This window comes from Gossypium raimondii, chromosome 12 (assembly GCF_025698545.1).
Source record: "Gossypium raimondii isolate GPD5lz chromosome 12, ASM2569854v1, whole genome shotgun sequence".
Taxonomy (NCBI): domain Eukaryota; kingdom Viridiplantae; phylum Streptophyta; class Magnoliopsida; order Malvales; family Malvaceae; genus Gossypium; species Gossypium raimondii.
The window spans coordinates 49626897-49698407 of NC_068576.1; the positions used below are offsets into that span (position 1 = coordinate 49626897).

The window sequence follows — 71511 nt, forward strand, 5'->3', positions numbered from 1 at the left end:
GACGTCACCGCTAAAGAATTATGGGACAAATTGGAGGCAAGATACATGACCGAAGATGTTACAAGTAAGAAATTTCTTGTCAGTAGTTTCAATAATTATCAAATGGTTGATGGTCGTTCTGTTATGAAACAATTTCGTGATATTGAAAAGATGCTGAATCAATTTAAGCAATATGATATGAAAATGGATGAAATGATTGTGGTATCCTCTATAATAGACAAACTTCCTCCATCTTGGAAAGACTTTAAAAGAAGTCTAAAACAAAAGAAAGAGGAAATATCTCTTGAGGCTTTGGCAAATCATCTTCGTATTGAAGAAGAGTATCGAAAATAAGATCAGAACCTAAATTTTGAAAATGCCAAAGTACATGTTACGGAAGAAGTACAGACTACTAAACCATTCAAAAGAAAGTTCAATCAGGCTGATAGAGCACCTAAGTTCAAAAAGAAACAAAAGGGTTCATGCTATCATTGTGGAAAGCCGGGACATTTCAAGAATGAATGTCGATTTTTAAAGAAGAAATCATCTTCTAAGGTTGATAATAACGAAAAGTTTGTTGCAATGATATCTGAAATTAATATGGCACAAGATGATAATACATGGTGGATTGATACCGGAGCAACCAAACATGTGTGCAAAGACAAAAGCATGTTCACAAAGTTCACACAATGTGAAAATGACAATGTCTTGTACATGAGAAATTCTTCCACCGCAACAATTAAAGGCAAAGGGTCTGTTGAACTACAATTCACTTCCGGAAAGGTTTTAACCTTAAATGATGTATATTATGTACCAGAAGTTAGGAAAAATTTAGTGTCTGGAAGTCTGTTGAATAAGTTTGGTTTCAAACTTGTTTTTGAGGCAGATAAGTTTATTTTGTCTAATGGAGGAATTTTTGTGGGAAAAGGGTATATGTATGAAAGCATGTTCAAACTTAATATTATTAATAAGAATAAAAATACTATTTCGCTTATATGGTTGAATCATTTTGTTTGTGACATTATAGATTAGGTCATTTGAATTATAGAAAATTGAATGACATGTATAAATTAGATTTAATTCGGTTTTAATAATAATATTGAAAAATGCAATACTTGTATGTTGACTAAAATTACAAGAAATATTTTCCCTAAGGTTAAAAGGAAAACAAAATTGCTTGATTTGATACATAGTGATTTATGTGACTTGCATAATACTCCTACATTAGGTGGAAAGAAATATTTTGTTACTTTTATTGATGATTGTTCTAGATATTGTTATGTATATTTATTGCATTCAAAAGATGAAGTGCTTGATAAATTTAAAGTTTATAAATCAAGTTGAACTTGATGTGAATCATTTATCAAGTGCTTAAGATCGGATAAAGGTGGAGAATACTATAATCCAAGTTATTTTGAACTCACTGGAATTGTCCATCAAGTTTCAGCCCCTTACACACCACAACAAAATGGTGTAGCTGAAAGAAAAATAGAGTCTTGACTGAAATGGTAAATTCAATGTTATCATATTCAGGTATTGGACAAGGTTTTTAGGGAGAAGCTGTTCTAACAGCTTGTCACATATTGAATAGAGTTCCTAATAAGGAAACTAAAATAACCCCCTATGAACAATGGAAGAAAAGGAAACCAAACCTTAATTATTTGAAGGTTTGGGGTTGTAGAGCTATTGTAAAAGTTCCAACGCCTAAACGTAAAAAGTTAGGTGAAAGAGGAATTGAATGCATATTTATAGGTTATGCACATAATAGCAAGGCATATAGGTTCATGGTAATTGAACCAAATGATTCAATTTCAATTAATACTGTTATTGAATCAAGAGATGCTATTTTTGATGAAAATAGATTTAATTCTATATTAAGACAATTACAACCACAACAATTGATTCATTCTTCAAATGAGAATGAGATTCCATTGAAACAAATTGATAATAATGATGAATCTTGTCAAGAATTAAGAAGAAGTATGAGGATTAAAAAGGTAAAAGATTTTGGACCAGATTTCATTATGTTTCTTGTAGAAGGAAAAGGTGAAAGTATATGCAATAAGATACCTTATTGTTATAATACCGAATCTGATCCTATTACATTTGAAGAGGCGGTGAAATCTCAAGACTCGCTTTTGGAAAGAAGCAATAAATGATGAGATGGATTCAATAATGGGAAATCAAACTTGGATCTTAGTTGATCTTCCACCAGGTTCCAAACCAATAGGTTGTAAATGGATCTTCAAAAAGAAAATGAAGGTCGATGGAACCATTGATAAATTTAAAGCAAGGTTGGTAGCAAAAGGTTTTACACAAAGACAATGTATTGATTACTTTGATACCTATGCTCCAGTAGCAAGAATTGCTAAAATTAGACTATTAATATCACTTACCTTTATATATAATTTGGTTGTTCACCAAATGGATGTTAAAACTGCATTTTTAAATGGTGAATTGGAAGAGGAAGTGTACATGGAGCAACTGGAAGGATTTGTTGTTCCAGGACAAGAGCATAAGGTATGTTAGCTTGTTAAATCTTTATATGGGCTTAAACAAGCACCAAAACAATGGCACCAAAAGTTTGACAAGGTTGTTTTAGCTAATGGCTATAAAATAAATGAATCCCATAAGTGCATATATAGCAAATTTGATAATGGAAAGGGTGTCATAATTTGCTTATATGTAGATGACATGCTCATTTTTGGCACGGATTTGGAACAAATAGAAAACACAAAGAAATTCTTGTCAAACAACTTTGCTATGAAGGATATGGGTGTAGCAGATGTTATTCTTGGGATTAAAATAACCCGAGGTGAAAGCACTATAGCTTTATCAGAATCACATTACATTGGAAATGTACTTAAAAAGTTTGATCTCTTCAACTGTATACCAGCATCTACACCCATGGATCCTCAATTAAAATTAGTATCTAATGCTGGTAGGAAAATTGATCAATTGAAATATGCAAGTCTAATTGGTTGTCTTATGTATATAATGACTTGTACAAGACCGGATATTGCATATTTGTTGGAAAATTGAGTAGGTACACAAGTAATCCAAGTAGTTTGCATTGGCAAGCTTTGAATAGAGTACTTAGGTACTTAAAGAAAACTATTAACTATGGATTGTGTTATAATGGATATCCTCCGGTTTTAGAAGGGTATTCGGATGCTAGTTGGATTACAAGTTTGGAAGATCATGCATCTACTAGTGGATGGATCTTCATTCTTGGTGGAGGAGTCATTTCTTGGGGTTCCAAGAAACAAACATATATTACCGATTCCACCATGGCGTGAGAATTTATTGCATTAGTCATTGCATCTAAAGAAGCGAATGGTTAAGAAATTTGCTTTATGATGTACCTTTATGGCCTAAGCCAATTTCACCTATTTCTATCCGTTGTGATAGTGAGGCTACTCTAGCAAAGACATATAGCCAAGTATATAATGGAAAGTCTAGACACATTGGATTAAGACATAGTTATGTCCGACAATTAATCTCTGATGGAGTGATCACTATTAATTATGTGAGGTCAAGTGAAAATTTGGCGATCCTTTGACAAAAGTCTTGCTAGAGATGCAGTAAAAAGGACCTCAAAAGGGATGGGACTCAAGCCTATTAATTAGAGTCACCCATGATGGAAACTCGACTCAACGCTTGGTATAACGTCAAGTCTTGAGTGCAATGAGACAAAGTACATCATTAGTATGTGACTGTTAGCACTATAAATAAATTCATCTTAAGATTAAAGTGCTAGGTACCCGTAATGATAAGGGAAGGATGAGTAATATACTTTTAATGGACCCATAACATAAATATGTTAGAGTGTTATAATTACGGGAACACTTTTGATGGGAACTACCTATGTGAGTGGAAGTGTGGCCGTTTCTAGGAGCTTAAGGGCTTGGCTCTGACAGCACTCATGAAAAGAGGACATAGACACATGGCCATAATAATGTCCCTAGATACTAAGCATTGACTGATGTTGAAATCATTGTGTGAGATGTATTCAGTTAATCAAATGGAATAGTTGGTTCAAAGCTTAGTCTACCATGCAATTTTGATTAACTTTAACATGTTTTTCACTAAGTGAAGGTTCAATTGTAAGACACCTTTATTTATGCAAATTGATTTTCAAGAATATCAAAATCTAAATATTTTGAAAATGGGGAGATTGTTGGAACATTTTCAAATATTTATAGTATCCCAATAACTATAAATGAATGGTGTAATTAATCAAAAGATAAATCTTTTGGTCATTGGTCAAAAGTTATATCATTTGATTTTTAAAAAGAATTATAATTATTCAAAAATATTATTTGAATAGTTACAAAATTAAATGAATAATTATTATTATATATTTATTCATAAAGACACCTATTGAAAGATGTCTTTATGAAGAGACAAGAAAATTACTATAAATAGGAATGGGTTTTCATTTGGAAATATATCAACAAATTCTAATATTATTTCTTCTCTTCCTTCATTTTCTAATATTATTAGATTATTCTATAAAGTATTACTCAGAAATCCTTTGTAAAATTGAGTTTTGTTACACATTACTCGGTGCATAGTGGACTATTCTCAATCGGTGCAAAACGCAAATAGTCATTGGCTTCATTGTATCCTCGAGGTTAATTTGCTTGGAACTCATTTGCACACTGAAGATAAGTGGGGGCGAATATAACCTTAAAGATAGTGGCTTGATACACGCCTTGGAGCCTTGTCCTATTTCTTCTTTTTCTTTTCGAGTTCCGATCGTGTGTTCGAGATTTTCCTTACCGGAGTTTTGTAATAACAGGTTACAGACTAGCTCACGAACAGCGTTGAATAGGATTGCACCACCGGGAGGGAGTTTGGTAGACTCCACGACTTTTCATGCCAACAAGCCGGTTTTCAACCATGTCAATACGACCAATTCCATGTTTCCCACCCAATCTCATTCAGCATGAAAGGAACCTGGTGACTGTTTACAATCAAAAGCAGTTTGTAAATGCTTTTCCTCCAAAAAGAAAAGCTGAGAGATCTGATGCTTTTTAAGTGAAAATACCTGAATATCATTTTTTGAATTTTATTTCAAATGTATAGATTTCCACCAAACTACACAATTTGTTGATCATTTTTATAAGCCTTCACAGTATAGGTTTGTTTACTTGTGCATTTTACTAGTAATTATGATTATGATACTAATAATATCTCTAATGAACTTACGATGTAGTCATAAATAACTAATCGTATAACCATTTACGAGGACATAAAATTACATCAACGCTTCCAAATTATGATCTGAAGGTGAAGTATATGATTGCTATATTTCATATATTTAAATTAAATTTTACAGATAACTTATGTTAATTATTTAAAAACATTTAAAATTTATATTCTATATAATTATACTAAATTATTTAAATATCATTAACTAATTTTTTTACTTCCTGTTTAAATATTATTTACTACTTTTTTTTCTATGATACTTCCATTTTAAGATAATATATATTTACATAAATTTAGGACAGAACAAGTCAATCAGATTACTGGGTCCAACAATATATTTTTTTTCCAAACATGCAAAAAAGTGTTTCATTAACAGGACCAACAGGTTTCCGCGAAGGGCAATGCTTAAGAAACTAAAAAAAATCTGCTAACATTGCTTATTGATCAGGAATTCCAACAAACACGAAAAAGAATCACTACATATTCACAGCATCCTCTCTTTCCTTCTACGGGTTGTTACACACAAAATTAATGAATAGACATGCTCTTCGTGCCAACATCACGGCGATGGAGAAGAAAACAAGACCTGGGATGTTTCGCTACCTTAAAATGTAACCCATCCCCAAACTAGCCCGAGAAGCAAGAACGGAGTTAGAAACCTATACTTTGATTTTACAAACAAAATAGCTTTCCCAGTGAACACTCTCCAACAGGCAACACCTTAGCAAAATTACTTGCATACAGGATTTTAGAAGAAAAAGCCTAGAAACGAACCATTTGTACAAAGAAGCTTTCACATAAAGTAGCTGAGAGCCTTTTTTCTTCTTGAGCCACCCTCGCCGTATAGCTCATTCCATTGAAGCAGCTCGGTCATGTTTACGGACTCGGATGATACACTTGCACATACCTGTTAAAGTGGTTTGGTTAATAATTTCTTTCTTAGGAGGGAAAAACACTACAATAATATTTGTTTTCCAATTACCTGCTGGTGAGCATATCTGCAGTCCACCATGTTTAGAGGGCGTATATCAGCACTCCTGCATAAAGACGGAGGAGGTTTGCTCTCTGCAAGAGCAGCAGCTTGTTCCTGCCATCAATGTACAAAATATTAAAAACACATCGGCAACATGCAAATAGTGAGATGATCATTTCAATACCTTGTTTCCCCTTTCTGATGATGTAGATTCCGTAGAACTATACATTTTATTTACTATTTCAGTAAATCAAAACGAAAACAAAAATCTAAGCAGTCAACTTTTGCATGCTGGTTGAAAGTTAGTGATTCAGAGTTGTAACCTTAGAAATCAGTTTCATCGATACACTAGGAAAGGTCACATCTAACATTCGTACACAAGACCCAGAGTTCGTAAGCTATTCACGTTTGAGTCGAAAAAAACTCTCAAATTCCGTTTGGTCATCATAGAATCGAGCTTGAGCAACTTGAGGCTATTGGGTGAGCCAAATTTTAGTATCTCAATGCTCAACTCAAGCTTTTTTTAAGTAGTATTAAAGATATTTTAATTTGCAGCTGAACTTGAAGTTGACCTCAGAGCTCAAGCAACAATCAAGTTTGCAGTCAAGCATGAAATTGAACTCATTTCTTACCAGATAAATGAATATAATTGAAAGAGTTCAACCATTCGATCTTTTTTTTGGATAAAGTTCAAGCCAAACCTCAAATTTTGAGTCAAGCTCAAGCATGAACTTCTTACAACTGGATCTAATCTCGATTACACCCCTAATCTACCCCGCATAACATGGTCAATTCAACACTAAAAATCACAATGGCTATCCTGACTACTAAACCAATTCATTCCATCTAGCTATGGCCATTAATCCTAACTTCATGAAGTCAACACCATTACATAGACATAAAAGGGCCAAAATCCTTCCATAAGAAAAAAATAGTAAACACTGGCCATTGATCGCAATACCAACCTTTTTCTCCCTTTCCAGAATCTCCTTAATTGGACGGTGTGCAGCAGTCACGCATAGATTCTGCAATATAACAAAGTAAAAAAAGCAGTCAGCTAAAAGGTACAAGAAAATATTCATTGGATATTAGGAAAGACTAGTCATAACCTTAAGATCGCTCCCGGAGTATCCTTCTGTCATACTTGCAACAGCATCAAAATCAACATAAGGAGACAATTCCTCCTTTGCAAGAATAACCTTTAGTATTTTTGCTCTATTTGCAGCATCTGGCAAATTTACCATCAATCTGCCAAATTAGAAACCGTTAGTAGACGGTCTCAAAGTACCAATAAGTTAAACTGGAGTAAGCTGGTGATACATGCACACATGGTGTATGTGCAAGAATTAGACTGCATCTAAAGGATATATTTGGCATATCAACGAAATATTACAATGGTAACCTTTGAAAAAGTGAAGCAAAAGAGGGGAGAAGAACAAAATAGCTTTTCTTATAAATTCTGACAATTGTTGTGTACAAGAATGTCAAGAAAGTTCAATATTTCAAAAGAAAATAGAAAAGGAAATGGGCGTAAGTCATATCTTTTCATTTCTCTTTCCTCCAAAAGGAGCCAAAGTGATACTTTACCTCCACGGCAGCCTTCTAATGACAGCCTCATCAAGGTCGAAAGGCCTATTTGTGGCTGCAAGTACAAGAACCCGTTCAGTGTCTTTTGTACGCAGACCATCCCAGTTCACCATTTCCGCATTGCTTCATGCTCCCCTGGATATTCCCTCAAGCCCAACATGCTATCAACTTATAAGTCACATCAAAGATGAAGGATAAGTACAATGAAACTGGAGTAAATTGAAAATACAAATTGAGGATCATAGGTAACTAACCTCGTCAACAAATACAACACTAGGAGCAACTTTACTGGCTCGGGAAAAAACAGCTTTCACATATTTCTCACCCTCACCAAACCACTGCAAAAGAATAGATATTTTAAAGATATGATACCGTAGCAAAGCCAAATCAGTTGAAAGGGAACCGCAGAATTGACCTTCGATGTTATGCCTGACATTGATATCTTAATGAAGTTTGCATCAGCTTCAGTAGCCACAGCCTTTTTCAGCATAGTCTTCCCAGTTCCAGGAGGTCCAAATAAGAGTATGCCCTTGCAAGGCTATTAACATAAAAGTTAAGGACGAGAATTCCTAGAAAACAAAGAGAATAAAACAAATCCATAGTGCCAAAAAGTGGCAACTCAGATTGAATAGAAGGATTACAACTTATAGAAACAAAAAATATTGCAAACCAACAAAAATTGAGTAGCAATATTTTAAAAGAAACAGCCCATTGCTATATGCTAAATAACCTTGGTTAGTTGTCCCTTGCAAAAGAGTTCAGGCCTCTGCAAAGGAAGCATAACCAACTCCTTTAATGTATCCTTCACGTTTTCAAGAGCTCCAATATCATCAAAGGCAACTCCAATATCACTGGGTGGAATAACATCAGCTAAAAGCCTTTTCTCAAATTCATTTTCTGTTACAACATCCTGAGATCAGCAAACCAACCACAATGAAGATTAGTGGACAGACTCATGAAAGCATGCACTAACTTCGGGAATCAGGATACAAAAATGAAACTTGATAGTGCAACTCATTTTGCTCAAAAGTACGGCAAGGACCTTAAGTGACTTTTTCAAGCTTTTAGATTCATTCTGGATAGCCTGTAAGATTGTAACACTGTACTGGATGCTGCCAGGATAGAAATTGCATCATAATTATGTGCTTCCCATCTGAAAATTGTGTAGCTAAAGCAGTTGAACCAGATTGACAAAATTAACTATCAGGTACCTTTCACAAGACAAAACAAGCCTCGAACTGGAACCAGCTTCAGGGTTCAGTATGAGATGGTGACTCAGAGCCCATCCAACTACTTTCTCAGCACCTGCAACAGATACCAAAATACAAATTTCTGGGGAAATTTTGTCTGATATTATGGAGATGATGATATGCCAAAAGATAGCTTGCTTTCATTTGTAAGGGTTTGATCCTTGATGCGCAAAGTTTCAAGCCCTTCACAGTCCATCCCACTTCGACCTAAAACCTACACAATGGAAAGTATAACAGTAGTATCATTTACAACATGCCGCATTTACAACATAGCATGTCAAGAGAGTTGCCAAACATTCAATAAGCTCAAGCTTGGAGTCAATTAACATAGCATATTCAAGACTAATTTAAACCTCATCCTGGTAATAAATGAGTAATCACAAACTCTAATTTGTTAGGGGGCTCAATGCTGAAAGGGCCAGAGGAGGTGAGGAGGCAGGCAAAGACATTATAAACTTGATTACCTTAAGGACGAATGCCCAAAGGGTGAAAACATTAATAATCTAATGCCACTCACAGTTCTAATCTCCAAGTGAACTCTCATGAAACTTCATTTTCACATGTGCCAAATCTCCATTACTACATGAGCAGAATTCTCAGAACCCATCTAACATAAAGCCAAGTATATCCTCAATGCATAAAGATACTATAAATCACTGGCTAAGTTACTTTCAGGAGCCATAAAATCTTTGTGCTGTTGTTTTTTCCACCTAAAACACCAGAAAAAGAGAAGGAAGAATCGCCCGAATTTCAACAAGTTCCTGTCAGTGAAAAGAACATATAAAGCAATTGACCATTGTAGGCAAAGACTTTACAAGGAACCTTATATGTAAAAAGACCTTAAACAGAAACCAACAAACCCTCTTGGAAAATACTCGCTCAACAAGTTAGAAATCTCGGTAATGATTTGATGTATGTACTACCCTGACCAAGAATTACATATTGGAGCAATATACCTAGTCATCCCTGGAACAACAGTAAGTTTCATACAGAAGTTGGAGAAAGCATACCCTGTCATTCGAAATCCTAATCTTCAAAACAGAGTAAATTTATTCCACTATACACTCCAAAGTACAAGCAACAGTACGCCATACCAAGCAATCAACCTAGTGGATTTAATAAGTATGTGACTAGCCACAGAAGTTCTCCCATGCAATTGTGATATCCTTCATAGTAGTATATAAGAGTATCAAAACTCCACAAGGATATCCAAAAGAACTAAATGTTGCTCTGAATGTTAAAGCTCCAAATAGATGATAAAAGCAACTTAAACCAATCTTTAGCATTTAAAGACCAAGAAAGAAAAAGATATACTAACAGTTTGTAGGAGATTCAGATTCCCCTTCATTTTAAGAGTTTCAGCATCCTGATCCAATTGGTGCTTCCAAGATGCAAGCAGAGCTTCATCCTGTAGTAGTACATAAGCTTCAATAATATATTCCGTTTAAACACACATACAGACAATACAACAAACACAATCTATTATTCGTGATGCACCATCTGAACCTGTGGCATGTGAACGGTCACTCTATTGGGAAAAAGCTTAGTCAAAAATTTTGTCGACTTCGAAACTTCCTTCCCCCTGTCATGCAACCTACCAAAACTATCCTGAGAAAGATCAAAAAGAGAACAAATATCACCCCTCTTGAAATCAAGAATAGCCTATGCAACAGCCCATAAAAGACATAACGTGCATGCATGCACAACTGCTTTGTGTGTGTGGGAGGAAATGTATATTTGCAAGGGAAATGGAAGCTTATGGTCAAAACAGGAAACCCAAATTTTCTTATTATATGAACAGCTGCTCAAGCATCATTAGAAAATTACTGAAAGTAGCATACAAATGAAATAACTCAACTAAAAACAAAGCTGAACATTCTCAGTTATCTCAAATTGAATTAAAAAGATGATCGAAGTAAGAACAATTATTTGCCCTCAATTCAGTTCTCATAAGATAATTCCAAACAATATTAAACTGACCATTATGATGCAACATTTTTTATTACAAACTAATCAAGAAGCTTGGAAAGGATGAAACGACTAAGTATCAATATGCAAACAGCTTTCCACCCCTCATTGAAAAGCACCCACAGTCACCATTTGTTACAATAGTAAATAAAATATTATAACCATCCACAGGATAATAACTTGGGCAGCCTCCACCAGGGAGGGAGACAGAGAGAGAGAGAAAGATAATCTTTTCAAAAGATAGAATCAGTACCAGAAATGCCAAGTCAAGGAGAGAAGTTTGACTGCCACCAAATTTTGTGAAAAGCAAACCACCAGGCTGTGACTGCAGGGTTAAATTTTGAAAGGTTAAGTACTCCTGGAATAAACATTTAAATAGGACAGCCATATTACTCTAGAGCCCAAAACATACTCTTGATCACAAATCTTTCTGATGACTTATGATAGAAGATTGCCCCCAAACTAAAAAATCATGATATTTAATGCCTACTGCTATCTGGAGAATGACACTTCTTGTCATTAACAGTATTTGAATCAATCTGCCACAAAAAATCTCAGCTTTCTCCAATTTTTAATTCTGATTCTCTCGGTTATTGATTTTGTGCTACTTTAATTTATCTTTTTTTTTTATTGATTTTGAGTGACCAAAAAAGAAACTTACCAATAGTTAGGTACTACTAGTGTAGTTTACCCAAGGACAAAAGCAAAGGAGCAGGGAGTGGTCTTGGGGCTAAGCAAGAAAAATAAAAAAACTGAAAATCAACTCGAACCAACTAAATTCTATTTTTTATTTAATATATAATTAATTTTAATTTTTAACATATAAAAATATTTTATATTTAAAATAGTAAAAATAATTTAAAAATTCTTGTTTTTTTAGAAAAAATTGTGAAGAACACTTTAAAATATTGTCAAATAATATTCAAAAGCCATAAAACAAACTTAATTTTTTAAAAATAAGTTTAAAAATTCAAACTAAAAATTAATATGAAAAGATCGAAAATCGAATAGAATTATGATGGGTGGTTCAAAAAATTCCCAAAACTCGATCAAACTGAATCGATATCATTCCTAACCTTGGTCCCAAAAAATGATAAATTTACCATTTAATTCATAAATTTTTTATGAAATTATATGTTAATATAATTATAAAATTGTACTTTAATTCGTTATATAATTTATGATTCATCTCTAATCCGATTTTCTATATTTATCCCATCCCTCAGCTTTTTCCTAACACATCGATCAAAATAAAAATTATACTATTTTCTATTCTTCCAAAATTTCATCTCTGAATTTCTTTGAACGACCTAGTTGGTGCACCATTAACCGGTAATCATAATCATATAACACAAATGACGGTAAGGGCAAAATCCGATGTAAGTTATTAGTGGACACAGATCAGCAGCTTGCAAATACCCACTTAAGGTTTTCTTACATCCAACAACAATAGTGTATTATATCGGTTTTTAATATATATCTATTTTAAAATTATCATATCTACTTTTGTAGCGTATTGTAGTGAAGGGTTTTTAAGAGTATGTTTTGCCATTGGGCTTTTATCATTTTCAAGCCCATTTTATAATTTCATTTGGGGCATCAAAATTAAATGAAAGAGCCCTTTATTTGACCACGTCCGATAATATTGGCACGTCCTGAAGCCAGAGTCAGCATATTTGAGTTTCGCTCAGTTTTCATTGAAAACCCTAGACCTCCCAACGAAGTAGCAGAGCCGCAGTTTCTCTGTCAATATCCGGTAAGTTCTAGATCTCCATTCAGTCTTGGTGCCGTTTTGGTTCATTATGGTCACTGGTTCGCGCCATCTTCATGGCAGTTTCTCAAGTTCTTTAGTTCATCTTTGTTGTGCGCTTTGTTGTGGTTTGTTTTCTTTAGCTTAGTGGTTTGATCGTGTTATTGATAGATCCGAAGCCGAAATCATGTATTTGATTGGCTATTGGTGGAGCCATTCTTGATTGCTTGTTTTCACGATGTTGTGTATCGAATCCTTTGTTAACTCATCCTTCGTTTCTCTTGTTTGTTTTGGCTATAGTTTTCATAAACAGTAGTTCATAATCTGATTTCTCTCTGATTTCATTTTAATTTCAGAAACAAGAAATGGCTGTCACATTCAACGACCTGGGTTCTGCTGCTGGCTTGAAGAAGCTGGATGAGTATCTCCTTACTCGCAGTTACATCTCTGGGTAATTTTTCAAAAACCATACTTTAATGAAATGTTCTATAGTTGTTAGGTTCTATCTTGTTTGGCTTAGGATTTTTGTTCATATGTTTGTTTTTGCAGGTACCAAGCTTCAAAGGATGATATTACCGTCTACGCAGCTCTATCTGGTGCCCCATCGTCTAGCTATGTTAATGTTTCTCGATGGTACAAACACATTGATGCCCTTTTGAGAATCTCGTGAGTTCTTTTGTCTACTACTCTTATGCGTAATTATAAGTTTATTAGGTGGGATTTGGATGGTTGATAGAAATGTAATGTTTGATTTAGAGGTGTTTCTGAAGAAGGCTGTGGTGTGACTGTTGAGGGATTTGCTCCTGCTGAGGCTGTTGCCACTCCTCCAGTTGCTGATTCCAAGGCAAGTTAATCCGGGTGCTTATATGTTCTAATTTAGTAAATCAAGTGATTTGGTTATTTGCTGATCCATAAGTTGCTTGAATATATTGTGCAATGCAGGCTGCAGCTGCTGAGGATGACGACGACGATGATGTAGATCTGTTCGGTGAAGAGACTGAGGAGGAAAAGAAGGCAGCTGAAGAACGTGCAGCTGCTGTTAAGGCCTCTGGCAAGAAGAAAGAATGTGAGTTCTTTAACTTGTTTCTGTTATGAGTGTTGACTAATGCTTGTAAACTTCTTTTTGGTTCTAAGTTGACTGTTTTAACTTGGGATTTTATTCTTTTGTCTCAGCTGGCAAGTCCTCTGTGTTGTTGGATATTAAACCATGGGACGATGAGACTGACATGAAGAAACTTGAAGAAGCGGTAAGAAGTGTTCAGATGGAAGGACTGCTTTGGGGAGCATGTAAGTGGTTAAACTAATATTGTTTATATTGTATGCAGTTTTATCCATCTAGTGTTAGATTGTGAAAAATAGGCCTGAAGTTTATTTTTAGCTTTTTGAAGTTGAATTGGTTAGAAGTGTATTTCATATGACATAGGATTTCTTTTCATGTTGCAGCTAAGCTTGTGCCCGTTGGTTATGGAATTAAGAAATTGCAAATTATGATGACCATTGTGGATGATTTGGTGTCAGTTGACACTCTCATCGAGGAACATCTGACGGTTGAACCAATCAATGAGTATGTTCAGAGTTGTGACATTGTTGCATTCAACAAAATATGTAAGTACTTCAGATTCTGAATTGTTTTCGTTTTTGTTTCATTTGATACTTTTGTGCTTGAAGGACAGATGTATGGAGCAAAATTTTGTATATTGCATTTGGAACTTTCATCTCACCTTATTACTTACAGTTCTTTTTTTTTCTCTTATTGCAGAATTTGCTATTTGGGATGCCTGCAGTAGGAGTTCCTTGGAGAGGCCTTCAAAGTTATGTTTGAGATTTTCATGTTTTTTGTTTTGCTAGAACTTAATTTAAGTTGTCGTTATTCTTGTGTTGGACAATGGATCGTTTATCATAAATATGGAGCATCAAACACCTGATGGTTTTTAAAAAAAAAGAGAGATCTAGTTTGTGATATTTGTTTGTTTGTGAGGGATTAAGTTTCTAAAATTGGATCGATTTTAGGTAGGTAGAATGTATATTGTTAATACGAGAGAGTAAAGCTTGATTCAAGTACGATTCGGTTGAGGAAAACTGGAGAGAATCCCGGTTGCCTTGAATTAAGGCTAGAAGGATAGGAGGAAATGGGAAATAGGAAGTAGGAAGTAGAAAAGTAGGAAGTTAAATTTTAAGTATTTTTGTTAGAAAAGAATAGTGCGGTAAAAAAGGAAATCAAGAGATAATAATATTTCATCTATCTTAGTGATTTATGATGATAAATTATTTCTAGTTTTCTAGAAATAAAAATTAGTTAAAAATTATATATGTATATATTATTCTTCAAATCTGTCAGTAATGAATGGTCTGAAAATTATTTTGTTTAGTTGAATATGGTAAAAGACATTCTCACCACCTTCATTCCTTTTAATTATATATTAAATTATTGATTCAATTAAATCTTTTAATTATTAAGATTGTTAATTTTTAATCGTTAAATGATATTTCAAAATTTATGACATAATTTGAGGAACAAAAGTTAAATGTTATCATGGAACTGTTTTTGATGAGAAGTGTTATCATACAACTTTTGAAAGTAAATAACTAAAATAAAGAATGGGGATAAAATTTTGTAAATATTTTAAAATTTTAAAATCAAGATTTTTATAATATGTAATTTTGTCATGATTTTTTTAAATTTAAAATCTCACTTAATAAATTAATTTTAATAATTTTATCAATAAAATAATCTATAACCTCAATAATTTAAAAGTGTAAATAAAATGTTATTTTTCGTGCTATTTTGCTATCTCCCATCTCCATCCCTCTTAATCTTAACTCACCTAAACATACAAATATGCTCGAGAATTTTAATTTCTTACATCTTTGATTGTTCCATAGCTTTTCATTCCTATTATCACCCACGATCACCGCCATAAAAATACATTTAAGATATTATATGTTTATATAAAATGTTAGTCGAAATCAATATTTATTATTATTTAAGTACTTTATTAAGTTGGTATTATCCTTAATCAAGTCAACAATTCAATTATGAATTTATAGAAATATATTTTTTAAATTATAATTAATATTATTATGATGATACTTTTACCTTTTCATATTTTATATCATATTTAAATAAAACAATTAAAGATCACAAATCTAAGGATCAAACACGTGTTTGATAGTATTAAAATACAAGTTCATTACCACTCCACTTATATTCATTATTGTATAAATTTTAAAATGACAAAATTTAATAATTTAATAATTTTTAAAGGAATAATTTAAAATTTTATATCAGTTTTTAAATTTCTAATATCTACTTTTCTAGCATATCAAAGTGAAGGGTTTTTAAGGGTATGTTTTGCCATTGGGCTTTAATCATTTCCCCCTAAGTTAAGCCCATTTTATAGTTTTATTTGGGGCCTCAAAATTAAATAAAAGAAAAAGGAGAAAAAAAAAAGGGAAGAAGCCAGAGTCAGACAGCAGATTTGAGTTTGGCTCCGTTTTCTTTAAACAAAAAAAAGGAAGAAAAACAGGCGCTCCTTTAACCGATCTGCGACAGAAAGAGCATAGCAAAGAAGCTAAAGAGTGAAGCGAAGAAGGCCCAAACCGGACCCCAATCACTCACCTCTTGGGCATTGTAAGAGTTTCTTGCTTTTCTCTGTTAATAATCATGTTTTTCTTTTTCTTTTTTGAAAATTTGTGGTTTTTTAGCAGCTTTTGTTGAGTTAAAATCATAGGAAACTTACTGCCTTGTTTGTTTTTCCTTTTTTGGGTGTCCCACGTTGAGAATTAGTACTAGGGTTTCTGATTCATGCCCATGATTTTATTTGTTTTGTTTTTCTTTTCTGAGAGATTGAGCTGATTCGGGTGTTGAATTTTAAGATACCAAGGAAGAAAGCTTTTAGTTTTTGGTGCCTAACATCTTATCTTGGTGTTATTGTTGTCAAATTCAGGGCTTTGTTTGGCTACATGTTGGGTTGTTTGCTTTTTGGTAGAAAAGTGTGGTTTAGGCTTTGAAGGATATTTTGGTTTCAAGTTGGTGATTTAGGATGAATAACACTAACATACCAAAGAATTTTGGGGCTCCATCCCAGTTTGGGAATTCCGGGACGGTGCCAAAATCGCAATCTATTCCCATGAACAATCAACCACAGACACAAGGTGGGCCTCAGTTTCCAGGCCACTTTCAATTGTCTGAGCCTCAAGCACAGGTGCTTGCGCGGGCACAATATGTGCAGGCTCAGCCTCCTGCTCATTCCCAATTCCCAGCTCAAGTGCAGTCACAAAGCGGTAGTAATAGTACTGCTACAGCCACCCATTCCCCTTTGGTTTCCACCCCTGGCTCAGGTGGTGTCAAGCGGTCTTCTCAGAAGCCACCTTCAAAAAATTCCGGTTCATCTCATAGTAATATGGCTTCTCTGTTTAAAACAATGGAGTTAACCCCGGCTGTTCTTAGGAAAAAGCGGAAGCATCCTGAGAGACAAATACCTGATAAGGTGGCTGCAATCTTACCAGAATGCGCTCTATATACTCAGTTGCTTGAATTTGAGGCTAAGGTCGATGCTGCTTTGTCAAGAAAGAAGACCGACATTCAACAGTCTATTAAAAATCCTCCCTGTGTTCAGAAGACTCTTAGACTATATGTTTTCAATACTTATGCCAATCAGGGACAAACAGATCCTGACAAGAAGAGTACCGAGGCTCCATCATGGTCACTTAAGATTATTGGTAGGGTTTTGGAAGATGGGAAAGACCCTGTTCTGGCTGGAAAGGTTCAGAAATCATACCCAAAATTCTCGTCTTTCTTTAAGAAAATTACAGTATACATGGATGCAAGTCTCTATCCAGATAACCATGTAATCTTATGGGAGAGTGCTCGATCACCAGCCCTTCATGAGGGTTTTGAGTTGAAGAGGAAAGGAGACAAGGAATCAACTGTGAGAATAAGACTGGAAATGAATCATCGGCCTGAAAGATTTAAACTTTCTCCTGCTCTAGCAGAAGTCTTGGGAATTGAAGTAGATACACGCCCAAGAATCTTGGCTGCGATTTGGCATTATGTGAAGTCAAAGAAGTTGCAGAATTATGAAGACAATTCCTTCTTTTCATGCGATCCACCTCTGCAGAAGGTATTCGGGGAAGAAAAAATGAAATTCATTATGGTTTCACAAAAGATATCACAGCATTTAACTCCTCTACCACCTATACATTTGGAACATAGGATCAAGCTTTCAGGGAACTGTCCTGTTGGATCCACTTGCTACGATGTCCTGGTTGATGTGCCTTACCCATTAGAAACGGAAAAGTCTGCATTTTTGTCAGACATGGAAAAGAACAAAGATATTGATGCTTGTGATGAAGTGATTTGTACTTCTATAAAGAAAATACACGAGCATTGTCGGAGACGAGCTTTCTTCCTTGGTTTCAGCCAGTCTCCTGCAGAGTTTATTAATGCTTTGATAGCTTCTCAAGGCAAGGATTTGAAGCTTTTTGCTGGAGAAGCTAACCATAATGCTGAAAAGGAGCGGCGATCTGAATTCTATAACCAACCATGGTAAAACCTTGTTACGGTTTTCTTTTTTCCATATCATGTTTGTTTTGATGTCCATGTTTGACATAAATATGTTAAAATTACAAGTTTATGCTGCTGTCTTTTTTCATTTGCCCGTATATGATTGGAATCTGTCCAAATACCTGTTTAATGCAGCTTGATATTGCTATTTGATTATTTGGTCCGTCTGAACAGAAGAAAAACTGGATGAATTAGTTCTTTCATTGACTGATCTATATATATTACCAACAATGATAATCCATCTTTAGAAGAAATTCTTAGGATTCTGCAATCCCAGGCTATATCATTTACTATGTTGGCATCAGGTGTTAATTTCTTGCTATGAATAATTACATCGTCTTTTTGGCTTCTCTGAATAAAATATGAGAGCGGTATTTCCACTATAATCTATAGATCCTAGTTGATAATAATGCTGCTGCTTTGGTTTTACTTGAAAATTGTTGGGTTCCCACAGGGTGTTCAAGTTACCCGTGGAGCTCCATTAAAATGCAACAGCTTCCTTATTGAAAACATTGTCTGACAGTCTTTTCTTGTTTATCTATTTTCTGGAATATTTAGGATTGAAGATGCTGTAATCCGTTACCTGAATCGTAAGTCTATGGGAGGGGATTCTCTTGGAAGCACTTGAGCAGGGCTCTTTTGAATTGTTGACTTTTTCATACCAATCTCAAGGCTTCTAATTTCTAACTCCTGTCCTGCATATTATTGCTTATTGGTTCGGGGAACATCAAATGCCACAAGCAAAGAACCGTCCCATGGAGCACTTTGGATCGAATGAAAATTTCCTCCAAGTTATCTGAATTCACCACGGTGTTCACCACCCCTATCAACAAACACCAGTTTGATTCACTAAACCCTCTAGAATATTTACTTTGCTATTCCGCTTTCGAGCGATTGAGATCGATGCTTATAAAAGGACTACGCAGTTGTAACGTAAGCTGATTTGTTTGCTTTTAGGTGTAGTTCAAACAGGAGTGTTGTATCCTTTTAGTTCACTAATCATTAGTTCATTAAATCTGGGAAAAGGAGAATTGTCTTGGCTGTTGATTCTTTTGGCATTTTCCTTTTCTATTGTACTCTAGGGCCTAAGCCGATGCTACTCGAATTCGGGAATGATTGTTGAATAAGAGTATGTTTAAACTGATTAAAACGACTTGTATCAAATATATTTTTGAATAAGAGTATATTTATATCAAATATATTTTCGAATTCGGGAATGATTGTTGAATAAGAGTATGTTTAAACTGATTAAAACGACTTGTATCAAATATATTTTTGGCAAGAAGCATCGTCATAGTAAAGATGACACAGCAATTTTGTTATTAGTCGAAGAGAAAAGCATTGCCTACGTTATTCTGATTTGAAAGATTACCTGCTTATCTTTTCTTTAGTTATTAATTACAAAAATTGATCCTATCGACGTTGACTGGGAAGATATTATTGTGAAGGGAAAGTAATCAAATTGAAATCGGTTTATCATTTCCGATTTGAACTTTACTTCTAGCTGTGAGAGTTGGATTCAAGTATTTTAGTACGTATTATATAAGAAGAAAAATAAAAAGGAATTTACAAGTTGCAGAGTTGGATTAGACCACGTGTGAAGCAATGATGGGGAAGGGTGGCTAAAGGAGTCATAAATCCAAACAACGAATCAGTACCAGTTTGTCGTCTCTCAAAAAAAAAACCAGGTGCGCAAAGCACTAGAGGCGCACATTAGAGTGGTATGCTAATTTAAAGCAGGATAAGACCACCACCTTTTTTATGAGCTTTTGTTTTTATTTAGAAAATAAAAAAGCTCGACCAACCAGGATAAGCATTAGCCACCAACAGTACCTCTCCTAGAAAATAAAAATCCAAGTTTTGAGCTTTGACTAAACTCCCTTTTTATCATTCTCAATGACCAAATGTTTACCCCATCCACATCACCATCCGTACACGTGTCCCGTTAGTCTTCTCATAGACACAAGTTAACTGGATGATCGAACGGTGTTTGTTATTTGTACCCTTTTGGAATTATTTTGTTGAAAGCATCCCACTTTGTCCCATGTTTTTTGATGTCAGAACTAGTTAATGATCCAAGTTGTCAGCTTTGTTGAACTTCGAATTACGTATAGAAAAAAAAGGGTCGCTGTAAGAGAGAGTCTGAGTGAGTGAAGTTTTCCTTTTTCGAGCTTTTGTTGAAGCTATGGCTATGGCTATGGCGAGTGTGCAACTCGGGAGACAAACTAGCATACAAGACAGTCCAAGGAGTCCTGAAGCAAAGCTTGGGATGCAAGTGGAGGATTTGTGGGATGTTCAGGAACCAGAGCTTAGTCCTAATGAAAAGCTCAACGCTTGTTTTGAGAGCATCCCTGTTTCTGCTTTCCCTATTGCTCCTCAAGGTAATGAATTTTGCTTTACTCTTAACTGTTTTCCTTCATCAGGTTGTTGGTTTTGTATGAATCCTTTGATCCTTCACTGTTTGTTTAAGATCATGTTTTGATTGCTTTGGTTGATCAGAATTTTGGGTTTTCTTTTCTCTTTTTGGTGGGTGGATTTCAGCTAAAGAGATGAAGAATATTGGTTGATTAATTATATGTTTTTAGGTAATCGATCAAGAGAATATTTTAGTACTGGCCTCTAAAAAGGGATTAAATTTCAATAAATCCTCTGTTCTATCTAAACAAAAGCTTTTTCATATTTAAAATTGATCAACACAAGATGATCTTTTACACCTGAGATCATTTGTGTTGTGTTTATGTTACACCGCTGGCACGGGGAAAAACATGAGATAAGACATGCTTACATGGATTGTCGGGGCTAGTTCTTTCTTGGGGTGCTAATTGAGGAGCTTATTAGTATAGTATATTGATGGTATTATCTTTGTAATGGTTCTGTTTTATAGGGATTGAGATAAAATCGGATGCGAGTCTGGCCGAGGCTGTTCAAATACTAGCTCAAAACAAGATTCTTAGCGCGCCTGTTGTCGATGTTGATGCTCCTGAGGATGCAACATGGATGGACAGATATATTGGCATTGTAGAGTTTGCAGGGATTGCTGTATGGATTTTGCAGCAGGTCGGAAACGGAACCACATATGATGAACTCTTTTCTCTATAAGTACTTTATTTTTGAGGACAATTGCTAATGGTAGTTGCATAACATCTCATTCATCCACCATGGATTTGTGATGAAAATTGTCATTTTTTCTTATATTTTTTACTATGCAGCTATGAATCCTATGATTATGTTGAAAAATGCAATATTTGGGGTCATAATTGTTGGAACATTTTCAAAATTTTTATAATGTTTCAAAGGTTACAAATGAAAGGTTACAAGTGACCCAAAAGTTGGCTATTAATCAAAAGTTATAATGCTATCCTTTCATCTGGGAACCTGAAAGTTTTCGGTTTTTTCTTTTGCAGTCGGAACCATCTTCACCTAGAAGTCCTTCATCTCCGAATGGAGCCGAGTTTGCTATAGCTGCTAATGGAATGGTCTCTGCTGCAGGACTCGGGGCTTTAGGCCCTGAAGATGCTTCAATTACTTCTGGAGACTTTTTTGAGGCTTTAACTTCCTCCGAGTTTTATAAGAACACCAAGGTGGTACTTCTAATCTCTATATCAGAAAACCTATATGGTCATCTTGAATTCTGTCTGTTTCTTAGTTGTGCTAACTATTCATGTTTAACTTGTGAGAACATCCAGGTTCGTGATATCTCGGGGTCATTCCGCTGGGCACCATTCCTTGCTTTGCAGAAATCAAACACCTTTTTGACCATGTTGTTACTTCTTTCTAAGTACAAAATGAAGAGCGTTCCAGTACTTGATCTGGGCGATGGAAAGATCGATAACATCATAACACAGTCAGCTGTCATTCACATGTTAGCAGAATGCACTGGACTTCACTGGTTTGAAAGCTGGGGAAGTAAGAAGCTTTCAGAGATCGGTCTTCCCACGATGTCCCCTGAGCACATTATCACAGTGAGTGACTGTTACCTGTTAAGTTCTTATTTCTATTGATTTGAGGCTTTTCATGGCCATTGCCATGACTCGTACAAGTATTGCATGCTTGAGGCCTGAGTGTCCAAATGGCTGATGTGCCCTCTTGACGATACATCATTATTTTCAGTTAATAATTATTAACTATAACCCACCATCCCTGATGACCATCGAGTTACAAGCTTTGTGTTACTTGTATGAAGCTCTAAATACCGAGTCTTTAGTGAAATTCTCTAGGATGCAGCCCTTTGTGGTGCTTTATGCTACTTAACTACTGAAAATTTTGTTTCTGTATCAGCATCCTTTGGACAAAGTCCGGTAGTTCGTCCTTGTGCGGTCGGATTTTACGAGGTCAGACCAGCCTTATTATTGTTTAGATGTGCTAATTTCTTCTTCTTTTTCTTCCCACCGTCTCTATATTGTTTCGAAAAACATATGCTGACAATTATTTTTTTTTACATATTAGAGCCATTGAGCCAATAGCTCGTAAAACATCTACCTGAATCTACCTATAGCATAAGTATTGGTTCAGTACTCGGTATGTTCTTTAGTATTAAGTAAAAACTGAGCATGATGGCATGATCAAGGCTTCGGTTTCTTGATTTCTTCATGTTCTTCCGGTCCTTATATCTTTGCATTGCTACCGTTTTTCTCCGGTTTTTCTTCAAGTAAACCTATTCATTCTAGATGTTAACAAATAGCTATCCATACTTCAGGTATACGAAGATGAACCAGTGCTTCAGGCCTTTAAGCTAATGAGGAAAAAGAGAATCGGAGGCATACCCGTCATTGAATGCGGAAGGAAAAAAGCTATCGGTAACATAAGCCTTCGAGATGTACAGTTCCTTTTAACCGCACCAGATATCTACTGTGACTACAGGTTCGTAATGGATCATGCCATACTTCTATATCACATAAGATACTAATGTCTACAAAGTGTTCTAAGTTGAAGTCCTTTTGATGCATAGATCAATCACAGCCAAGAACTTCCTAATAGCGGTTCGAAACTACTTGGAGAAACACGAGAAGAGGTCACCAATGTTGAGTGGCATGATAACTTGCAAGAGGGATGAAACAGTCAAAGAGTTGATTCAAAAGCTCGACTCTGAGAAGATCCAACGAGTGTACGTCACAGATGAGGACGGGAACTTGGAAGGAGTGATCACACTTAGAGACATCATTTCAAGGTTAGTACACGAACCGCGTGGCTACTTTGGTGATTTCTTCGATGGTGTGTTGCCTTTACCAGAAAACAGCAGGGTTTAAAAGAGTAATCAAACAAGTCCTTACGCTTCCTACATGAACGATGAAACTCCATTTTTCTTTGCGATTTCCTGGTTTTTTATTTGCCTGTGTGTTGGGAGACTAATTGGATATGCAGATTGTACATAGGTGAGCCTTTTGTACTTAAAAGTTACTTGTGGCTTGAGAGATTCCAATTTCTGTAAATTTTGGGTGTATTCAAGAACTCGATTTGGATGTTCTGTGTTGCAATCTAATAAGAAGAGCTTGTCTTCTTGGAATAAATCTATCCATCTCTCTCAATCTCTCAAAAATAAACTAACCAGATTAAGTTAGATATGCATATTGCATGGCACCTTTGTAACTTTCATGTGAAATATTCATTTTTGTTAAGAAAAGTCAACTTTTTCTCATACATAATTTCAGTAATTCATTAATGATTTTTATAATAAATAGTTTATTTTTCCCAACAATCTGATTACTTTGTATTCCCTAACCCAAAAACATTAAGATTTGAAGAAAAGTCCTTAATCAAAGTTATGCAAAAGTACAAAGCATGGTATAAAGGATAATATTTTATATATAAACTTAAGCTGTATCACTTAACCATAGCCTTAATTTTTAGGCTAAACTAATCTTAATTATTATGTGATTGTAATATCACGCTTATCTATTCACCAGAATAAAAATATTACGCTTATCCTAATTACTGAAGACTCACGATAATCAAGAGATGCAATGCTCTTAAAATGAAAATATTTTTGGACTCCTTTACAATTTATAACTAACATATGAGAAATTTAAAGTTTGACCACTTAGAACTGATAAAATTTTAATTTAGCGATTCTAAATACTATAAAGATATAAGCTACTATATTGGTGAAGTTGCATTTAAGTTCTTGTAAAAATATATATGTTAGGCTATATTTGATAAACTGAAAAATTGAGTGCCTCAAATATTTGGTGTGTGTTATTTTTTTTGTCTGACTTTTTTGTTTGTTTGTGACTTCTTTTTCTCTTAAGTTTACTTTAGTTTTGCTTCGATGTCTTAGAGAATTTTTGTGAGAATTTTTATTTTTTGAGTGTAAGGCTGACTTAAACAAATTTGAACACAAAAAATTGATTAAGGCCGCATGATTTACCAGACTAAAGTTCTAGCCTGTGGCAGTTATATCCAAGTCAATGTTCGAAGGCGTCGGTTGAGATGATAAAGGAGTAGACGAGTAGAATGTCTCGATGGAGACCCGTAGGAGGACTAGGAAAAATAAAAGATCGAGGGATATAAATAGAAAAATTAAATGCTAAAAAAATAAGTATTTAAAAATTAAGTACTGAACAATTAAATGTTAAATTTAAGTTATAAAATATATTTAGTATATTATTTAAAATTAAATATAGAATATAATTAGATTATTTGATTAAAATAAATTTTATTTAGTAGTTTTCATTATTAGTTAATCATATAATACATTGACATTATCCCAACAAAAATATATTTGACTTGATGATAACACGTGATCCTTATTTAATAAATTGTTATCAATAAAGTGACATGATAAACAAATGCTAATATATTTAAAAGTTTCTCTTACAATAAAAATAACAAATTTGCCCTAAAGTTAATTGAAAAGTTGAAATCCTCGATTTAACTTGTAGCACAGTCCTCGAATTACTGACACTTGAATAAATCGATCTTAATTTAAGTTACACAAATTTGATTGAAGTGATTCAAAATGCATTGAAAAGTTAATTTAAAGAGCTACAAGTTGAAAAAGATAACTTTGACTATCTCCCCATCTAGATGTATATTTCAAATGCTTTTCATACTTAAATACGTAACATCAAATTTAAAATAGTAAAATATAAGGAAGGAAACGATCATATTTCATTTATATAGATAATGTATGTTAAATTTAACGTAAATTAAAAATTTTAACTAATTGTTTTATGTGAAAAAATTCAACCTATTCAAGAATAATAATATATATATAATAATTTAAATTAATATAATAGAGATATCAAATTGATTCAAAATTTTACACATAGGATGAGTACAATTATGATGTTGATTTTTACGTGTACGAAAGAGATGTAAAACAATAGAAAACAATCCAAGCTGTAAATTATGATGTTGGTGTAAAACAAGAGGTCTGAGTGGCGGCCGACGCGTTCAAACTTAAACAAGGGGGTGGAACTTGTTTGGAGAATGAGGAAACAACTCCGCTCAGCAAATAGATTATATTTATTAATAAGCCAATAGAGTTGGGATAAAACCCAACTGCCAGCCTTTTGTTTGCCAACACTTTTCCTTACAGACAAACTTCCTCACTGTAACCACAACCATTCTTCATGCTGCATAATTGGCGACAGTTTTCATCCCTATTTCCAATGTTTAAATCCAAATATGCTGTTGGAGTTATGTTCAATTAACCACAGCTTGGCTTGTTAGTCTTAAATCGTCGCATCCTTTGTATAAATGGAGAGAAAAAAAAGTTATTGACCAAATTTCGTTTAATTAAATTGTTTGAGAATTGAGATCGCTCGATTAATCTTATAAAACTTGTTTTTTAATTGCCAAAATTGACTTTTGTTGATAAACAATGCATCATGCAAGTTAGAATTTGTTGAAAGAAAATGATTCCTAATTTGAGTGATGTTTTGCATACCAAAAACTTCAAATTTGGATTTAAAAAATAAAAATACATAGCACCAATTTAAAATTTTTGATTTAACTTGCAAACTTAACCAATTTAACTCACTCGAACTTGACAATAACTTAAAAAGCTTATTATCTATTTATGCGTTGAACAAGCGAATATGTCTTGTTTGCACCCACTGTCCTAACCCCATGCCATCTCGATGTTCATCGATATAACTTTCGTTTTCTGGTTTGGTTAGCCATCAAGAAATTCGCCCCTACCGCCCAACAAAACATGAAGAAAGAATTGATGTTTGGCTGCATTTACCATCAACGAGAGATGTGGCCATGCTCCCATTACCACCCAAAATTTCAGTTTATCTTCCAAGGAACAGGCAATTAATGCGAAATCTTTAGACCTAACAAGATCCCAATTGAGTTATTGTCGTAAACCCAAGACATTGCATGTTCATTTGTTACACTATCATAATAATGTCTGTAAAAAACATGTGGGTTTTACATGTTTCCTGTTGTTATGAAACAGGGTGGCCCTGTTTCATGTCCCTCTTGTTTTCACCTTGGTGTTTTATGCTCTCTTTTTTTTTTAAAAAGATTGTTCTTTAGCTTTTCAGGCAATGCACTTCAAACAAGCTCCTATATCTTCATTCGGATTCGTTTCCTGTACAAGTCCGAATGCTCACAAAGGGCACTAAAATAAGAAGCCTATGTAGCTCTGTACCAAAAAGAATGTCTAAGCTGGGAGACAAACTTTCATTTCATGATAACTACCACTTGAAAAATTAAACCCCAAAGACAAAGAAAATTAACGGCAATTTGTAGATTAGTCAACAAAAAGGAAGTTTCTCAACACCTGTTTCACAAGGCTGAATGGAGGGCTTAGATCATTTTGCAGAATTCCAACTACAAAATTGGCAGCTATGTTGACTCTAAAGGGCAGAGTCATCTAGACAACAGTGGAGGAATTTCAACATTCCATCAGTTCTATTCTAGAAAACCAAAACTATACAAAACATATTTCAAGGCAAGATTTTTGTTCCTTTAGCTAAGCAAGCAAAGGAAGTCATTCCAAGGGGTGAACCAATAAAGCATTGCTTTTTCCTAAATGAAAACATTGAGGCTTCTGCCAAGGAAGCTTCCACTACATGCAAATGCAATCACTAGTTTTTGTCCATCCTTTATTCTTTCCACCTAGGAACTTAAATAACGGCTAAAACACGATATTACCGTCCCTATTCTGCTATTTCAATTCCGTTGCTAAACCACACAGTTTTAGACATGATATAAAGAAAATAACTAAAACAAGAGATAATTCAACGAGAAACAAAGTAATACGAACACATGAATACACAAACGTGTCAATAGTAAGAATACGATATGAATACATGGATTGTTAAGTCTGCTTGAAACGCGAAAGATTTTTGGCGAGAGAAAAAGAAGTGATCATCAATGCTATACCCTACATGTAGAAAAGTTTCTGCATTGCTATACCTAACCTAAGTGCCCTGCATTTGATGTATTTACTCTATATTGGACTCTTTAACACCATAAAAACTTGAAAGAGACCCTCAATCAGTCATGCCTTCCCTTATACTAATACCTTTATGAAGAAAAACAAAGAGAAAATCTGCAAGACGGGACCAAAATGTTCACAATACACGACAACATATAGGTCCTACTCTCATAACATTTATGCCTACCTTTAAAAGGGATAACATCTAAAGTAATCTTGAATGAGATTCTCATAACACTTATGCCTTCCCTTAACACCATAAAAACTTGAAAGAGACTCTCAAGCAGTCATGCCTTCCCTTAACAGGGATAACATCTTAATTAAGCTTTAGGTGCCTGCTTGCTGATACCACAAACCCTCAAATGCTAACTCAAAAACTTTGAACCTTATATTCTGTGGGCCTTTCACTCTGCCATCCACATAATCCTCACATGGCATTGACTAAATAAACCATGAATGGTGAAACTTACTTTCTGGCACTGAGCATTTAAATGAATTTCTTCCAAGTACTCTTTTAAGGACCAAAAATAGGGATCCTCTCAGATGAAACGTTCATAATGCGATTACATTTTATAGCAAAATCATCAACACATTGTACATGAATTTACTTTGGAATTCCACAAGCTATCAGTTCTTGTAACTCCCTCCATTGTATCATACATCAGATAGTTTCCGAGACATTAACTCGGGGGAAGCTTGTGTTCATCCTATATAGCTCATTTGTGCTTTAAACAATGAATCTCCTAATTGTCCTAAGCATAAAATTACCGGCAGAACTAGTCTAAACATTTTTATCTGCTTGATTGCTTCTTCAATCACATTTCACAAATGCTTCTTGCAGAAAATCATTATCTTCAACATGCATGAGTTAACCATGCTGGCATGGTCCTAAAGTAACAGTCTAACTGAAAGACATAAAAAATGGAAGAGATGTAGCCATTCCTTTAAGACATACACAACCGGATATTACGTCATGTTAGGTATCATGTAAAATCTTTCTGGCAGGAACAACAAGACATGGCACAATTGGGACTCAAAATATACTTGTTGGCTTCAATCCTAAACATATAAACAGTGCTACTAGTCCATATATTAATATTACAGAATAAGAAGCTTTGTTTTGGTCGACAAAGAACTTCAGACTTCAGACACTTCAGAAGACTGAGAAAAGAATAAATTTGCCAGGATACCAGTGGGTCTTTGAAGCATGACAAATGGAGAGGTAAAAATATTGCCACAATGGTAATGGTGATTCATGAAATAAAATATATGAACCACAAGAAAATCCACACATAAACTATAAACATGTACAGATACAGTTTGTAAAGGGGTGACAAGTAGCTTTCACAAAACCTGTGTTTAAAACATCAAACTGATTAAAAAAAAATACATATATAGGTAAAACTCTTGCTCTGATTAGTCCTCGATGAGCGGAAGGGTCATACCTGCATTGAGAAACTTTGTATCCTATGTACTCTTTCTTCTCATATGGTGAAGAACAAGAGGTGAGCCTTCAAACAAATCCAATAGATAGTTTTCTAAATCCTCTGGTGTATACTTAATGTATTTTCCAGCATGCCTTCCACTCTCTAGCTGACTCCCGAACCTCCCCATGAAGGAGCGATAAGCTGGAATTACTTTCTCTGATATGGAAATTCGAAGCTCTTCACGAAGTTGAGGATCTGGGACCTTCCAACCTGTCTGAACCCTATATATGTCCTCAAAACATGCATTGAAGCTCTTAAATCTTTCCTTCAAGGCTACCTTGGAGGCATTGTTCGAGCTACCACCAATTCCTTCATCTTTCAAACAATGTAAAGCTTTGGTCCAACAAGTCCTCAGATAACTTGTTGCATACTGGCGTATTGAGCCACGCCGCTTACGAACCCAGTTGTCTCCCAAAAGCTTTCTTAGCTCCGAATCCTTCACCTTTTGCACTATATATAGATTATTATTCATCAGAAAGATACAATGTAATGCACCATCCTCGTATAGTTTTGATTTCTCCTCAAGATTTGATTCCAAAGAGGATATCAACAACAGCAACCGTTTCGCAAAAGGAGTCATCATCTCTAGCTCACCGTCTTCACTCTTCAATCCGTCCGCTTCATCCTCGTCATTCTCCAATAAGGAATTCAAAGTCTCACTATAATCTACAAGCAGTTTCACATAGTTCATCACATAACGAGTAAGCGGATGAATCTCCCCGTTCTGCATAGGTTTTTTTGAAGCCTCATTCTTCACAGCATTCTCAAACTCCAAAAATGTCCCTTTCGCCGCATCCCCTAATCCAGCCAACACTCCCTTCGCCTCTGTACACATATATTCATCCATGAACATCATCTCGAACTCGAGCAATGCATCTGCTAACACATCATACATATCCAGGATCCTAAACAGCTTCTCAGATGATCTTTTCCCAATAGCCACTGCTTCCCCGAAATTCAACAACTGCATTACACACCCTTTCGCGGTTTCATTAAAACAAATCTCTTTAATTGAATTCGATCCATTGAAAATTTGATCACAAAGCCTCTTTTCCCCATTCAAAAGAACCCTAACAGTAATCTTAACAGCCTGAATCCATTTCTTCATCTTTTCATCCAAAGCTTTCCATTCAATCTTTTGAACTTCCTCAATACTTAACTTCTCAACTCCGAGAATCACCAAACACTCATCCAAAGCATCACGCCTAACATTACTATAAGCTTGAACGCACTCTTTTTCGTACCCGGCATTGATCATCCGGTCAGCAATCTCTTTCAATTCCATAACAGCATCAGGGTTTATCAAAACCACGCATAAATCATCGCCGAAACTCGGTCCTCGCTCGTGAAAGCACCCTCTTTCGCTATCAACCTCTGCGAAACTCTCGAATTCTTCACCAATTTCCCCGTCGTTCGCTGCGAATGAAAGGGAAACCCTCCGGATCGAACCGTAAAGCCTCTCCGAATCAAGCGGGACTGTGTTCCTAATCAAAACAAGGCGAAACTCGTCTTCCAGCCTCGACATAGCCATCTGAATAGCCGTCTCCGCCCGGTCCATGATTTTGTTATCGGACCGGATGGACATATCAGCAACCAAATGAAGGATTTCGTCGACCGCAGAGAGGTACTCGGCGGCTTCATCGGGAGAGTCTTCCCAGGGGAGAGAGTGGCGAGAAGCATCAGCGTTGGAGGAGGAAGAGGAAGAGTCCCACTGGAGAATCACTTTCTCGGCAGCGTCGAAGCGGACGCCAGCGCTATCCGAGTTTTCGTTGATTAAATCAGTGATGTTAGACAAGCGGTTATCAAAGCTGGAGAAGATCAACAGCATGTCTTCACGAACCTCTTTCGGAGTGTTGAGACTCTTCAAGATCTGCTGAGCCGTCGCCATGACCCGGTCCTCGCTGCCCGCTCCAAGGTTGGTCGTAGTCGTCGTCATAGTCGATGCTTTTGACACTCTGCTCAGACCAATTCTCCGGTTTCTTTCCTTGAGCCTTTTTCTAAGAAGTAATGATACGATTTGGGGATTTGGGGAGGGGGGAGCGGTTTAGGGTTGAGGTGAAGTGGGAACAAGCATTTTCAGGGTTTGGGTTCTACGAGGAATTCGCCCCCCTGTGTTCTTTGTTGGGGTTGTTGTAAGAAGGGGAAGTGAAGAAGAAGATTATGCAGGGAAGTTGAAACTAGTCTATGCCGGCCGGTTAGGGAAAGGAAATACGATGCTGAAGAGAAAAGTAACGTAACGTCAGAGGATGTTTTATGGGCGCTTTGCCCGAGAATTTATTACAAATTAGATACTGTGTAAGAAGACAAAGCATAAGGGTTTGCGAAGTGGGGGAATTTTTATTACGGCACGATATTTCGGATATTTATTTGCTGTCTGTATATATATATTTATTATTTTTAATAATTTATATATTTATATTTAATTATATCTTAACTAGATCGTTATTATAATAATTTGGAGGATGTGTGCTTTGAGCATGTTACATATGAAATATCATCTATTTTAGAGATTGAGATTTATGAGTAATTTAGGTAATATATTAAAAATTATTATAATATTTATATTAGAGTTAGTATTTATTCTAGGATAGTCACTTATTCTATTTTTAAAAAAATTATTTTTATTATTTTACTACAATTTTAGAAAATATGTTATCCATGCAGTCCTGATTGTAGAGTTTTTTTTTTTAGTTATGTCTGTACAGTTTTTAAACTCCAATAACAATGTATAAAACTATTTTATATTTTAATTATTTTTATTGTGTACTCATATATTAATATTACCTAATCTTTGTGTTTTTTATTTTATTTTAATTAAAATTAAGTTATTCACCTTCATCTGATATTTATATAGATGTCGCTTTTTTTATAATAATTAATATCCCAACCTTATTTCACTTGAATTTTATTAATTATTTTGAATATAGAATATTTTGAAGAATGAAAGTATAAAAATTGGAAATAAGAGAAACCTAACGAGAATTGCATTGACCAAAAGTGTCTGCTTCACCAATTGACTCAACTAATAATTAAAAAATAATAAATAAAATAGGAAGAAGATATGAAATTAATTAGAGGGGATCAAAATTTGTGATCCTAATTTTGGTTGGATTGGACTTTTGCCAACTTGGGGCCCCTCCTTTGACTTTGTCTGCCTTGCGTACTGCAATTATATTATCAAACTAACTTCTCAATTCCCAATTATGCTACTTTCTTTTTTTTTCAACCCCAATTATGTTACTGGATTGGATTCTAAATTATCCTTTATTCAGGTTTTAGGCGCAATTATTAATTTTATAATTCTATTTTAGGAAAATGGAAAATAATTTATCGAAATTCGATGGATATTTTCATCATATCATATGATATTTATTTTGTGTCATGACAGTAGGAAACAACCTAAAATTGCTCAAACCTTTGCTTTTGAAAGCAGTTTTGCCTTTGAAAATGGTTCACCTTTGTCACATGGAGCCAATCTATGCTATGATGATACCAAAGAAAAACTAAACATCCTTTACTGTTTGTAATTCACAATAATCCCTCTTCCCCACAAGTTTCCAAGCTTGAAAGAAGTGACTTTGTTGGATCTCCTGCAACTCCTCCAAGGATATATACCATGCTGAGAATAATTCAATGATTCAATCTTGGTGCAATTCAGAAATACAATAGAAACTTTCTATATCGGAGTGGAAATGCCTTTTGATTGAATCCTCTGATCCTCTTGTAAAAGCTATGTGAGCATCTGCAAAATTCAAAGTTCTTGCAGCATGGATGATGTTGAATCTTTCCTTTGAGAGCTGCTGCATCATTCACCATAGAAGGTAAACATATCCATCAGAATGACAAAAAGAGAAAGATAGGCTGATAGGGTGACAAAAGGAATCCCCTAGCCATGATAAAACAAGTCCTTTCAGCCTCCAAATTTGGTTGCTCTTCTCTCTCATAGGATTACACAAAATGAGAAAGTGAACTGAAGAATGATTCCAAAGCTTGTGCACAAAAAGAATTTATTTTCGTTTAATGAACTTGAAAATTACAACTCTTACATGTGGAATTACATTATTACTAAAAGATTAAGGAAAAATGGGTGGTGAAAAAACAATAGACTAACTAACATACATCTATAGCCTGCAATTATAAGTTTTAACATCACCAATAATCACCACAGGAACAGCTCCCATCTTTGAAATGGTGAAATCTACTAGCATCCCTCACTACGATTTCTCTCCGAGTGACCAAAGCTATCAACTTGATAGCATTGTGGCAGTCATTGCAAATTCGATGGTTCTGCACGATTTGCAAAGGGGATCCTTTCATAGTATTTATCAGGCCAAAAGCTACTGCTAATTTCTCACTGTGGTACAACAATATGCGCTGCTCCTGCTCGTCCACATCAGGCAGCAGAGTTTTCTCCTTTGGAACATAACCATGCTTTGAGATTTCGTGTACCAAGCTATCAACTTTCTCATAAATCTCATTGGTCTGGACATGGGATTTGTCTCCAGAAAGGAAAACATGTGATTGTTTATTAACTTCAATCCAACTGCAGACAGGAAGCATTCGCAAGCCCTTTCTTCTCAAAGTCTGCAAAACACCGGCTGCTTCCTTTAACTTGCCTGATTGGTGGTAGATATTCAAAAGTACAACATAATTACTAAGCTTTTCAGGTTCCATCCCATACAATTTCTCGGCTGCATATTTCCCAAGCTCCAAATTTACATTAACACGACTGGCGGTTAACAGTGCAGCCCACATATTTGCCGTAGGCTTGAAGGGAGCACCTCTTATCAATGCAAAGGCTTCATCTAGAAGTCCCTCTTGACCTAATAATTCAATCATACAAGCATAATGCATTGCACGGGGTTTGATCTTGTGATCTCTACTCATCGACTGAAAAATTTCCCAACCACGTTCAAATAATCTTGAGTGGCTACAAGCAGATAACACAGCAAGAAAAGTAACATGGTTAGGTCTCATTTTTTCCCGAAGCATTTGCTCAAACAATTCCACGGCCTCAGCTCCCCAACCGTGATTACCATATCCAGCAATTAAAGCATTCCAAGATATTGTATTCTTGCAAGGCATCCTGTCAAAAACATGTTTAGCATCTTCTACTCTCCCCCATTTGCTATAGAAGTCCACGAGAGCGGTGTTAGCCACAATGTCCAACCCAAATCCATGGCGAATCAGACCTGCATGAACTTGCTTGGCATATTCAACTGAAGCTAACCTTGAACTAATTCTGATAATCATTGAAAATGTGAAATGGTCCATTTTAACACCAGAATCACGCATCTCATAGAACATACTTAGCGCTTCCTCACTGTAACCATGAAGAGCATAACCTGCTATAATTGAATTCCATCCTACAGTAGTCTTCTCTGGCATCTCATCAAAAGCCCATTGAGCATCTTCAATGCTGCCACACTTACTATACATGTCAATCAGTGCACAAGACACGAAGATATCTTCACCTACACCGAACTTCACTGCAGCCGAATGTAGCTGCCTTCCTACTGAAATGAGTTCTAGCCCTGCAGATGCCCGGATCATTGTCGCTATAGTTCGAGATCCACAATCAGAGAACTCCTCCCACATAAGAAGAAACAACCTAAACGCCTCGAAGTAATCCCCAACATCGACCAGTCCAGCTATGATGGTATTCCATGAAACCAAATTCCTCTCCGGCATTTCATCAAATAAACTACGTGCATCGATCATCATCCCACATTTCACATGCATAAGCAGCACCCTGTTACTCATATACTGATCCGGCTCAAACCCATTACTTATCATGTAACTAAATACTCTCTTAACTGCTCGTACAGATCCCAACCCAATACAAGCGCTCACTAATGCGTCATACGTGCTTAAACCCACATCAAAACCACCTTCAAGTTCCAAAATCTCAAACAATTCAAGCGCTTCCCTATACCTATTACAAAAAGCCAATTTCTCTATCTGACTACAAATCCCGACACTGGGTCTTTTAACATGGGTCTCTTCTGTTTCTTTCAAGTCAGAGTCAGTATTCCTAGAAGGTTTTGGCTTGGGCCGCCGTGGCTGCAGCCCTTGCTCAAGAGAAAAACACTTAATTTTATCACATGGGTTACCACATTTTCTCCTATTGAATCGAAAACAATAATCGGAAAACAAAGGCTTTGTTCTGAATACCTCATGGATTGATGAAGGAAAGCGAAAACTATTCTGTATTTTATCTAATGAAATGGATTGGTAACAAGCAAGTGAGATTTCCATGATTGAAAATTAAAGATGGATAAGGAGATGTACCTTCACAAAGATTAAAACTTTGGGGACGAAGCTTTCTCGAGACTAAGGGAAAGAGATTCGTTAGGTTGAGTTATTTCCATGTTTCTTATAAAGGAAGAAGAATTCAAAAAAGAATTGGGTTTAGAACTACTCTCAGCATCGAGAGATCCGCCGAGAGTTCACTGTTAAATTCAGTAGTTGCCGACCCGGATAATAGGAACGAGCATTTTGTCCATTTAGTTTTGAATTTTTAAGGCTTAAAATAATATTTCACACCTTTTTTTCTAATTAAAAAATATTGGAAATAATTTAAAATAATTTTTTATTTTGGTTGACGTGGATCTTCATGTCAATAGTGAAACAACTGATTCTATTATGGTTAACAACACGAAAATTGAATGTGGATATCATGCTTAATTTTTTATGATTTTATTGTTTCAATGTAGATTTCTAACTTAGTTTTAATGTTTGGATAATGGTTGTAATCAAAGAGATAATTGAATTTTTTAAAGCGAAAGAAAAAGAAAAAATTATTGACAGTGACTGCTTTCAATTAGACCTATCCATGGCCGGGCGGCCCGGCTCGACTCGATAGCCCGCTCGAAATATGGGCTTGGGCAAAAAAATGAGGCCCGTTTAAAAAAAGGGTCGAGCCTCGGGTACCACTTTTTTGGCCAGGGCCCGCCCCGGCCCGAATATAATAAATATATATATTTTTTTTTAATTTTAAAATACTTTTAAAATAAATTTTTTTTATTTTTTAAATAATTTTTTAATGTTTATTTTAAAAATGGGCCGGGTCGGACAGGGCTGGGGCTTATGATATTTTTCCCGGACCGGGCCTGGGCAAAATTTCAAGCCCATATTTCGGGCCGGGCCGGGCCCGGGCCTAGGAGGCGGGCCGAAATTTTCCCTGCCCAAACTCGGCTCGGCCCGGCCCATGGACAGGTCTACTTTCAATTTGTGTTAAGTATATTGTTTTCCTAGTATAAGTTTATTAAGAATTATGATTTGGTAATGTGTTACTTACCATGTTACTATATATGATTACTTTTATATTTTGTTGGTTAAGGTATGTGCAATGGGCAAATGCAAGAGTTAAATGAATTCTATGTTGACTTGTCAATGTAAATTGTTATGTGGAGAAATATGTTAAGTTGATGATAAATTTTGTTATGTGTTAATTTGTAAAGCCTTATTAAATAATATTGGATAAAGTTTAGATATAATTGGCATGCCATAAGATGCATTGTGTGTTAGTGTAAGCATTTGAACTCGTGTGCATAGTTAATAAGGGTTGTTCACTTATGAAATATGTGATTTTATTAAATATCATTTGTCTTTTGGAAGTTTATGTAAGTTACTAAGTTGATATTTTATAGAAATATGATGTTATGTTATGCTTTGAGCTATTTTCCTTGTAAAAAGAATGCATAATAATTCAATAGAAAGTCATTATATGTTTTGTTAGTATGCTTAATATTTTTATATCATGAATTATTGATTTGTTAATATTATTGAGTTATTTTAGTCAGCGTACAATTTTGTTTATTACCATGCACATACTAAAGTTCTTTGAGAGTTTAATTTGTGTGTCTACAACATCCAAAAGTCTTAAATCCTAGTCTCATTCTTAATTCATAATGGTTCTTTATGTTTACATAATAAACATGTACTTTCCGCTCTAGCATAATAGAAGTTTTGAAATTTTTAAATGGTGTTAGTTTTTGGTTATAATTTTTGCTACTCAATTTGTATTGTGACATGTGCTATTATTAAGTTGAAATATGTATGTTTTATGAAATGTGTTGTCAAGGTATGTCTTTGCAAGTGTCGATGGTGTTTAAGGAGAGACAAAATTGACCCTTGCACCCAGGGTTTGGTACTTAGAGTGAGAGTATCGACACTCAACCTTTAAAGGGTCAAGAATGTCGATTTGAGTGTTTAGGGTTTGGTACTCTTAGCTTGAATATCGGTAAATTGGTAGAATGTTAATGAAGAAGAAAAAGAAGAAACATTAACACTAGTTATCCTCCATCAATATAATATTTTTTTTTGGTTAACTGATTTTTGTCATTGTAAAAAAAAAAAGGGTAAAATTTTTGTCACTGCCATTCCCGTAATTAATCCGGGTGGGATACTATTTTCGAATTTTTTATTTTATTTTATAATATTTGGGTAAAAAAGTCAATTTATCCTTTTTTTTAAGTAGCATGATTTAAAAACTTTTTTTATAAATATAATTGTACTTATAATTGGCTGATTAATATAAATGAAAAATAATTCGATGATCGATTGCTTTACCCTATAAGAAACTACCTTATCGAGCCTACTCTTTTGAACCGTTTGAAACGGGGGAGAATATAGCGGAAGGTTTAAATCGTTCAATAAGCAATGGCGCCGCACGACATTCGCCGTCCGTTCAAGCGAGCGGCGATATCCGATCAGCAGAAGCGGAGGGAGCTCTCGCTGCTCCGTCAAGCGCAGAATCGTCGCGATGCTCAACAGCAAGCTCGCTGCTTGGCTTCGTCTATTCTCTCTCTCCAGTCTGCTGCACCCGAATCCCAACCCGAACAATCCGACATCGAATTAGAAACCGTACCCGAAGCCGAACCAGAATCTGAAGCTTTTTCGAAAGACCTCGATGTCCGTCAAGCTTCGAAGCTCCGAGGACCAGAGGTTCGAAAATGGTTCGCGAGGCAGCTTATGCTTCCTGAGTGGATGATCGACGTCCCTGATCGCTTGGCCCAAGACTGGTAATTAGGGATTCTCATAAATATGTTTAATCGTTTGCTGCAGTGTTAATTAGGGATTTGTGCAACGTTTTAATTGCTTCTGAAGTGAAGTTTCATTTTTTTTCTCCCTTCTTTAAAGGTATGTATTTGCAAGGCCAGCTGGAAAGCGATGCTTTGTGGTTTCATCAAACGGAACGACAGTGAGCAGGCAAAGAAACGGCTCCATTTTGCATCATTTCCCATCGGCTTTACCAGCTGGAGCCAAGATCAGAGATGGCTCGGGCTCAGCTCAATCATATTGTATCCTGGATTGCATTTTCCACGAGGTATGAAAAACCAGAAACAGTGAAGATAGGAATCATGTTAATGCTGATATATTGTTTGGTTTTGATTTTGTTGAAGCTTGATTCTTGTTGCAGTTGGATCAGACTTACTATGTGATTGATATGGTTTGCTGGAATGGATACTCTCTCTATGATTGTACTGCTGAGTTTAGATTCTATTGGTTGAACTCGAAGCTCGAAGAGAGCGGTGCTTGCAATGCGCCTTCACATTATCATAAATTTAGGTTCAGTGCTGTTCCAGTGTATAATTGTGATCAGAGTGGCCTACATGCAGCATACACTGGAGTTGTGCCGTATGCTAAGGATGGATTACTGTTTTATAACAAGTGAGTTATTTTCCTCAAAATTTGTACTCAGTTTTCCATTATCTTTTCCCATTGTCCTAAGTAATAGAATTTACTCTGTAATGGGTTCCATGTCTTTTGCTTTTTTTGTGTATGGATGATTGGCATGGCTTTCATTTTATTTCTCTTGTGATCTAAGGAACATGTATGCTTCCATAGTCTGAACTAAGGTGTAAATTTGAGTACTTTGTTGGTTCTTATTCTTCCAAGACCAAGGGGAACATGGACATAATCATTAGCCATCGCTCTGCCAAAACACCACCCTAAACCTCCATCCTTAGTGGCTCTCCTCCACTCCACACGCAGTGTGAACCACACCCATAGTCTACCCAACACTTGTACAACTTAATTGTTATAACAAGTATAAAGTAAAGTGTTTGTCCTACTTTAATGGAATTTTCCTGTAAAAGGAGTTATAAAGATTAAAAGTGGACTTTCTTCTTTGTTAAGAAGGATGCTGCTCCTATTTAGCTGGTAAGGTTGCTTGTATCTTAATGATACCTTTGGAAATCATAGATGAAGCCTTTCTTTGTGCATCCCATGGAAGATGGATATATATTGCTTCTTTTTTTGTTTTTCCTGTTCTTAGATTTTGTATTATCATTAGGACCTCCAACATCTCCTCATAGCAGATTTTGTCTCTCTCCTGTTTGTGTATTCTAACCAGTGAGTTTTACTTTATTTCCTTCATAGGCATGCACTCTATCAAACTGGCAACACACCCCTAGCATTAGTCTGGAAGGATGAAAACTGTAGTCAATATGTTATTGACACCGATGGTAAAGGAGAGATCCCAAGCCAACAACAGGTATCTTGATGCAGCATTTGTTATTCATCTATGCTCACCCTTTCAAACAAATTAGGACTTGTTTCTTTCTCATTGTTCAACTGAAGAGCAATGACTAATATAGTTAATTTGCGTGAGTTATTGTCTGTAAGTTGATGTTTGAAGTTTTAACATAGACAGGTTGCTCTTATGATCACCGATCCATGGATTGTTTTCTGTCTGATAGCTTGGTTCAGACAATTACTCTCTCTAGAGTAACATTTGGCTATGAAATTCAAAAGCAAAGTTTCCTAAAGCATGAAATAAAAGTCACATTGTGCTTTTGGACTAATTAGAGAAGACAAATAATAAAAACTAGTATCTCCTTTTTAGTTGATCTATACATATGGAGTAAAGCTATAACCAATTGTTCTTTCTTCTGTTATCAGGTAGTTTTGGAGCTGCAAGATGATAGAAAACTGGTAACATCAGATGACCCTCCTGTGCTGTTTGGCTGCTTAGACGGGGATATCATAGAAAAGGTATGGTTTTGAATACCCATATTGAGCCAAATGCATAATGTGATAATCGTTGCTTAACCGTAAGTACCCATACCAAGCCAAATGCATAGTGCCGTAATCATTGCTATCAACTAATTACAATGATCTGTTCATCTATAATTGGCCATTGTTATTTTATTTGTCAAAGTCTATGATATATCAATGCAGTTAGCTATTGCTTCAAATTGGTAAGTGCAATCATTGGGCTTTGAGCTAGTTGAAATAGGTAGCTCCCTCCCATCCTGTAATTCCTTCCTCCCCTCCGCTAGAATTGAATTCTGACCTGAGATCAAAGCTCCTAGTTCTCTCAATTGGACAGCCCCTTTGAAATAGTGATAATTATAAATTTGGTCTATTTAAATTGAAGCATAAAGGAGCCTAGAACCCAAGTTTTCATCTTGATGATGTTCCATTACACCAGCATGTTTCGTTCTACAATTAAGACTGTCTGCTTCTTGAGCTGAGTGGCTGGCTCATGAGCCAGATTTCTTGAAATACAAGCTAGAAAGGAAAATAAATTGTAGAACTTTAAGCACCCTTCCTCTCCAACCTTGCTTTTAACATCCCACTTGGCTTACATTTAATATTTCTCTTTTCTTTTATCTGATTTTCCCACTCTTCCAAATACACAGTCAGGGCTGCATACAGGGAACCTTTTACGGTTTGCTATTGGTGATGGAGGATTGAGTTTTGTAGATGGGAAGCTTGAGAAGGCTGATTTGATTTATCTTGGCAAGTCCAACCGGGCACGAGCTTTTGCAGATAGTTACTCAAAGGTTGGTAGAAAAGCATGCATGATACAATTTATAACATTATTGTTGAAATTAAAACCCATACCCAAATCAGTCGAGGGACATGTCAAAATGTTATAGTTAGCTATTGTTTGAGATATTTTGTGTACTCTTACCTCTGCGATAAAGTTTTTGGACTAATTCTTATTAGGATAATTCTGTAAATCCCTTGTCTACTTTAAAGGTTCATAAATAAAATTGGCCCTGAAATGATTCTTAATGATCATTCGGCGTTTGCATTGTCTATGCCATATTTAGAATCTCATTTTGATTGGTGGAATTAGGGATTTCAACTCAAATCTTTGTAGAGGGGGTATAGATGCACCAGATGCTTCCTAGTTTAGACAGTGTCAATCCCCAACCAAATTAGTCGGTTCTCTATGATAAAATGTAAGCAAAATTGAAGAAGGTTTATCTATATTTATTATCTTATTTTCTTTCTCTTTTTGGCTGCATTAATTTCTAAGATCCGTTGTTTCTCTGGATGCTAGTAAATCATTCGTGTCGTCCATGCTTGCCTTTCTGTGTTTTAAATTATTAATTTTCCCTTTAAATGATACCTTCAAACTAAAAACATCCTCGAATCTGCTCTGCAGGTTTTGTTCCAGTTCATGGTTCGACATTCTCCTCTAAAGATAGATGATCTTCTAGCATCAATTAACTCCGCAAATGATCAAGAAAAGACACCAAGTGACATCGAGATGGTTGGTTGACTATATCTATATATTAATTATACCAGGTTCGGTATTTGTGTTCTGTGCGTGGCAAGTTTAAAACCCATTGTGGAGTAGAGAGAAACTGAAGATGCCCTGTTGGGTTACTACCAGATGAATTTCATGCAGAATGCAGGAGATAGATGTTTTTTGGCATAAATTAGGTATGTAATTGAACTTGGCTCAGCCAAGGGTGTGGATGGTTTCAATAGAGATCTTATGTTGAAAGCCAAATTGTTGTCTTTTTGTGTGTAGGAAACTATTGAGAGAGATTGTATCATACATGAGTGACTGTAATTTCTTGTTCCAGCATACCAGAGTATCTATGCCTGACTAAAGATGTATAGTTCTAAATTTGTACTCATAAATTATTTGAATTTGGTTAAAAAATAAATAAATTACACCACAAATCACTCAACTATGAGCTTATTTCTTTTTGATCACCTAATTATGAATTTTTAAATTGGTCACCCTTTAACTAAACAGTAAAGTGGCAGCTTAAAAATAGGTAGAATAATAAATTTAGATTTTAACTTTTAAATATTATGTCAATTTAGTCATAATTTAAAAAATTAACTTTCAACATGGCAAATTATTTGGTTTTTCCTTTTTGGGCTAAATTTGACCATAACCTTTAAAGAGTCAAACAATTTTTTTAATGGAAATGCAATTCAAAACATTAAATTTTCAACATTGTTAACCTGATAGTTTACTTGTATTTTATGTTGACATGATATCATTTGTTTTACGTCACTTTAACAAATAATTTATAAATTATAAAAATTCAAAAGTAAAAAAAAACAAAAAAAGCATGAAGTCGGATGCCATCTTCTCTTTTCTATTGTTTTTGCTTATTTAAGTTAGTTTTTGTTGTTTTAGCTTATTAATTTTATTGATTTTCGTTCTAAGTTAAAGTTGCTTCAAGAAAGACATTCTCCTATATTGTTCCATCAAAAAACACATCAAAATGAGGAGTTTAAATCTTTTTTTGTTGTTTCAAACATTCTTACACAAAACAGTTGGTTTTTGTCTTTAAAATCATTCTAACAAATCTGTTTGTGTTTTGTTTTTCCATATCTGAATGGGGTTTTTTCTTGAGGTCCAAGTAGGGGTATGCATTCAGTTAACCGACCGGTTAACCGACCCGAAATAGCTATAACCGAATTAACCGACCTTCAAAAAATTTTAACCGTTAACCGAATCAAATTTTTTAAAAAAACATTAACCGAACCGAATTTTTTTCGGTTAAACCAGTCGATTAACCTAATTAACCGAAAATCATATGATTTTTATTTTTGGTTAAAAATTAACCGACTTAACTGATTAACCGACTTAACCGATTTAACCAAATCGAATCACTACATAATTAAAATAAAAGCACATAAGTCTTTGAATCACTACATAATTAAAAAAAAAAGTACATAAGTCCTTGAATCACTACATAATTAAAAACATTACATAAAAATGAAAAATAAAAATTGAAAGGCGACAGACAACTATTTTTCTCTTCTTTTAAGTTCAATAATCTTTTTATGATTTTGGATTGTACCTAAAATTAATGGGCAGTATTGACCCAAAATCATATTAATTAAAAATATAAAAAGGCATAAGATATGGGGCCAATGGGCAGTATTGATGAAAGAAATTTAGGACTTGTAAAGATCTCCTGGTAGATTGAATAAACATATCTCAATCTTCCATTTCTGCTCCCCAACTATTGGAAGCTTTGTGTCTATCTCTATTCTGCAGGGAAATGATAAACCACATCCAAGAGACAATTAAGTCGTTGCCTAACATAAGCTTAACTTGGTTGTCATGATTGATGAAATGGAAGCTTTTGCCAATAATTTAGGATGCATTTCAGTGGTATGCTAAAACCCAGATATCAAATTCATGAAGTAAAAGGTAGAAGAAACTAGTATAGGAAGCCATTGAGATTTCAAACCTTAAACAAGGAAGGGTATTGTAACTTAAATTTACTCTATTATAATAATAGGGTGGAACAAGGGTAGCACTTGGTCTTTCCCGACCCTTCTCATCAGGCCAAACAAAAAGCAAGCACCGGCTTCTGGACCTTGAGATGCAGCCTAAGGAATCCTAGACTCCTAGTGCAAGATCCACATCCATCAAAACACCATCCCTGAAATCAACATTGCAACTGCCCATTTTCATCTATCAGCCCTTCCTACCATTTCCAGAGAAACAAATCAAAACCCATATTTCTGAAAACACACTAACTTTCTCCTTCTTTTTAGCTCAAGCAAACAGGCAGGGAAGTTCGAACACAAAATTAACCCTAAAGCGGCCACTGAAGAGGTGCCCTTCAGCAGTATTTAGAATTAAACCTTAAAAATGCACTACTCACGGTAACATACAATCGCAAACACCTGAGTATGGCCTCAAAATTTTCATCATCATTTGCAGATACTGGATAGGTTCGAAGTTCGAACAGCACACACAAGTATTCATCGTGCAAACAATGTGTTGTTCTTCTTTGACCACCGTAGCTTTAGAGCATGGGTGTTGAGGGTCTAGGCTAAAGCTTTTCACACCCAAACCCATTGAAAATGTGGGAGAGAATCTCGCTCATATTATTAGTTTAATCGACTTAAGAAACCATACTAATGTCGACTTAAGAAATTGGAAAAAAAAACAAAGGGAAATTAGAAGAAAGCAAACCTGGCCTCTGGGTATTGGTGTGCTGGAAGAGAAATGGATAGCAAAATGGTGAATTTTCCCGATTTGACTGAAAATCTGAGATTGAGATTGAGAAATGAGAACCCGACGATGGCTGATTTGTGACTTTGTGTTGCTGCCTGTTACCAGTACTGCTGAGTGCTGGGTGCTGAGTGCTCTTGAGAAAAGGTTTGGTTCTTGGGCTTGGAGCCTGGAGGAGAGAAAATAAATTGGGCTGGCCGGCTGGGTTTAATTTAAGGCCCATTACCCTGCAAAGTTCGGTTAAATCGAAAAAATTCGGTTAACCGACTGGTTTCGAACCGATTTAACCTTTAACTGAAAATTTAAAAAATTCTTAACCGACCCCCGACTGAAAAAATTCGGTTAACCGACCGATTAACCGAATTCGGTCGGTTAACCGAATTTTTTCGATTTTACCCGAATTTTGCACACCCTTAGGTCCAAGGACAGTTTCTTTCCATCCAAGAAACCGTGGATTACTATGCATGCTATCATGTTTAAAATTTTAATGTTTTAGTCAGTATTTTCATTAAAGAAAAGCAATATGAATCTTTCCGAAAAGTTGGTAATCAAATTTGACTATTTTAAAAGTTAAATTTAGCTAAAAAAGAAAATAAAACCAAATTTACAAAAAATACAAACGTTAAAGGCTAAATTTATCATAATATAAAAATCTAACTTTAAATTTTAACTTTCAACGATATTACATATTTTAGACGACACTTGATCGGTTAGAGTGATAATGAATTCAATCCAAGGTAACTTTAAAATAAAATTATTAAATTCTTAATTTTTAAATATTTTTTCACAATTTTTATAATTTTGATTTTTTAAAAAATTGAAATTCTTTTGCATTTCTAATTTTTATCATTTACAAATTTTAAAACTTATAATTTTTAAGTTTTAGAATTTTTATATGTTAATTTTTTAAAAAAATCACAATTTTGGAATTATAATTTTTATTTGTGATTTTTAACTTTTAAATTTTATAATTTCCATATGATTTGATGATATGGCTATAAGACAAAATTGTATCATATTAACAATGAAGGGTTGAGGTCCAATTTGCTTAAAATAAAAGATTAGGAGCCAAATTTAATAAAGATGTAAAAATAAAAATTAAATATTTATCATTACACATACATAAAAGGATAAAATAAATATTTAATTACACAATTTTAATAGACAACCATTTTACTCGTTTATCTAATATATATAAACCAACTTTTTTTTTTTAGTGGAAGGATTAAAATTCAAAATGAGGTATTCTCGTTTAATACTTTTACCTTATTTAACTATAGGTTTTATTTACTAAATAAACTTAATCGATTGAACTTTTATCAAATTGAATTCAACTATTACAAGTATTAAAAAACACTTTCTTTTTCAAAAATAAAAATAAAAATAAAACAAACATTTAAAAGAAAAGAAAGAAGGTAAATTTATTTTCTGAAAGTCAAATTTCAAAATCCATTTTTGACCCAAAAGAGTTTAATTTCTTCAAAACTTTACTGATCCATCTGACATTTCCAATTGTGATCATAATGTGCAAAATGGGTTGTGATTTCATTGATGGCAAGTGATGAAGTAAAGCACCAGCCATTGATGAACAATAGCTCATTTGCATAATTGCAAAGATCCATGAGCTATCTAATTATTGCCCTCAACAATGCATGAATGTGAATTTGTTAGATAATATGAAAATTATATGTTATTATTTAGTATAAAAAAAAAAGTTAATCGAAACTAAAAGTGATTCAATGTGATTTTTAAATAAAGGATAACTAAATATATGTAGATATCCTGATAATTAATTTCTAATTGACGATGGACTGGTTAGAAATTGAAGTTTACGTGCAAAAGTTATATATTAGGGTTATGATTCAAAATTATAAATAGTAACTTTTCTGATATGTCATCTTCATAAAAGAGTCACCATTCTCTAAAATGCTTGTATTAATTTGGAATATCAAAATCATAAGATCTCAAGATATCAATGGATTCAGATACGCTTCCGTATTTAGTTTTGTTCTTGATTTATTTTTGATGACAGATTCTAATTTACGGTTTCAAGTTTTATATAAGAGTTTTACGATTTTAACAAGTGGGATCCGAGTTTCATCAAGTCAAATCATTAAGAACAAATTAAATTTTCTATTATTTTGAAATGATTCAATCTTAATTTTTATTATTTATGAATTTTATGTTAAAATGTAATATTTATGTTAGAATCTTTGAGATTCATGTTGAATTGTTTGGATTTCGATAATTCTAGGGTTTCATATTTTAATTAAATGATATTTGGTCATTATGGTGGATTTTGTGTGGATATGTTTAATTTTTGCTTTGAAATTAGAAGGATGGCTCAAGATTTTGTCAATTTCACTTTTAATTTTATTAATATTAATTATATATTGAAAGTTTTCCTTTTCCGTACAATTACAGTAGTCTACATTAGGTCAATATCTAATGGAATGTTTTGGTTTATGTTTTTTGTTCAATGTTTGGGGTTATATCATGCATTAATTTTGTATTGTTTTTAATGTCATTATTTGGATTAATTAATATTTTTGTTTATAAACATTTATGGATTCAATTACCAATTTTATCAAATTGGTTTTATGAAATTAGCTATAATTGAAAAAATTGAAGTTGTTAATTTTCTCACACACATATATATAATTTTTGGGTGTTTTAATGCAAAATATTCACTATAATACATGTTTAAAAAATATGGTTTTAAATATAGGGGCAATTTACCAGAAAAAGCCCTTTTTTAAAAAAAAATTTACCGAAATGGGCTGATTTTTTGATTATTTACCGGAATGGTCCATTTTTTGGGAAATCTACATACGTCGGTAGCGATGTCGAGGTACATGGCGGAAGATCGCGTCCACGTCGGTAGCGACTCTTGGCGTGGACGCGACCTTTCCAGCGTGAACGATACTAACGGTAAAAATTTGACCGTTGCCCCCCCAACGGTCAAAAAATATATATATAAATACCCCCCACCCCTTTATTTTTTTTCACAAACAAATCCTATCTAATTTTTCCTCTCTAATCCTCTCAATTTCCTTCCAAAATTCTCTTAATTTCCTTCCAAAATTCTCTCAAACCCATATTTAATTTTAATTTCCTTCCAAAATTCTCTCAAATCCATTTTTTAAAATAATTATAATTTTTTTATATTTTTTTAAAATAATTTTAAATTTTTTTATATTTTCATCAATGGCCGGATCATTGACTCGTCTTGATAGCAATCACATATTGGTGGAGCAAATGAAAATGGTAAGTATTAAATTTAATTTGTAATTATTATTTAAGATTTTTTTATTTATGTATTTTTAGATAATTATTAATTTATTGTTTGTTATAAAAGTCTGAAGATCGGGTATTGGAATGCCATATCCGGAATATGCATGCTCCTCCATCACCGTTAGTAGAGAACTACCTGCGGGAAGCGGGTTTTTGGCAAGTGGCGACGGTAGGCCGGGGATTCAAGTTGGACCCGAAACTGATTAGTGCGTTGATCGAGAGGTGGAGACTCGAGACGCACACATTTCATCTTCCATGTGGATAGTGCACTATCACTCTAGAAGATGTCAACATGCATTTGGGATTGCCGGTGGACGGGCACCCAGTCACCGGGTCTGCCCAATCTAGCAATTGGGAGGCGGTGTGCTACGAGCTTTTGGGCGCTATTCCGAAAAAAATGGATGGAGGTAAGGTCGAGATGGGCTGGTTACGTGCCACCTTCCCCGAGCCGAATGTAAATTCAACTGAAATCCAAAGAATTCGATATGCTCGATCATACATTCTTCAAATAATTAGAGGTTATCTGATGCCGGACACGTCACGGAGCCGTGTACATCTAAGATGGCTGCTAAAAGTCGTTGATTTTAGAGGAGCCGGTGAATTTAGTTGGGGGTCTGCCGTCTTGGCAACATTATATCGGGAGATATGCGGGGCGACGTGATCGAGGAGAGCAAACATCGGAGGTTGCCTGTCACTACTGCAATCATGGGCACGGTTTCGCTTTCCATTTCTACGTCATCGAGTGAACTACCCATATACATTCCCACTTGTAACGAGGTAAATTTTATATTACATTTTTGAATTATTATGTAGATTTTGTAAGAATAAAAGTATGCTAAAAATTTATTTAATTAGGTGGAACCATCCGGCAAGTTTTCGTGGATTACCGTCTGAACTTGAAGATATACGGCTTCTATTGGACCAACGGTCGAAAGCAGAAGTAAGTATTATTGCAAATAGATATTTCCATACATTCGCTAGTCGATTGATATTTAGTATTTAGTATTTAGTATTATGTATATAACTAATATTTCTATCATGTTCATATAGTTTCAATGGACACCATACGAGGATCCGGCAATTCGGGCAGTAATCCCGGAAGAGTTTTTACAAAATCCGAACGCTTGGCACGTGAAAGTGGTGTTGATAAACTATGCAACCGTGGAGCCCCACCAGACAGACAGAGTGCTACAACAGTTTGGATGTAGACAACCGATTCTTGCGGATCCTGAGGAGTTTGACGAGCACCACAAAATCGACATTCGGCTATTAGGTACGGATTGGCCTAGATACTGGTCCGAGTACACGGAAATGTGGGAAAATCGGCATGAATATCTACCTACTCGAGAAGCAATCATCGTTCCGGAGTTAGTGTGTGTTCCAGAATACATGTCATGGTTTAGGATCCATGGCAAACCGTATTTACTTACGCCAGAGGAGAGGCAACGGCAATTACGTCTCGGAAGGAAAAGGCGCAGACCTCTAAATCCAAGACGAGAAGACTTCGAAGGCAGCCCCTCAACGAGGCCCAAACAGTCACCCGGCACATCATCAGCGGGCATGCAATCACCGGCCCCAACGAGAGCACCGACGCAGTCACCTGATGCAGCAATTCAACAGATGATACCCACGCAACCGCCTTTCCCTATGATGCCAGGTATGTTTCCTAGCCCTTATATGTACCCTAACCCTTACATGTATCCTTTTCCGAATACCATGGCAGGTTGGAGCCAAATGCCCGGTTCAGCTCCATTTCCTGTTATGCCGAGCGGACCATTGATATCTAGGCCAGCAGCGTAGGAGGGATCGGCTATACCTTCGGGGAGCTCTCCTTTTTACCAATCGCTAGCAACGTATGGCTTTCAAACACCGTCGTCGTTCATGATGCAAACACCTCCACATACACTATTATTTGAAGGTGGATCATCGTCCCAAGTCCGACAACCAGATGCCGAACCGGAAGAACCAAAACCACCACCGGAGGAAGAACCACAATCACCACCAGAGGAAGAACAACCGCCGCCGGAAGCTAGAGGAAGGAGGAATCCAACGCGCAACCGTCGACGGCCGCCATGTGAAACCGAATCCCCCGGTCATAAACATTGATTGCCGTATTTAAATTTATTATTTGATGTAATAAAATAGAAGTTTATTTGATGTAATACGCATAGAAATTTTTTAAGAAAATTTTGATATTATTTGATATAATAAAATAAAAACCCTAATTTAATTGAAAACCCTAACCTAACCCTAACCTAAATTAATTAAAAACCCTAAACCTAACCTAAATTAACAAAAACCCTAAACCTAACCTAAATTAATTAAAAATCCTAATCTAACCTAAATTAACTAAAACCCTAAACCTAACCTAAATTAACAAAAACACTAAACCTAACCTAAATTAATTAAAAACCCTAATCTAACCTAAATTAACTAAAAACCTAAACCTAACTTAAATTAACAAAAAACCTAAACCTAACCTAAATTAATTAAAAACCTAATCTAACCTAAATTAATTAAAAACCTAAACCTAACCTAAATTAACTAAAAACTCTAATCTAACCTAAATTAATTAAAAACCTTAATCTAACCTAAATTAACTAAAACCCTAAACCTAACCTAAATTAATTAAAATCCTAAACCTAACCTAAATTAATTAAAACCTTAATCTAACCTAAATTAACTAAAACCCTAAACCTAACCTAAATTAACAAAAACCCTAAACCTAACCTAAATTAATTAAAAACCTAATCTAACCTAAATTAACTAAAAACCTAAACCTAACCTAAATTAACAAAAACCTAAACCTAACCTAAATTAATTAAAAACCTAATCTAACCTAAATTAACTAAAACCTAAACCTAACCTAAATTAACAAAAACCTAAACCTAAACCTAACCTAAATTAATTAAAAACCTAATCTAACCTAAATTAACTAAAACCTAAACCTAATATAAATTAACAAAAACCCCAAACCTAACCTAAATTAATTAAAAACCTAATCTAACCTAAATTAACTAAAAACCTAAACCTAACCTAAATTAACAAAAACCCTAAACTTAACCTAAATTAATTAAAAACCCTAAACTAACCTAAATTTTTTGGCTTAATAATTTTACATATTTTTTGGCTTAATAATTTTACATATTTTGAACACTTTAATAACCATTAACACAATTTTTGGGCTTAATAATTTGAGATTATTTGATAAATTTTACTAACCATTAAGAAAAAATTTTTGGCTTAATAATTTTACATAATGTTAGATCGGTAAAATGTTTTGGTGGTATTAACAATTAAGAAATTAAACTAATTTGATAATTTTACTAACAATTTATACAATTATCAATTAATAATTGAAGAAAATGTATTTTTTCTAAAATTACATTCAGCTATTGCGATTAGGGCATGATCGACTTGTATGGCCTGGGTTCCTACACCATCCGCACAACTTCTGCTGACTGGATGTTTCTCGGATATCCATATTGTTCCGTATTCTAGTGGAGCAAGGTCGACCCTTTGGTTTTCGACGCAATTCTCTATCCGGTAACAGCTTAAAAGGAGCAAGAGATACGGGCGGCCACTTACGTTCATCTGGGACCGGTGGGAAAACATGTCTCCAAATGTTGTACATGTTTTCTAGTTTGTACACTTCGTCCACATAACTCATTGGATCCAGACGAAGTTTCTGGCAAGCTGCAATAACATGAGCACATGGATAACGAAGTGCATCAAACTTCCCACAGTCATAAGTCCTATTTCACAAGTGTACACGATACTGCCCGCCAACAACACCTTGGTGCGGTTTGTCAAACTCCGTCACGCGAAACCATAAATTGTCTCGATCGTGACACACAATGTGCATGATGTTTGCCCTCGCCTTCGCCTTGTTAATTTCTTAAACTACCTTACTGCACCATACATGGCCACCCTGCATCTGGCCAGCATAAGTTGCTGCTCGCTTTGGAAATAGCGCCGCCAAATAGAAATATGTCTCTCGCACAACCGATGTTATCGGTAGATGGCGCGTTCCTTTAAGAACAGAATTTATGCATTCAGCCAGGTTCGACGTCATTTGGCCATATCGTAGGCCTCCATCGTATACTTGTGTCCACTGTTCGAAACGTATGTTATAAAGGTAGTCCGCCCTTTCTCCATTTTGGGATCGTAAAATTGCCAACATCTCCTGAAAACGATCTTTATTTATTTTATACCCTGCCAATTGGAAGATAATAGCGAATATTTTATACCACTTCTACCAATAAAAATAATTCAAATTGACAAACGAAATAATACAGTTATAAACTAAATACCCATGTTGGTCACTTGTCGTCGTTCGCTCTTGGATGGATATTGCCTGTAGTAGTTCGAAGCAACGTGTCTTAGGCACTATCTATGGTGTGTGCGCTGCCACAAACTTCCCTCTTGATCAAATGCAGCTAGTATACCGGCGCCCCGATCTGAAATAACAAAGATATCAGGTTGGGGGCAGACATGCCTCCTTAATCTAGAGAGAAAGAAATCTCAGTCATCAGATGACTCCCCCGGTGTTATTGCAAATGCAATTGGAAGAATTCTCCCAGCGCCATCCTGTGCCACTGCAACCAATAGCCGATGAGTATACCTACCGAACATGAAGGTACCGTCAATTTGTACCAATGGCTTGCAGTATGAAAATGCGTCTCGGAATTGTTTAAAGGTCCAAAATAGGCGTTTGAACACTTGACATCCACGTAGCAATCGGCCGTTGTAGTACGCATGTTCCGTTTCAAGGTCTGTGATGGCACCTGGGACGTATTTCTCTAGCACCTGACACAACTGCCACACTTCATTATATGAGGCGTCTCACCCACTATGCATCTTCTCCAATGCCTTTTGCTTAGCTATCCAAGCCTTGCGGTAAGAGGGCGTATACCCCATTTGGCTACGGATATTGGCAATTATCACCGGCACTGAAATCCTGGGATCTGCTTTTATCGTGGGCATTATCAAGCTGGCTAACATAGCTGAATCCATTTTGGGATGATCTTGTGAAACACCTACAGAGGGAGTACATTAGATAATGCAACATTGCAAAATAAAATTATTATCCAGATACATTCAATCATGTACCTGCAGCACATGTATGTGGACCTTTGAACTTTTTTATCTCCCACAACCCCATCCTTTTTTTTAACGAGGCGACGATTTTCCATGAACATGTGCCGTCTTGCACCGCACACTTTGCCTCAAACTTATCGAATTTTGATTTAACGACGTGGTAATTAATGCCGTTTTTGATGCTATGCTGTTTCAAAGCACCAATAAAACTATCCTTGTTGGTAAACTGATTACCAACTTCAAGTTCATCGAAATCTACCCCCGAACTTGTACGATCGCGCAACCGGTGTGGTAGATCTGGAAACTCTAACGCATCATCTGCTGATAGATCGATATTATGCATGTGGGCTGGAGGTGAGTATGCTCTGAATCGTGGATTTTCTTCATCATCTGAACTCCTTTCAGCATCTTTACCTTCTGTTGGAATAGGCTCCGGTTCAGAAAATAATCCCACTTCTGCACCATCCGGCCCGGGCTCTCGAGGTGGATCCACATCAGAGTCATCTTCTAACCCACAATCATCTGCAGCGTACGACGTCCCCTCACCGGTTGACGTCGTAGGTAGTACGCCATCCCTTCTTCTGGGCATTTGATAACGTCCCCAATTGGATGTAGATTGCCATCCACTAGAACTTGACGCAGTTCCCCAGTACGTATTTCCAGCATCAAACGTCGAGCCACCAACGTACATGTCTCATCCACCAACAGAGTGTCTTGCGGGGGATGTGCATTCGACACCTCTACCGAACATGGGCTGTTCCGTATTTTGTAACTCGCTAACAGAATGTCGGCCAGGGGTCGTGTATACATCTCGAACACCGGACAGAAGTACATCAGTTGGTGACGTAAATTGTACATATAACTCAATATAAGTTGCTCCACTAGCAAGATGAGTCTGCACCATTACCTCCAAGCTACGAGCACGTTTTATGTCGAACGAGTCATATGTCACCGGATCAACACAAGAACAAAATCGATACGTGATTGACAGAACTTTCATTGGCGTCGTTCTGAAGATTTTACGCCTAATTCTTTTACGAAGTTCTGTCAAATCTATGTTCTAGTTAAATGACAGTTGCACCGTATTCTCCGACAAAAAGACAACACCATTCTCGGTGTGGCAAACCTCACCATCGTAGTAAATAACATCACTAATACGTTCGCTCATTTTGAAACTCTAACTTTCTTAGCCTCTCTAAATTGTTTCTGCTATGACTTATGCATTCTAAGAACATTTTCTGCCTAATTTATAGCCTTAGCCCAAACTTGCTACTGTAGCAAAACCGCGTCCACGAGGGCGCGATTTCACAATTTCTTCTCAAATAGCATCCTCGTAGAAATGATTTTATACTATTTGCTCAGAAACATCGAAAAAATTATTTCTTACATGACCTCTTGTAGCAAAATCGCGTCCACGGTAGCGATTTCTAATTCTTCTCAAATAGCATAATCGTAGAAACGATTTTATACTATTTGCTCAGAAAAATCAGAAAAAAAATTATTTCTTACATGACCTACTGTAGCAAAGTCGTGTCCACGAGGGCGCGATTTCACAATTTCTTCTCAAATAGCATCCTGGTAGAAACGATTTTATACTATTTGACCAGAGACGTCAACTCGAAATAATTTATTCTGGGACCCCTAAACCCTAAAAAGCCTGCACCTAGAGGTGTTCATGGGCCGGGAGGCCCGACCCGGCCCGACGACCCGTCCGAAATATGGGAGGGTTTGGGTAAAAATATAGGCCCGAAATATGGGCTTGGGCAAAAAACGAGGCCCGTTTAAAAAACGGGCCGGGCCTCGGGCAAAATTTTTTGGGCCCGGCCCGAATATAGTATATATATATATTTTAAAAATTTTAAAATTTGTTTAAACACATTTCTTTTCCCGTCTCCCCCACATTTCTTTTCCCGTCCCCCCCACTCCCAACTTGTCACTTTTCCCAAGCCATTTCCCCTATTTCCCTCTTCCTCAAATCCCTAGCCTTCCATTTTTTTTTCTCAACCTTCACCTTCAATTCCGGCAGCAGTCCTCCACCACCGATCCACCTCCAGTCATTTTTCTTTCCAAAATCAAAGGTTAGTTTTCTTTATTTTTTCTTTCTCTGATATTTACTGTAAATATAAGTTTCATCTATTGAAGTTGCTGTAAATATAAGTTTGTTTTATTTTTTCTTTCTCTGATATATTTTTTCTTTCTCTGATATCCCAGTACAGTAGTGTATGTATAATGATTTTGTTTTACTTTTCCCCCCCGGTATCCATAACCTAACCTTAATATTTGTTAAGACTTGGGGTTGAAAGAAGGGGAATGGGTGTAGAATAACCCTTCCAGTCTTAACATTAGACTTGTTATTTCACCTGTGCTTCGGTTGCCCTACAAATTTAGATATTTATGTATTTTCATGTTTTTCTCATATATTCTGGTGTATCGAAATTCGAAGGCATCAAGTAGAAATTGGAAGGATACAGGTTAGGTCTTCTAAAATTACTAGTTTATTTCCAATTTGTTAAAATTGAATTTTCATTTAACTTGGATAATACATCTGAACTGAAGAGCCAAACTTGCTCTCGAAAATAAACTAAATTCTAATTTCTGTTAAGGGAAGGAAAAGAATGCCAGTATTTCTTTTTTAAATAATTAACCGCAATGGATTTGGAGTGAGACCATTCACTTCCACCCTTAAAATTTCTTAAACCACACAAATAATTTTCTAAAAAAAGAATTAGCAGTGATTGATTGAAGAATTTTACTAAACAAGAGTCATTATGGTTTGAAATAAATTTAGTATTAGTCAACTAAATAAATAACATATGATAATGAAAATCAACTCATTGATTTTTCCATCTCTACTTTCTTTGAAGAATTGTTAATCTAATGCTCCAATCTCGCGACATGCTTCTTACTTATTATTGTTAATAATCTTTTAATTTAATGTTATTTATAATGTTTAATCTTAATTTAATTGATGCTATAATAATTAAGTCACAACCATTTTAAAGTTTAGTGTAATTTAGTTAAAAATCAATTTTAAAAATTTAATTTAATATCGATATGATCAATGAAAAAGACTGTATGTAATTTGCAGTATATTTTTTATGAGATCACATACAAGTATATTTTTCTGCTTCTTTCATGCATGCTGGTTCAACTTTATGGGTTCATTATTTCTTTGCTCTGCTACATGCAAACAAAACACTACATTTTCCTGCTTTCATGCATGCTGCCAGAGGTTCTGTATTTATATTATTTGCATATAATTCATGTAATGTAATATTATGCATAGCCATTATTTCTTACATTTGTTTCTATAATTTCTTTCTTACATTCTTTCTTACATTTGTATTTATCTTTTTTGTTTTTGTTTTGTTTTATTGCAGAAATAAGCTATTGAGGCAGAAAAACAGCAGGCCGAGGCAGGTTGCTATCACTTAGAGGTTGCTATCACACCCTTTCCTTCGAAACAATCAACTTTAGTGACTTTTTGTAAATGATGTGTGTTTTTTTAGTATTACTTAAAGACATGTGACAAGTTTGATCTTGAATCTAGCATAGTTAAATAACTAGTTTATTATATTGTGCAATATAACTAGTTTATTATCTTGTATCTAGCATAGTTAAAATATAATATATTTATTTTTTCAAAACTGTTATAAAATTTATAACTTTTGAAAAAGTAAAATAATATAAATCTTCACTTTTATATTTGAAAAGTAAAAATAATATAAATATATTACATTCACATATAGACACTTGTTTTGGTTTTGGAGGTTGAAATAATCTTACAAACAAACACATGATTTTTTTTCTTCTACGTTTGCTATGTCTTACCCCTTTTTTGTAATTTTGGAAAAAATGAATAAATTTTAATTTTGGTATTTAACTACTACACCTTAATTTTTAATGTAATATAATGTTTTAATATACTCTTATAAAATTTGTAACTTTTTGAATTTTTGTTTTAAGTTGTATTTTTTCTACCAAAAGAAATTCATACATTAAATGTTGATGTCATATACATATAGTGTTACTTGTCAAACATTAAAAATATTTAAATTGGTTGCAAAAAGGACGATGACGACGATGAGGACGATGATGTTTCTTCTGTAGCTTTTTAAGATACTTTCTTTCTAAATGTTTAAAATTTCATTTAGCTTACAATTTATATTTTGTTATGAAATTAAATATGTTGATGGATTAATGTATGAATATTATGGTTTGTTGCTTAATTTTCCGAAGTCATTTTGGACTTTGAAGGTATGTGTACTTGTGGGGTTTAACTTATGTTCTTATCTCAAAGATGGTTTGAAGTAAAATTAGAGATTGAGATTTATATAATGACTAGAATTAGTGAATGATAAAGCTCAAATTGATTTAATATGATTTAATATGCTTATGGATGTGCTATCTATATGTATATGTGATTTGAAGGGAAAGTTTTGAGTTCGCTATCTAATTCGCAAAGAGAAAAAAGTTTGTTGAGCAAATATTTGTATGCTTTGCTTCTCCATTCAATTTCTGAACTTTTTTACAGCATAAAAGCAATAACAGAATATTTAATTAATTTAATTATGTTATTATGCATAGATAATATGCTACTTATTGCCCAATGATAATATGTTGCTAGTCCTAATTACTTGTATAATCATTTTATTTTATTCTCTTTTTTAAGAATTGATTGTTACTTAAATGTCACAAATGTGTAATTATATACAATTAAATAACATTTAAATTCAATTAGTTGGTAATTTTTAAACAACTCTAGTGGACATGAGGTTCATTATTTATAATCAAAACTTAGAATATAATACTACATCAATTCTAACATAAAATTTATAGATAACATGAAAGCTATGCATTTTGTTCTTTAAATAAGTAATTTTATTTTAATTTTTTTCATTATATACAAAAAAAATATAATTTGATATTTGATATAATTTTAATAACAATTAATTTTAATATTAGTTTTAAGCAAAAAAAAAGGGCCGGGCCGGGCCCGGGCTTCATATTCTTTCCACGGGTCGGGCTTGGGCAACATATTAAGCCCATATTTCGGGTCGGGCAGGGCCCGGGCCTAGTAAGCGGGCCGAAAATTTTTTTTGGACCCGGCCCGGCCCATGCACACCTCTACCTACACCATAAACCCTAAAAGCCAGAAAACCCAAATGTGAAATCAACGTCAAAATCGCGCCCACGTCAGCGCGATGTCAAGACATGGCAAGAGGTCGCGTCCACGTCAGCAGGTCGTACTGACGTGGATGCGATCTTCTGCCATGTACCCTGACATCGCGCTGATGTGGGCGCGATTTCCTGAAAAATGGACCATTCTGGTAAATAATAAAAAAATCGGCTCATTTCGGTAAATTTTGAAAAAAAAGGGTTTTTTCTGGTAAATTACCCTAAATATAGTTCTATGTTATTTGGTTTAGTATTTTATGGTTCCAAATATTTGGTTGCATAAATTTTTATTTTTATTATGTATAAAACAGTCAAAAATTCAGGTTTTTGGCTTTTTATTACGATATTAAGATAACCTTATTTTGGAAACATAACGTGATGAAAAATTTCAATTTGACCTTAAGAAAATTTTGATTTTGAATTTTTATATTTATATATTTTAACTTAATTGAAGAAACAATTGTCAAAGTAACTTCATTGTGGAAATTACTTTATTTTAAAATATAAAATGTTTTATGCATGTAACTTAAGCCATGGTAAGTTAATATTTACCAAAATTACATGTGCATTTGGTAATTAACATGTGACAATTATTCGGTTTTACATATGAGTAATAAATCAACCCAGAGGAAGATTTATAATTCAACATGTTCTTATTGTCAATGTTTGATTACTACACCAATATATCACTTATAAGTTAATATTTTTGTCCCAATGTGAAATATTAATGGAGTGCATGGTATCTTGAGATATGGTTTACCTTTATTCAAATTATTCTTGTTTAAATTTGAAGCTTGTTTTGTTTGATTCAGCTATTATTACACCTACCAACATCACAACCAACATTAACTCGATTCCTATGTTAAATGACACTGACTTTAAATCATACCAAGAGAATCTTATGATTGTTCTCGGAGTCATGGATCTCGACCTTGAGTTAAAAGATGATTCTCCTCCTTTAGTTACAAATGAAAGTACCTCTGATCAAAGCAATGAGATGGAAAGGTAGGAGAGATCAAATCACATGTGTATGATGATCATGAAGAAGACCATTCCAGAAATATTCAGGGGCACTATGCTTGATAAGAATGCCACTGCTAAGGAATTCTTAGCTGACTTTAAAAAGAGGTTTGCAAAGAATGAAAAGGCTAAAATTGGTACACTCTTAACAAATCTAATTTCGATGAGTTATAAAGAGAAAGGTATAGCAATAAGTACATTATGGAAATGTCTCATCTTGTTTCAAAGTTGAAAGCACCTAAGCTAGAACTTTTTGTGGACTTACTATTGTATCTAGTTTAAGGTGAGCTATAATTGTCAGAAAGAGACTTGGTCTCTAAGTGAGCTCATCTCACATAGTATTTAGGAAGATGAAAGGTTGAAACAAGAAATGGTAGAAAGGGCCCATTTAGCCACGACAAAAAGAGAAAGAAGATTAAGGAAGTTGCGAATATCACACCAGAAAAGAAAAGAAAAGAAGAGTTGTACCAATTATAATGATCGGCGTGTTAAGAAAGGCACATTTCTTGATTTTGTTTATTTTGAGGTTAATTTGACTTCGGTACTTAGACACACTTGGTGGATAGATTTCAACGCAATGACTCACATCAGCATATTTATGTAGGATTGTTGTAATTTTCAAAAGCCAAATGATGGTGAAAGATACATTTACCTAGGAAATAATCATTTGATAGAAATTGAAGCAGTAGGAACTTTATATATTATGTAGAATTGAATTTTATTATATTGCCTTTTAGGCGAAATTCGATTTTCAGCATTGGACAATTTTATTTATTTTTGTTCATTTTTAAAATAGAATTTTTCATTTTCATTTTTTCAAAATTCAAATTTGGTTGGCTTTAATTCTTTATCGGGCTATGATAATCTATTTTGCTTAATACTATTACTTCATTTAATGAATCTTTACATAGTATCATAACAGCTAACAAACACAAATTAACTATTAAGAATTTGACTTCGCTGTGACATAAGAGATTAGGTTATATCTCCAAAAGGAGAATTGAGAGACTTGTGTCTGACAATATTTCTAATCCCTTTGATTTTTTGGATATTCTAAAAAATCTAGGGGTTACAAATTTTATGATCCCACTAAGGCTATTTTTTTAAAGATAGATAATGCTCATTCTTTAAGGATGTTGAGTTTGCAAGGGGAAAAAGAATTAAGGACATTGTCTTTGAAGAAGAATATGTTTGTAACACCCTTAACCCCAAACCGTTGCCGGAACAGGGTTACGAAGCATTACCGAACATATCAGATAATTTACAATAATTCTTAAATAGATAACAAACATATTAAAATAAAATCATAAATTCATATAATATTTTACTAATTGACTTCATTTTTTTTTAAATTTTGGCAGCACTTCTGCATATTTTTACTTAAAACCCCCTACAATTAAAATCATATCATTTTCAAATATAATCAAATCAACCAATTCATGTCACATTCTCATTTTCTATTCTAAATACCTTCTAATCAAACTCAATCAACATAATATCAATTTAAATTTAACAATATACTAATTAAATAAAAATAGATAAACCTCTTTCATTATAATTCATAAACTTATAATACTAACATTTTTAACCATTTATATTAAAACATAATAACCTTTATACACATCCTATGTACATCACATTACCAAAAGAAAATATACATCACCAAAGTTATGCTGAAGTCGGGATTGATTTGGATGCTGAACCGGAATTTTTTACTTCTATCAACCTGCGCACGGAAACAACCGTACATTCAAATTTAAATTTAAATTTCATATTTCAACAATAGCAATTCATCAATTGATATCATACATCCACAATTTGAATTTGGACATATCATGAACCTTAGGTTCATTTCTCAATCTCATATCACATTTCAATTCACAATTCAACCTTTTCATTTCATTTCAGTAGCTCATTTGATCAACTAGTTCGGTTTATCATTTCATCATTTACCCTATTAACAAAACTCGGACTTTGGCGGATACACGGATCCAACCAAACACACCAGAATGGCACTCAGTGCCTCATCGTAACTATCCGAAGAAATATAGTGACACCCAGTGTCTCATCGACTCGAGGTCGAAGTATCCCTGAACTCTTCCAATCCTATGGCATGCCAACTATATCCGACTCAGCCCGACTAGTTAATAGGGTATTTAAATTACATATAACTCCAATTCAATCATAATTTCTCACATTTTCAATTCAATCATTTTTCCACCTTTCAATCAATAATTAATCCAAAAATTCACACATTTCACAACTCAATACATTTCCATACAATTTAATACCATTCACAATTCGATTCAAATTCATTTCCCGCTTTTAATCAACAAACAATTCAAATATTAATTCATATAAACTATTCAATTTAATTCTCACTCATCATCATCATCATCATCATCATAATAATAATAATAATAATAATAATAATAATACTTACCTCACATTTCATTTACCAAACACATAAATTAAAATTTAAGATTTAATAATAAATAACTTGAATTATAGTAAGACAAACCGTGATTTTCTCGAGTTTACTCCTCGATAATCTTCTCTTTTCCCTTCCGTGCCGATGCTTCTGGTTCTTTGCTAGCTACGAAAATAATAATAATTTACACTATTAATTTCAGCACTAATTATGATAAATAATTAAATTTCTATTCAATTTCTTCCTTATTCTCAATTTAATCCTAACTAAGTTCACTTACTTTCCTAATTCAATTCACACTCTATTTCTATTCAAATTTCATCCAAACTCAAATGTAACTATTAAAATTTTAGCATATTTTCCTAATTTCGAATTTCTCTCAATTTAATCCCTAAAACATAAAATTATAGTTTCTTTTACAATTTAATCCTTTTATCAATTCTAACTTGAAATTCATTCAATTAAATCCTAATTCATCTCTTTTGTTCAACATAAACTATACTTGAAAACCTATAAACTTACAAAATATCAACTTAATTCCATCAAAACCTTATTTTAAGACTTCTAAAACATCAAAATTAAAAGAAAAGGACTTGATTGACTTACCTTTAAAGCTTTAAAACCTTAAACCCTAGTTTTCCTTTCTTTCTCTTTTTCTTTTCTTTCTTTCTTTCGCCCTGTTCCTTCTCTGTTTCGTCCCTTCCTATTCTGTTTCTTTCTTTCTTTTATTTCATTTGTTTTCTTTTCTTTTATTTCATTTTATTTCATTTACTTTATGTTATAATAATAATAATATATATTTTATTCTAAATATCTATTAAATATTCAATCATATATTCACATTTGTACACCATCAATACCATACAATTGTCACTACTTAATTTGTTTATCAAATAAAAATCTCATAATATAATTATTTAATTAATTAATATCTTTTACTCAAATTTTAAGTAAATAATAATTATAATACAAGTGTATATATATATTATTACACTTGTACCATCTTATCACCACACACTTGTCATGTCTTTAATTTATTTATTATATAAAAATCTCATAATATAATTCATACAATTAATAATTATAAAATATCTTCATATTTAAATTATAAGTAATTTAGGTGTTTAGTTTATACATGTACAAATATAAGTTTTACACATGTATATTTTATTATCATACAATTGTCTACTATTTACTTTATTCCATAATATAATAATATAATTAATATAAATTACAATTTGAATAAATAATTATAATAATTATAATAATTATATAGATATAATATTTATAATAACTTGAATAAAATCTTGGATTTAATGCATATATGTCGCCTCATTTCATATAAATGGCTTAATTTCATTTTAGCCCTTTTACTTTTTTAATCTATAATTAGACTTTCACTCTTTATTCGATTTGATCCTTTTTTCCTAATTATTCTTAATTAGACTAAATTCACCTAATTGATACCTAATTAAACATACAACTAGTCTCGTAAATATTTCTAATAATTATTTTCAAACTCAGTTTACTAAGATGGAGGCCCGATATTATACTTTTCCGATGCCCGTAAATTTTGGGTCATTACAATGTTGATATTTGTTCAAATAGCAACTTTAGATAATAAAAAATGTCGTTAAACCTCTCGGTTAAGTAACAAACTCTACAATCTCAAGAATTAATGTCATTAAGAAGGTCCATTCGAGAAGAGGGTATAATGGCTTTAGTGGCATATATTGACATTGAGCTACATTAGATGAATGTCAAGATTGTGTTTCTCAATGATAACATTGATGAGACGATTTATATGGTGATACCAAAAAACTTTGTGCTCAGTAGTACAAAACCAATGGTTTGCAAATTAAAGAAATTTATATATCTATGGGCTTAAGCAAGTCTCTCATTAGTGGTATCACAATATTTACCAAGTGATTATCTCATTCAGTTTCAAGATGGCTTTAGATAATGATTGTATATATCACAAGTTCAGTAAGATTATGAATAATCCCAATCAATGCCCCAAAAATGATTTTGAGATTATGAAAATGTATAAGATTCCCTACATTTTAGCTGTGGGAAGTCTAACGTATATGTTCAAGTTTGTACACATTTAGACATTGTGTACATTATTGGGATGTTGTGTAAATATTTGAGCAATTCAAATATGTATCATTGGAAAGCAACTAAACGATTTATACATTATCTTCAGAAAACAAAACATTACATGCTCACATAGCAAAAGTTTGATAAGTTAGAGATCGTCAGGTATACAAACTCTGATCTTATGGAATATGGATGCAAAATTTTGTTGTGAATGTGCAAATTGTGACAATAAATAAATGATAGTCTTTTATTCCAATAACAATAGAAGCACGGCAAAGTCAAAGCACAAATACTTTAAATTTCTAGCTGTTAAAGTAAAAATTCAAAGTGATCAGGTGTTTATAAAACATATTGGGACAAACTTTATGATTGCAGATCCGCTTATTAAGGGAATAATAGGAGCACATCAAAGTCAAAGCACAAATACTTTAAATTTCTGGCTGTTAAAGTAAAAATTCAAAGTGATCAAGTGTTTATAAAACATATTGGGACAAATCTATGATTGCAGATCCGTTTATTAAGGGATTACCACCCAAGGTTTTGATGAACGCATTGTTCATATGGGTGTAATGTCATTTCAAAATATTTGATTTTAGTGAGAGTTTGTAATTTTAAATGTTTTTGTTATAGGCACATTTTCAGTTATTTCGATTTACAATTTTTAAGATTATTTTCTACAGAAATAAAGTTTATTTGGTTTATTCACACTTTGATTTTGGTAAGTTTTGATCTCACTAAGGTTTAATAAGGATCACTTGAAAATAGACATGTTTAGATCACGTCGCATGTAATTTCCATGCTACACATTCATACTTGATTTATGTCATTTGCTTGTGTTAATATATGGGATCATGGATGGATTTAGTTACGATATATGTAACGAAAGTTGTTCTGGTTTTGTGTTAACATAATTTAATGAATGAGATTGTTCGGAACACATTTTGTATATGATAGTAAAGTTTTGAGCTCATAAAGTTATATAACAACATGTAATTATAAAGTAATTAGTATATATATGTGGCCCGGTGAGAGATTGTTGGATAATAGGGCATCCCATAGATATAATAATAAAATTACACATTATTTACTATCATAAAATTAGCCCAAATTAAAAGTGATTTAATTTGGTTAAAGTTTATTTTGATTTAATTATTAAATAAAGAATTGAAATTTAATGTTCAAAAGTTATATATTAGGATTATGATCCCCAAATTACAAATATGTAACTTTTAAATATATCTATCTTTAAAAAGAGAATTACCATTCTCTGAAATAATGTTAATTTGAAAGATGAAAATGATTCAGCTACGCTTCTATATTTAGTTTGCTCTTAATTTATTTTGGATGATTTACATAACAAATCTTAATTTACAGTTTTAAATCTTATATCAAAGTTTCACTGTTCTAACAGAATCTCCATAGCCTAATCATTTACATAATGGATTATTAATAAAAAAGTTACCGAGTGGAGAAGTCGTCATCATCATGGTTGATTTCACTCTTTCTGAAATTCCCTTTCATTTCTTCTTCGAAAACATGGGGAAAAGCTTCTTCTCCAACTCTAATAAGCTGAAATTTCATCATTAAAATTATCAAATAAATTTGCATATGTTAAAATTTGAACTCAAATCTCTTGAATATATCTTTAAAAGTTACTTGCATGAGCAACTCCAGTTCATGGCAAAAAGATTTTAAAAGAAAATCATTAAGTTCGAACTAGAAACGGAAGAATAAAATAAATGATCCTCATATCTCATATTTGCGTAAAGCTTCATTTCGTTTTGCTATGTAGAGGTCACTGTCTTTAGGTATATTGTTCAAAGGATTGCCTGGATAACATGAAACAAAGGCGTATAAGTCCCAAGTGATGGATAAAAGAAAGTATTAAACTAGCATTATAACAGTAATAGAAGAATATATCAACATCTCTGAGATTAACGAATTGGACATAAGTATCTCATATCTAACAACAAGAGGGAAACATAATGTAAATGTCAAAACAAGTAATGAGCTATAGATAATGCAAAGAAATTCTATACTATTTTGACTCTTCAAATTTTTTATATGGGTATAGGAATATGATTCTCTAAGAGCCTCTTGAATATATGAAAAAGAAAAACTCTTTAAAAAAACAAACGTTCCATGTAGGGCACAAATATATTTAGCACTCACACCTGAGTTTGAGTAACATAGCTGAAGATTATCCTTGAACTGGTATTACATTCTCGCTGTTTGCTTGTTTTTCATGAAATTTATTTGACAAAAACGCAAAGGAAGAAGCAAAGTGTAAAAGCAACAAGCAGCTAAACCTTCAAAAAGTGCATCCCATGGAAACATATAACAAGAAGAAGGAAAAATATGAGATCTGGGCAAGCTGAAAACTTAGAAGCTAAAAATCAAAATGACCATTAAACCTCATCAACACAGAGAACAACACAGGTATTTTTTGAAGATTAGGAAAAGAGAAAACAATAGCCACAAACAACTTAAAGCTCATGGTTATCGAAAAGAATACCAGAGAGGGACACTAGAACATCCCACTAAAATCACTCCATTGATATTGAACATCCAAAGCTTCCTAAAAATCATAAGTAGACATACTTAGCAGTGCTGCTGGCTTTTTTGCAAAATCCTTCTGAACTTTCAATGTAGTTCCGTTATTCGAGGGCTGCAAACTAACCTGTTCAAGGAAGTATCACCATTCAGAAGTAGTATGAAAGCAGAGAAGTATCAATTAATGAAATTGGGTAAAAAGTAAATGAAATGGCAGGATAAATAACACAGAATGCAAACACTTTTACCAGAACACAAATACCAACTAAACTAAACATTCGCTTATCAAACACAAGAAGACCAAACATCCAAATTTGAAACATCAAACAGTTTCTACTTACAATTTAAAAGAACCATTACCTTCTTCTCCCTCCTTTTTATTATCTTTAAATGGCATTTCTTTATATAGTGCATCAAATGGTATTTGGAATGCCTAGAACACAATTGGTCCTTGACCTGCAGGTTCTCGTTTAACCAATCCGAGATATCTTTAGATTTGACTACTTCATCAGTATCCAATGATTCAAACCATGAGTATACTGGTATCTACTGATCAGTGCGCTGAAAACGAGCCGGCAGAAGATCAGGCTGGCTCGGTTCCTTTTCCTTTAATAAGAGACAAGAGAAAAAGGGTCAGATCATCCTATGTTACCTGAAACGCGGATCGGTCTGGTACAAGGAACAAAAACTAGAATCGTTAGAGGTAATCTTCTCCAATTCATTTAGTAGGAGCGAAATACGAATTACTAGAAAGCAACAAAATCCAATTCAAACGGGTCCCAGAATCAAGAGCTAAAAAAGAACCAAGTTTTTTTCTTCTGTCTTACAAGCATTGATTTTCCACCCATGTTTTGATCAATCTATTTGACAATCTTAACGATGTAAGAATACGAAATAATCAAGTAATAGTAAAAAGGACCCAGATTTTTCTTTTTCTGATATATATTTCTAGGATCATGTAAATGGAAACAGTATCCAAGCAATTAATACTTATACCAAGCTATCACAATTCCCAACCGTATATAACACGTAATGAAAAAGAATTCGCCGTAATAAATGCTGAAAGGGATTGGAAGAGAAATCAAAACCTGGGAGTGGGAGGGTAATCTCAAGTGATTTTGAATGGAGAGGAGTCGAGCGATGAGCTCAGATCGTGGCATGGATTGGAGGTCAGGTGGTAGCGAGCCAAAGTTGGAGTTGATCCACAATTCGACTTGGCTTATGTTCAGAGGTTTTGCTTCTGGGAATGCGTTCACCCAGGCTCGAGCCAATGTCTCCCATTCTAGCGTTTGTTCTGTTGTGTTCGACATCTCCTCAGTTGCCGTTGCCGCTAGATTGTATTAGGAGTAAAACGATACCGTTTTGCTTTTCTATTTTCTTAAAAATTCTCACAATTATAAATTTGCTGTTCTTTCCTTTTGATTTGAAGTTTCTCCTTAAAAATTCAAGCGATATTATGCTCCTAATAATATAGAAATATCAAGCGTTCCACAGACCAAATACAAATTTAAGTTAATTTATGTTCAACTAATTTGTAATTTTTATTTATATTAAGAAAGTTTATTAGAAGTCTAATCCCGCACTTTTTTCATAAAAAAAATACAAATTTAACATATTAAAATCCGAAAGTCAAAACCTTTCTTATGTACATAAAAGAAAGCATCCCATACATTAAAAGAAAGAAAAAAAGAATTTCTTTTACCCATAATTGCATTTATGATTTAAATAGCAAAATGTTCAGCTTCCACAACTTCCTCCATTTCTCCAACACCGCCGTGGCCGCCGTCATCACCATTACCGCCTTCTTCCAACCACCTTTCAATCGGTCCACATTCCGCCTTATGTCTCAACTTCCAATCAAGCGCTTGGCAACCACGGGAGCAATAGTTCACGGTGCCGCAAACCGAGCATCTCCTAAACTCGTGAGCCCTTGTCTCGGGCCTCCCGCACCCTTTATGGGAACAAAGCCTTAGCCCCTGCCCCAACGCACCCCTCCCTGACTCGAACCATTCTTTTGAAAACACGTTCACCGGGTGGACCTCCGGTGCCGGCACATTGCACCCGAAATCACTCAATAACGGACAACCCGAACCCGCCTTGAAACTATAATGTTGATAATTTAAACGACGTTGGTGTTGTTGCTGGGGTTTTCGTTTGACTAAGGCGTTTAAAGACGACGCAAGTTCCCGCGCGTTGGCTCGGATGAGCAGCCGGCGTCCTTCGGCTATATGTTGGCGCACGCCGTAACCGTCTTGTAAGCAATGGCCAAGTTCACGCAGGGCGTCCACGTGGCCTAGGAAAGCGGCTCTCGCGCATAAGGCTACTCCGGCACGGAGATCCTTGTCGTTCTTCGAACCACCGCTTCCGTTGAATTGAATGACTCCGAGAGAGTACAGAGCTGGCGCGTGGGATTTGATTGCTGCTTTAGCCAGTAACGACGCTCCGCTTCCTCTGTTTTGTAAGCAGTAAAATTGGATCTGCAACGGCAACAAATTACGTTAATTAGAAATGAATTTTATAAATAAATAAAAAACAGAAGAAATTCGTACGAAATACGGACCATGCCGAGAGTGTAGCAAGCTTCAACGTTGCCGGCGTTAATGCAGTGTTTGAGAAAATGGTGAGCGGAATCGCACCAGTTTCTAGCTTTGACGGCCAAAGCTTTAGAGCCAGCTTTTGATAAAACCAAAGGATGAAGAGCCAAACGGTTTAATCTCTTACATCTACCAAAAATAAAAAAAAATCGAAATTTCAATTATTATTACCTTCAAACGACAGTAAGAAAAATAAAAAATTCAAAGGAAAAAAAATCAAAACGTACGTTACGAGAATGTTGATGAAATCCGAAGGGGAAGAAGCGGAAGAAGCGAGCTTGGAAAGGATGGAAATAACAAGATCCTCAGGTAATCCATCGAACAGATCAGATTTATCGGTGAATTTACGAGAAATCCTTTGCTTTTTTCTCTGCAACATAACTTTCCTTTTTTTTTATGAGAGGGGAAGAACAGAAACGAAACTCCAGCTTAATTTCAAATTAATCTTTCCATCTTCCTTGTACTTTTATATCGAATTCGTGCTTCCGTTCTTTCCTGTTTGCTTCTTCTTTTCCACAAAACTGTTGTTCGAAATGAAAGCAAAATTCCAAACCACAGTACGTATATATATAGTCATTGAGAGTTGAAGAAGGCAAAGATAAAGATTTATTGCAGACAAGTGTTCAGTTCGATTATGGACCCACAAAGCTACAAGTTTCTTTCTTTTTGACATGTGGACAAACAAGGTTTTCTTTAAATGTTTTTTTACAAAAATAAAATGAAAATAATTAGTGTTTGTAATTTTATGTATGGGCTGTGTTTTATATATAATTAAAATGCATTTTTCAAAAATTGATAAATTCTATGAATAATATTAGAAATAATAAAATATGTTATTTTAAATAAAATTGTTCAAACTAATTAGTAAAAATATCAGGCGAAATTTAAAATGGAAACTTTTATACAAACAATTATATTTTATTAAATCAATAAAACAAAGCGATGTACATAAATAGATAATGTCGTAGGATTAAAGTAATTAAAATTTTCTTACCAAAAAAATAACTAAAATAATTAAATTTCATTTAAAGTAATAAAAATTTATTAAAGTAATTGCCAAATATATATCATATAATTTAAAAAAAAAACTGGTATCCCTTATTCAATCAAAATCTTGATAATTAATTCATTTCTAATTTCTACCTAGCAAAACTTGAAAATTTGGAAAATTCTAAAATAAGATTGAAACTTTGAAAATTTTGAGATTTATGTTCCAATTTTAACATATGAAATTTACGTTTAACCGATTGATTTAGACCTTTTTTTTTAAATGATAAACGCGAGTAGCGCAACTCAAATCCAGACTACATTTGAGACGATAAACACCCTTAACCACCAGATTATCACATAGGGTTCATATTGTACCATTAATATTGAAGTAATTAATAATAAATTTAAGTATGAAATTGGGAAGATCGAAGCTGGTCAAAGAGGCCCCCGCACAATAGTGCATTTAGTTAAACAAAAAGACAAAAAATATTATGAAATCAATAATTTATGGATATGTTTAGGTTGGATTTTGTATACGATTTATTATTTAAATTTAATTATAAATATATTAATTTGTAATATTATTTATAAATATTTGAAATAGTAAAATGAAGTTTTGAGTCCAACAAACATTAGTTAAATATATATATATATTTAAAATAAAATTAATTAATTAAGTTTTAACTTGACTAGTATGGACATTATTGTTAATGTAGCAGGACGTTGGTTCTAATAATAAGAATCTATGGATTATTAACTTTTGTTTTCTTCATGAATTAATAAAATTAATTGGTTCCTAAAAAAATTGTGAAAGCACTAGGTCTCATAATTGGTATGAAACTAATTGAACCACAAAAATAATGACAATGAGTACAAGTAATCTAAAGGAAGCAAACGGAATTTGAAATTCATAATTTCCTAACTAGAAATTGTAATTTTATAATTTCTTTTTATTAGTTTTTGAATTTTCTTAGATCAATTTGCTTGCCAATTTTTGGTATTAGTGTGTGCTTTCTTTCTTCCAAGTTTTGTCTTTTAGGAAATATCCAAAATCATTACAGCTTGATGTTTTATATCTAAAGTAGATCAAGCATTCAATTTTTATGGTATAACTCAATATCACACGTAAAAATTAAGGTTTTCATTTTAGATTTTTCCATAAAAAATTAATATTTTATTAAAATACCATGAAGGAGTTTTTTATGGAAAAACATAAATGAGATTTTAATTATTTTTCCCAATTGTTATGATATAACTTAATATTTACATATAATTAAAAAAGGTTTGAATTTCAGGATTTCAAGTGATTTATTAATGAAAAAAAGGCTTCAAATGCAAACGAGCTAAAGATTTTTTTTTTTTTAAAATGGATAAACATGGAAGAACCCATCAATCTTAAAAAGGTGGGAATGATGATTAATTCACATTTGATCTTATTTACTAGTAGTTTACTTATAAGGAAGCTTTGAAGTTAAGACTCAAACTTTTGAAGCTTTCATGTGGTGTGAACTAAGATTAAACTACTACAAAACAATGAGGACTTTAGCTTGCTTTTATCTTGTTTGTTTTATTGTCTTTATCAAACAACACCAATATATATATATATATATATATATATATATATATATATATTCTTAAGTTAGTATTAGGGATATAGATGGACTTTGTGAAAATAGTGTCCTAAATGGCTTTTCCCCTCTTAAGTTAGTATTGTAGTAATAATATTATATTAAATAATGGAAAATATTTTTTTGACCAGATGATATTAGGTTTTGGTAGAGTAACCCTAAAGAAAGTGTAATTGTCTTTGTTTTTAATCTTAAATAAAATAAATATATCAAT

General features: G+C 34.1%; 8 protein-coding genes, 2 long non-coding RNA genes and 1 pseudogene across 11 annotated transcripts; 4 read left to right on the forward strand and 7 right to left on the reverse strand.

Moving 5' to 3' along the window:
• Positions 1-5607: 5607 nt before the first annotated feature.
• LOC105764780 (uncharacterized) lies at positions 5608-11362 on the reverse strand (annotated as a pseudogene).
• A 1212-nt stretch (positions 11363-12574) lies between these two features.
• Positions 12575-14684, forward strand: LOC105764781 (elongation factor 1-delta). The gene is made up of 8 exons (XM_012583540.2): positions 12575-12730; positions 13081-13175; positions 13274-13390; positions 13481-13568; positions 13667-13790; positions 13898-14011; positions 14168-14329; positions 14484-14684. Coding segments are annotated over exons 2-8 (693 nt in total). The 5' UTR covers positions 12575-12730; positions 13081-13089; the 3' UTR covers positions 14486-14684.
• A 1490-nt stretch (positions 14685-16174) lies between these two features.
• LOC105764782 (SWI/SNF complex component SNF12 homolog) lies at positions 16175-19487 on the forward strand. The gene is made up of 3 exons (XM_012583541.2): positions 16175-16355; positions 16672-18272; positions 18849-19487. Exons 2-3 carry the CDS (start codon positions 16768-16770, stop codon positions 18916-18918), a joined length of 1575 nt encoding a protein of 524 aa, XP_012438995.1. The 5' UTR covers positions 16175-16355; positions 16672-16767; the 3' UTR covers positions 18919-19487.
• Positions 19488-20277: 790 nt separating this feature from the next.
• On the forward strand, positions 20278-23797 carry LOC105764783 (SNF1-related protein kinase regulatory subunit gamma-1). Its single transcript, XM_012583542.2, has 6 exons — positions 20278-20671; positions 21175-21347; positions 21695-21871; positions 21977-22252; positions 22987-23150; positions 23239-23797. The coding sequence occupies exons 1-6, from the start codon at positions 20476-20478 to the stop codon at positions 23534-23536; spliced, it is 1284 nt and encodes a 427-aa protein (XP_012438996.1). The 5' UTR covers positions 20278-20475; the 3' UTR covers positions 23537-23797.
• A 5115-nt stretch (positions 23798-28912) lies between these two features.
• Positions 28913-31487, reverse strand: LOC105764785 (exocyst complex component EXO70B1). Its single transcript, XM_012583543.2, has one exon. The coding sequence runs from the start codon at positions 31102-31104 to the stop codon at positions 29149-29151; it is 1956 nt and encodes a 651-aa protein (XP_012438997.1). The 5' UTR covers positions 31105-31487; the 3' UTR covers positions 28913-29148.
• Positions 31488-32573: 1086 nt separating this feature from the next.
• LOC128035559 (uncharacterized) lies at positions 32574-35666 on the reverse strand. Of its 2 annotated transcripts, none has more exons than XR_008192023.1 (2): positions 35460-35666; positions 32574-32965 (listed from the first exon to the last, which is right to left on the reverse strand). It is a non-coding gene; the product is annotated as an uncharacterized LOC128035559 (long non-coding RNA). The 2 variants fall into 2 exon arrangements; XR_008192022.1 differs by having other exon boundaries at positions 32574-32968.
• Positions 33159-35461, reverse strand: LOC105764786 (pentatricopeptide repeat-containing protein At5g50390, chloroplastic). Its single transcript, XM_012583544.2, has one exon. It carries the CDS (start codon positions 35424-35426, stop codon positions 33318-33320), a length of 2109 nt encoding a protein of 702 aa, XP_012438998.1. The 5' UTR covers positions 35427-35461; the 3' UTR covers positions 33159-33317.
• Positions 35667-37751: 2085 nt separating the features above from the next.
• LOC105764787 (uncharacterized) lies at positions 37752-42109 on the forward strand. Its single transcript, XM_012583545.2, has 7 exons — positions 37752-38194; positions 38313-38499; positions 38593-38843; positions 39555-39669; positions 40077-40169; positions 40820-40963; positions 41575-42109. The coding sequence occupies exons 1-7, from the start codon at positions 37833-37835 to the stop codon at positions 41689-41691; spliced, it is 1269 nt and encodes a 422-aa protein (XP_012438999.1). The 5' UTR covers positions 37752-37832; the 3' UTR covers positions 41692-42109.
• Positions 42110-43057: 948 nt separating this feature from the next.
• Positions 43058-44568, reverse strand: LOC128035329 (uncharacterized). The gene is made up of 2 exons (XR_008191721.1): positions 44371-44568; positions 43058-43876 (listed from the first exon to the last, which is right to left on the reverse strand). It is a non-coding gene; the product is annotated as an uncharacterized LOC128035329 (long non-coding RNA).
• A 20270-nt stretch (positions 44569-64838) lies between these two features.
• On the reverse strand, positions 64839-67791 carry LOC105762240 (uncharacterized). Its single transcript, XM_052625303.1, is given in 5 exon segments — positions 64839-65361; positions 66134-66212; positions 66446-66691; positions 67174-67415; positions 67788-67791. Coding segments are annotated over 5 exon segments (654 nt in total). The 3' UTR covers positions 64839-65278.
• Positions 67645-69223, reverse strand: LOC105764789 (F-box protein At5g50450). Its single transcript, XM_012583546.2, has 3 exons — positions 68907-69223; positions 68646-68808; positions 67645-68562 (listed from the first exon to the last, which is right to left on the reverse strand). The coding sequence occupies exons 1-3, from the start codon at positions 69056-69058 to the stop codon at positions 67807-67809; spliced, it is 1071 nt and encodes a 356-aa protein (XP_012439000.1). The 5' UTR covers positions 69059-69223; the 3' UTR covers positions 67645-67806.
• Positions 69224-71511: the final 2288 nt, after the last annotated feature.

Coding starts and splice junctions, on each gene's coding strand:
- LOC105764781 (XM_012583540.2), top strand. CDS start 13,090: ATGGCTGTCACATTCAACGACCTGGGTTCTGCTGCTGGCTTGAAGAAG. Junction 13,176..13,273: donor ACTCGCAGTTACATCTCTGG/GTAATTTTTCAA, acceptor TTGTTTTTGCAG/GTACCAAGCTTCAAAGGATG. Junction 13,791..13,897: donor CTCTGGCAAGAAGAAAGAAT/GTGAGTTCTTTA, acceptor CTTTTGTCTCAG/CTGGCAAGTCCTCTGTGTTG.
- LOC105764782 (XM_012583541.2), top strand. CDS start 16,768: ATGAATAACACTAACATACCAAAGAATTTTGGGGCTCCATCCCAGTTT. Junction 18,273..18,848: donor GAATTCTATAACCAACCATG/GTAAAACCTTGT, acceptor TGGAATATTTAG/GATTGAAGATGCTGTAATCC.
- LOC105764783 (XM_012583542.2), top strand. CDS start 20,476: ATGGCTATGGCTATGGCGAGTGTGCAACTCGGGAGACAAACTAGCATA. Junction 21,348..21,694: donor CTGTATGGATTTTGCAGCAG/GTCGGAAACGGA, acceptor TTTCTTTTGCAG/TCGGAACCATCTTCACCTAG. Junction 21,872..21,976: donor AGTTTTATAAGAACACCAAG/GTGGTACTTCTA, acceptor GAGAACATCCAG/GTTCGTGATATCTCGGGGTC.
- LOC105764785 (XM_012583543.2), bottom strand. CDS start 31,104: ATGACGACGACTACGACCAACCTTGGAGCGGGCAGCGAGGACCGGGTC.
- LOC105764786 (XM_012583544.2), bottom strand. CDS start 35,426: ATGGAAATCTCACTTGCTTGTTACCAATCCATTTCATTAGATAAAATA.
- LOC105764787 (XM_012583545.2), top strand. CDS start 37,833: ATGGCGCCGCACGACATTCGCCGTCCGTTCAAGCGAGCGGCGATATCC. Junction 38,195..38,312: donor GATCGCTTGGCCCAAGACTG/GTAATTAGGGAT, acceptor CCTTCTTTAAAG/GTATGTATTTGCAAGGCCAG. Junction 38,844..39,554: donor GGATTACTGTTTTATAACAA/GTGAGTTATTTT, acceptor TTTCCTTCATAG/GCATGCACTCTATCAAACTG.
- LOC105764789 (XM_012583546.2), bottom strand. CDS start 69,058: ATGTTGCAGAGAAAAAAGCAAAGGATTTCTCGTAAATTCACCGATAAA. Junction 68,809..68,906: donor TTCATCAACATTCTCGTAAC/GTACGTTTTGAT, acceptor TATTTTTGGTAG/ATGTAAGAGATTAAACCGTT. Junction 68,563..68,645: donor CTTGCTACACTCTCGGCATG/GTCCGTATTTCG, acceptor TTGCCGTTGCAG/ATCCAATTTTACTGCTTACA.